At 38.8% G+C, this 72,089-nt stretch overlaps 1 non-coding gene and 1 pseudogene across 1 annotated transcript; both read right to left on the bottom strand.

The window, feature by feature from the left end:
• Nucleotides 1-45,892: 45,892 nt before the first annotated feature.
• LOC125367683 lies at nt 45,893-46,523 on the bottom strand (annotated as a pseudogene).
• A 20,275-nt stretch (nt 46,524-66,798) lies between these two features.
• LOC125367873 lies at nt 66,799-66,905 on the bottom strand. Its single transcript, XR_007214176.1, has one exon. It is a non-coding gene; the product is annotated as a U6 spliceosomal RNA (small nuclear RNA).
• Nucleotides 66,906-72,089: the final 5,184 nt, after the last annotated feature.

Genomic DNA, 72,089 nt, shown 5'->3' with positions numbered 1-72,089 from the left:
TATCAGAACAATGGAGGCTCTAAAAATTTTCAGAAATCATTGTGCAAGCTCATAAATTCACAAGGTGATAGAGAAGAAACTTTTGAATTCATCTGAAATAATTCCATATTTTGATCCTCTTGTATCCCCTTCCTGTGGTTGTACCTGCACTATCACTGTATCTTATCTGAGTACATTGGAAACTGTATATACTGGTATTAAAACTAGGAAAGTGAAAGGGAATACCAAAATCAAGAGACACAGGATAAAAAGACAAACGACTACAAAAGCAATACTTACAAAACTGTTTGGTGTAAACCAAATGAACAACTCATGGAGGGAGAGGGAAAGGGGGGGAGGGGGGAATGAGGGAGGAGGTAACAAACAGTACAAGAAATGTATCCAATGCCTAACGTATGAAACTGTAACCTCTCTGTACATCACTTTGACAAGAAATAAGAAAAAATTAAATTTTTTTAAAAAAAGAAATGAAGCACAGACTGAGTTATCTTTTACCCATGACAGAGATAGGCATACACTGCCTCTACCTCCCAACGGGTCCCAATATCTTTATATTGGGACCACTCCCTTCAAGATTATTAGAGTTGATGATGATCTATTAACCATCAGAGCTAAAAGATTAAAACAGCTCCAGTTACAGCATAACTTCATGCATGTGCTGTGATACATGTAACACGTGACATAAATACTGAAACATTAATTAGTAAGGATTCTTAACAAAGTGATTGTGATCTAGAGAGGAGAGGGGGAGACAGCAAGTGAAGAAATGCTATACTACACTTCAGATTTTCCATAAACTTTTCTCTGGGATGCTTCCAACTTAAAAAAAGAAAGAAAGAAATAGCGAAAGAAAAAAAGCACAAGTTCCAGTGATAGATTTTCTTTCAGGTAACACTGAGTTATGAGAAGCCATTTGAAGCCTTTGGTGCTGCCAAGTCCATAGAGTCTCCCTGAACAAATCTTTCCCCAGGAAGGAGAAAGCCGGGTCAAGGTCAGAAGTCACTGTCACTTCTTCCTGCAAAAGTAGCATGAGTAACATTTTACTAAGAGATTAAGGACTGTAATGCTAATGAGAGGAATAGTGATGTAGCACTAAGTGTGCTAATGGGATGGCTGAGCTTGAATCTTGAATGTCCCCAGTTCAATAACTCAAGTTTAAGAGGCTTCACTCTCAGAATAGCATTGTAGGGAGAAGATGGAAGCTTTCTAGAGGCAGATTTACTGGAGGATCTTCAGGTCATTGGAGCAGGACCTTGAAAAGGATTGTGGGATACTAGCCCCTCTGTTCTATTTTCCCCCCTGGCTATGAGGTCCATGATGAGAGCATTTTTAAACTACCATGAATCTTTCCTCATTCATCACATGATCTGCCACAGCCTGGTTGAAGATCAAAGCAATGATGATAGATTAAAACCTCCAAAACTACAAGCCAAAAACTGTAAGCCTTTTCTCCTTATAAGTTGTCTCAAATATTTCATTATCACAACAGAATGCTAAGAAGGAACAATTAGATAATGCAGAGCATTACTGGAAAGTGGCCATCCTTTTTCAGAAAATGAGAATTCGTATGAATTACAGTGTGTTCCTTTAGTTGCAGCAAAGCAAGTCAGTTTTATGGGGTCATTGTAAAGCCAATGTTCTGAAAGAATTTCTTAATGTGTCTCTCTATCTCCAGAAAAGACTTTTTCCCTTTCATGAGAATCTACTTTGGATTTAATAATAATAAAAGAAATTTATGAAGCTCAACTTCACAACTTCTTCCGATATTTAGCTGATCACAACAGGATGTCTACTCTGTACTCAATTCGAGGCTCCAACAAAGGAATTTAAGCATGGAAAAAAAATGCATTTGAAAACCAAATGATCTAACTCCACACTGCTTTTGTAGAAGCAGGACAAAGAATATGAAGTCATTTCTTAGTAGTATGCTTGATTTTTTTAACATGAGAAACTTGAAAATGGAAAAGATAGCTGTACCTCATCTCCAGTAAGGGGATCTGAGACACAGTTGTCTGTGACTCTGATGGAAAAAAATTTAATCAATAACTCTGATTTCTTGATTTTGCTCATTTAACATTAATGAAGCCCAGGGCATCAACTCAGGTAAACAATATTTTCTATGCAGAAGAATGAAGCTTCCAGACCTAACACTACCTTTACTTTTTTCCTTATATCTTAAGTCTGATTGTAATAAAAACTTCAAGCCTTGAAATGACAGAGACTCCCTTATATTTTATTTAATTATCCCTGTGTGAAATGGTTTGGATTCTGTGGTTACACACTGCATTATTTTATGGGGATTGGAGTGGAGGGCTAGACTGATGCCCATGGCTAAATCTTTTCCTAGGATCAGTCTCACGACTAGTTCCTAAGTGTTTAGTGCATATAAGGAGAGGCAGAGTTGGACCTGCTGCAGTGTTTAACTACAAAGATTTGCTTCTTCATTACACAGGGACTCAGAAACTGCAAGCTTTCCTTATAATGTAACCACATTTGTAACAATTCATAGCTCACACGTAGGTGGTTTAAGTATCAAAGATATTTGTTATATTTTTCAGGTTAATAGCATGCTAACCTCATGTAAGATTACAGGGTGAGCTGAGGAAAAGAGTAGAGTAACTAATTAGTTGTCAGTTTGAACTTATTTCCTTTTTATGCATTGTAATCAAATTAAGATTCAAGGATAATAACCTCAGTTTATCCCAAAATGGGTTTTAATTCTCTCAAAATTATTCAAAAGAGTTATAACTCTTAAGGGAGAACAAAAAATAACCAAATGTCCACTTCTCAAGAGATAATTTAGACTTATATATTCATTTTATAACTTTGATTTGTTCATTTATCTATCAAACGTTGATCAAGAATTCAACTCATGGTCAGCACTGGACTGGGCACCACCAAGATCCTTAAAATACTTTTCAGGAAAATATTACCATGGAGACCCCTATGAGCCATAGAAACGAATATGGCAATGTTGGTAACAAACAGTACAAGAAATGTACCCAAGGCCTAACATATGAAACTGTAACCTCTCTGTACATCACTTTGACAATAAATAAGAAAAGAAAGAAAACAGGTTTCTTCTATTTCCCTCCCTCATATTGCTGGGATTCCAGCAGGTAGCTGTCCAATGAACTGCTACTGAATAGCTAAACATGAAAGCCAAGGAAACACCATGTTACTACATTCTTGAAGACAATGCAGAACATTTGAAAGGATGACTGAGTAGACATTTTGCTGCACCCAGAAGATTCTGAAGGAGAGAACGTTTTCATTGGCAAAATGGTGGGGACAAAGGAGTTTCTTGGGATGAGCCAGATTCTATACTGTGTGGATGCTCGAGCTGCTCTATGGGGAGACGGGAGACCACATGTGGAACAAGGTGAGACATTGTCTACTTTCATCAAAGTCAGTAACAACTTGCCAGCCAAATGAATGAATCACCTTGGCAACACATCATCCAACCTCATCAAGCTTCAATTGGCCACATCCCTAGAATGAGAGAGACATTGTCCAGAACACCACATATCAAACTGAATGGCAGACACTCAAAAACTCTAATGGTAATCAAGAATTGAATGGCTGGTTACACAGCAAATAAATAAAGAATGAAAATTGTTAAGGTCAGACAAAAGGTTGTTGCCACAATATAGAATCTGAACCTAGATATAAGAATAGTAAAAAAATTAACATAAAATATAGTTTATTATAGAATAGTTTGTTAAATTGAGGAAAATAAACCAGGTTGGTACTGAGAAGGAATGAGAATGGTGTTGTCCATGATAGAAATATCAGTGGAGATAGGTAGGAGAAATAGCTTTAAGAAAAATAATTTTGAGGGCTGGGGATATGGCCTAGTGGCTAGAGTGCTTGCCTCCTATACATGAAGCCCTGGGTTTGATTCCCAAGCACCACATATACAGAAAATGGCCAGAAGTGGGCTGGGGATATAGCCTAGTGGCAAGAGTGCCTGCCTCGGATACACGAGGCCCTAGGTTCGATTCCCCAGCACCACATATACAGAAAAAACGGCCAGAAGCGGCGCTGTGGCTCAAGTGGCAGAGTGCTAGCCTTGAGCGGGAAGAAGCCCAGGGACAGTGCTCAGGCCCTGAGTCCAGGGCCCAGGACTGGCCAAAAAAAAAAAAAAGAAAAAAAGAAAATGGCCAGAAGTGGCGCTGTGGCTCAAGTGGCAGAGTGCTAGCCTTGAGCAAAAAGAAGCCAGGGACTAGTGCTCAGGCCCTGAGTCCAAGCCCCAGGACTGGCCAAAAAATAATAATAATAATAAAAATAAAATAAATAAATAAATTTGAGTCTCATAACTACTGAGAATTAGACTCTAAAGGAACTTTATAAAAAGAATGGCAAAGGGGCTGGGGATATAGCCTAGTGGCAAGAGTGCCTGCCTCGGATACACGAGGCCCTAGGTTCGATTCCCCAGCACCACATATACAGAAAAAAACGGCCAGAAGGGGCGCTGTGGCTCAAGTGGCAGAGTGCTAGCCTTGAGCGGGAAGAAGCCAGGGACAGTGCTCAGGCCCTGAGTCCAAGGCCCAGGACTGGCCAAAGAAAAAAAAAAAAAAGAATGGCAAAGAGTCAGAGTACGAGGTGGGACAGGAAAGGGTTGCTTGGGCCTCTAATCCCAACTACTCAGAATGCTGAGATCTGAGGATTTCATTTGAAGCCAACTCAGGAAATAAAATCCCATAAGACTCTCATCTCCAATTAATCAGCAAAAAGCCACGGTATTGCAGCTCAAGTGATTGATTGCATGCCAGTCTTGAGGGGAAATGGCTGAGACAGTGCTCAAGCCCTGAGTACAAGTCCCAGTACCACCCCACATACAAACAGGACAGAGGTGAATTGCTTAGAGTTTGGTTAGCTCAATTTAGAACACTTTGTAGATAAGCTGAGACTATTGCCCAAGTCTTTGGGTTAGAAGGATGCCATGGCTAGTTTAATGCTTTGTTCTGTCCTTCTTGAAATTCTTAATTTTTCAATGAGGGGCTCTGAATTTTCCTTTTTCAGTGCACCTGTAAGTTAAGTGGCAAGCCTGATTTCCCCTGTTGGTTCTGAAGAATTTCTTGATAAATATAGGATTATCTGTTCCTTGTGTAATTCTATGATTGTGGGGAGAAGAGTAGAGGACCAAATCCTTTAATTCCTACCACGCTGCATTGTTTTCCAGTACACTCAGTGTGTTCCCATTAGTAGCTACTTTCCGGTGGGTGAGTCACCATAGTGATAGTTGATCTAAGACGCAGATTACCTTGAAATTGCTCACAAGTAACATTCATGAGTCTGAAATGTGGATTCTGTCTCAAAGAAATGGGAATTTGAGCAGGAATGAACTCTTCTTGCTATATGTTAATATTGATGTCTAAGAGCTGTAATGCCCTCATCTTAATCACAGCATTTATATAAGATAGGGTATTTGCACTAATATTTTATTTCTAGACTATTGCAATTTATTATTTAATGTAAACAGTTCCATTTATTGAGGAATAGGAAGAAAATACATAAATACATCCAGTAATAAGAAATGGCATCAAGCAATCACCTTTAAGGATACCACAATTATTCTTTAGGTGGTATTGTTTTTTTTTAATAATTACTTATTTATTGTCAAAGTGATGAACAGAGGGGTTACAGTTTCATATGTAAGGCAGTGGGTACATTTCTTGTACAATTTGTTACCTCCTCCCTCGTTGTTTTAAATAGAAGCATAATGCACAAAATTAAGCATTCAGAAGGAAAGAATGGTGAAAATAAATGGGGGTGACAAAGGTATCTTTCTCCTGAGCACTCAGTACTATGTGTTGCTTTCTTGCCTGTTTAAAACCTCTGATAGAAAAGATTCTTATTTTCTCCTAGTAGCTTTCAATCCTGCAATTTCGTAAGTGCTGGAACAGGGCATCTTAACCTTGGTCTGTGGAATTCCAGTTTTGTGTTCTCTAAGGAGTTGATAACTTGCCCTGAAATTAGACAAGAATATATGGCATGGATAAGGATGGTGGAGGACAACATATATTTCACATCCTAAAAGGCTAGACTCCCCTATTCACCTTAGTCCAGGTGGTCTTGGAAACCTGCCTCAAGTTCCATCTCCCCTTCCAAACATCCATCCATTGCTCCATTCCTCCTCAACATCTGCCCTTGGTAACCTCACTTACCTTCAGATTCCTGGGACTGTTCTTACCTACATTATCGGGGTCTCCTTTGGTACATTTAGGCCTATTTCTCCAATATATTAGGAGGTTCCATTGACAAGTGCCATTGTATCTTGCTGCCAGCATAATAATACTCAAAAATGAGAAGCCTTCAGTGGATATTTGGCAATGTTGTTGCTGTGGAGATTGTTCTTGTCCTAGACAATCTCCCACACTGTATTCCACAGGATCTAAAAGATTATCCAAAATGTCTTCTCTCCTCACTTACACTGATCCCAGTAGATTCCAATTCATGATTATTACTGATTATTGAATGTCTGACTTTTCTTTTTCATTTTTAAATTTTTATTGTAAAGGTGATGTACAGAGGAGTTACAGTTACATAAGTCAGATAATGAGTACATTTCCTTTGGAAAAGTGACAGCCCCTCCCTCATACTCTCCCAATTTCCCCTTTATGCTACTCTCAATCCTGCCCCCCAAGTTGTATAGTTCATTTTCAACATAGTGCCTAGTGAGTATCACTGCTGAATTGGTTTGTCCTTAGTCCGAAATTCTTTAGTTCCATTTACATTCTGCATTTCTCACCTTACATTCTCAACTGTATTGATAAGGAGAGTTCAGATTTGGATTTGAGAAAGGGTATTTTGAAATTATCATAATAATGTGGAGTAAATTTTTTCTAGTGTTTTATAATATTTCTCTTAGCATTGAAGCCTAAGTATATCTCTGCAATATACTTTACTTTTCTCCTAGCTTTTCACTAGAAAAATATAATTTCCTTTCCTTCTTCTAATCTGTAATAAACCATACTGGAGCTATGTGGTATAAACTGACAGAACTTTCTCACTTCTGTCTGCTGTCTGCTTTGTGAATGTGTGCATGCATATTTGGTGCATGTGTCTATCGATTTTGTGAGCTATTGTTTCTTCACTTCTGTTCGAGTGCCTATCAGAATCTTCTTTATATTAAAATCACTTACAGAATTATTTGTCCTGCTCTAAAACAGAACTCCCCAAGGCCTGTTCAAAGCTCATGTTTCTTAGGAATCTTTCACTGGGTCTAGTAATACCCTATTTTGCATAGAGAAGGCACACAAAAGATTTTAGCTGAATTTGAAAGAACTGTTCACAAAGAAATAAAATGTTAATGTGATAGTTGAACACCACATTTTAGCAAGAAAGCAACAATAGGCATGTGCTTTTTCAAACTGCTCCTTCCAAATAGTTCATGAAGATGAAGGCCATTGTAAGTGCCTTTCATCTACAGCTTCCTTCTTGGGAAACCAGAGATGGTGTGACCAACATGGGCAGTTCTGATACAGAGAGGAGTCAGAGTCCAAAAGAGCTGCAACTTGCTTTACTTAACAATCTAAGCGAATCTTCTGAAAGGGTTCCTAAAAGAGTATGCCCCTAAACTTTCCCGGACAGACCTCTTTTCTTAGTTAAGGACATTGCTTCCTGACCCAGATCTGCCCTCCCATCAGTTTCATTGCTGTTAAGTAACATTTCCTCTGTCTCTGCAGGTGCTTGCAGACCTGTGAATCAGTTAACAACTTGGGTGGGGTAGTTTCAAATTTCATTTTCTGTCAGGAATCTCAGAAAACAATGTCCCAAGTCAAAGGGAATCAGAAATCCATGTCAGCAATAGTAATCTGGTCAAACTGCCTTGAGGACCTCTGAAGACTTGGTTCCTAGCCTCTACCTCCACGGTGGCTTTCCTTTACCATGTTGGAGGTGGAGGTGTACATTCATTTGCTGGACCTTTGATGATCTTTTTTTTTTTTTTTTTTTTTTAGTTTTTATTATAAAACTGATGTACAGAGAGGTTACAGTTTCACACGTTAGGCATTGGATTCATTTCTTGTACTGTTTGTTATCTTGTCCCTCATACCCCCCTCCCCCCTCCCCCTGTCCCCCCCTGAGGTGTTCAGTTCACTTACACCAAACAGTTTTGCAAGTATTGCTTTTGTTGTTTTTTCTCGTATTTTACCCTTTGTCTCTCAATTTTGGTATTCCCTTTGAATTTCCTAATTCTAATACCATTACACACTGTTTCCCATACACTCAGATAAGATTACAGAGATAGTGTAGATACAATCACAAGAAGGTGATACACGAACATCCTCAATAGTAGAAACTACAGATACACATGGGATGTTGAAAGTAGTTACAACTCTGATATAACAATCATTTTCATAAAATGGAGTTCATTTCACTTAGCATCATCTTATGGGATCATAAGGGTATAGCTATTGGGCTCTTGTGATCCTCTGTTGTGACTTGCCTAAACCTGTGCTAATTATTCCCTATAAGGGAGACCATAGAGTCCATGTTTCTTTGGGTGTGGCTCACTTCACTTAGTATAATTTTTTCCAAGTCCTTCCATTTCCTTAGAAATGGAGCAATGTCATTCTTTCTGATAGAGGCATAAAATTCCATTGTGTATGTGTACCACATTTTCCTGATCCATTCGTCTACGGAGGGGCATCTGGATTGGTTCCAGATTCTCGCTATGACAAATTGCGCTGCAATGAACATTGTTGTACTGGTGGCTTTACTTTGATTTTGTTTGTAGTTTTTTGGATAAATACCCAAAAGTGGGATTTCTGGGTCATAGGGGAGTTCTACATTTAGCCTTCTGAGGAATCTCCATACTGCTTGCCAGAGTGGCTGAACCAGTTTACATTCCCACCAACAATGAAGTAGGGTTCCCTTTTGGCCACATCCCCTCCAACAACTGTTATTGTTAGTTTTCTTGATATATGACATTCTTACTGGGGTGAGATGTAATCTCAATGTTGTTTTGATTTGCATTTCCTTTATGGCCAGTGATGTAGAGCACTTTTTCATATGTCTCTTGGCCATTCTCATTTCCTCATTTGATGATCTTCTTGTATCCCCTTCCTGTGGTTATACCTACACTATCTCTGTATCTTATCTGAGTATATTGGAAACTGTATATACTGGTATTAGAACTAGGAAATTGAAAGGGAATACCAAAATCGAGAGACACAGGGTAAAAAAAGAGAAATAACTACAAAAGCAATACTTGCAAAACTGTCTGGTGTAAACCAACTGAACAACTCATGGCGGGGAAAGGGAAATGGGGAGGGGGAGGAGGGAATGAGGGAGAAGGTAACAAACACTACAAGAAATGTATCCAATGCCTAACATATGAAACTGTAACCTCTCTGTATATCAGTTTGATAATAAAAAATTTTTTAAAAGATTCTAGACTACCACCCAAATGAACAATAAACCTAAAAATTTCTTTTTATTTGAGATAGTCTCTGGCACACAGACACAGTGAAAACAAGTCACGAATCGAACATGTTGGACTATTTTCTTTCTGATTTTAGAGAGATTCACCTCAAATCACTTTACAAACTAAAAAGAAAAAAAATCTGGCCACTTGCAGACACAACACAGAAGCCAGTCACTTCAGAATAGCTAGTCTTTTCTTTCTTTTTTAATAATATACATATAGGAAAGTCATTTCTTTTCCTTTTAGAAAAATCAAGGTTTAAAAACCGTGCAAGATTTAAGTATCTTCTTCCTAAGTTCTGCTCTTTCCTTGGTAGTATTCACTTCACCCACCCCCATGATGTCTACTCAGATACATTTGCATAAACTATCTTCGAGGGTACAGGATGGTCTTGGAACATGTTAGTGTTGGATTTCTATGACCTCACAATCTAAATCCTCTCAATGTGTCTTTCCTTACCTCTCATGGGTCTATGTGGGATTCTCTATAATTGTGAAGTGCTTGACAACTTATTTTCTACTTAGCATCTAGATAAATTACATTTTACTCAAGTTACTCTGAGGACTAAGAAAATAATACATGCAACTGGAGTTGCCACTAAAGGGAATTAAGTTGAGTGTCTCTTAACATATGGTTATGATGCAGAAAAGTACAACTGGGTATCTAAATGCAGTTAGAAATTACAAGAAGACAAAAATTGTAAAACATATATTTGGTTTCTCAAGCATGCCTGATAGGGTACCCTCAACAAAATGATGAGATTGCCAAGTGGATTTGGCCTTTGTTGCAGGTTGTGGTGATGTTGAAGAGAAGGGTGGCAACTTTCTCAGCCACTGTTTTTCTTTTGCATGGCCTTTTGCCACCTAAACATCGTATATGCTTGATTTCTGTTGAAACTATATTTATTTCCCCCTATCTAGCACCGAGAAATAAGAGGTTATTTTTTCTTACAAAAAAATATCAATCTCTGTTTATCTGTGAGAGAAAGACACTTGCCTGGAGCTCTGATGATACTATTTAGAAGGTAAATGTTTCCGCTATGTAGATTCCCAGAAAGTCACTGCAAGTTCAGAGGTAAGCATTGCACACAGGTGTTGTATTTCTCATGTCATGTCATAAGAGGAAGTAGACATAAACCTATCTTAAAAGTCTCGATGAGTGTTTATCTAGACTCAGTCTAAACTTACATATCAAGCATTGATTTATGCACAGAAGGAGGGAGAATGGGGGGACATGGTAGGCAGGAGGAAGATGTGGAAGATGAAAGGGAAACAAAAGCAGGAGGGATGGAGTGAGAGAGAAGGGAAGGGAGACCGGAAAGAAAGGAGAACAGGAAGCATTAACTGAGAAGGCATTGTGTTTTAGGCACTGTTTCATATTCATATTAGGGTGTAAATGTACTAGGTTGTGTTCCCAGTGCCATAGATTTTCTTTATCTCCAGTGCACCTATTCTTTCCACAATGTTACTTTACCTCTCCTTAAAGTACTTGACAGCATTTCATTCATTGTGATCAAAATTAAATAAAACAACTCCTACATATTCACATGCTTTATCTTCTTGGTGCAGATTTGTATGTCCTCTGAAGAGAGACTACACCCCTTGAGAAATGTGTAACAGAGACAAGATGTGCTAATGTGTTAGGGCTACCATAAAGAAGATACTAAAGTCTAATAATGTTTCACAATTTTATTAAAAATGGTTGATGACACATACTGAAAACAAGTTAATGAGCAAATATTTGTTTATTCTACATAAAACTTTCAAAGACTTGCTCACTGCTAGAAAAGGGACATAGAGCTCTAGAAACTCACCTCAGATAGTTATTAGTAGCCCCATTTACCAGATAATAAAGTGAAAGAGCAGAGAGAGATGTAACTTGCTCAAATAGTTTGGGAATAGCTAAGTTAGGTGACAAATCAAGGCATTTTTATTTCAAAGGCTGCAAAGTTATCTTCTACTTTCATTATTAACTAATGCTACATACATGCTTTGTGATGTTAGCCAATTGACCAGTCACAAAATAGAACTTCTAACCACTAGAAATAGTAATTAGGGATTACATCACTCTATCTTGAGGAGCAATCAGTATATACTGCTTTAATGATAACTATTTTAAATTGATACTAGGTTTGTCCTAGTCATTTACAACTGTGTGTGGTATGAACCGTCATACAAAACTCATTTCCTGATTGAAATGGAGTATATTCTGGTTTGGCTTTTTTGTTTGTTTGTTTTGTTTTGTTTTCAAATTTTTATTATCAAACTGATGTACAGAAAGGTTACAGTTTCATACATTAGGCATTGGATACATTACTTGTACTGTTTGTTACCTCGTCCCTCATTCCCCCCTCCCCCCAGCCCCTTTCTCTTTCCCCCCCATGAGGTGTTCCATTCACTTAGACCAAACAGTTTTGCAAGTATTGCTTTTGTAGTTGTTTTTCTTTTTTTTACCCTGAGTCTCTCAATTTTGGTATTCCCTTTCAATTTCCTAGTTCTAATACCAGTATACATGGTTTTCAATATATTCAGATAATGTTACAGAGATAGTGTAGGTACAACCACAGGAAGGTGATACAAGAACATCATCTATATGAAATGGAGTAGATTCTGTAATAACAATAACATTTCATACACATATTACTCTGAAGATTCACATAACTGTTAGTACAAAACAGTGCAGTTTAAATAACTTGTTTAAGACCCCAAATCTAGACATTGGACCTACAATGGCAAAGGGACCACCTGATTTCAGAGCCTAAACTCTTAATGAGATCTGCCTAATAATACAAACAAAACATACATACTATACACTAGAAAATGGCTGATGATATGTAACTGCTGGGCACACAATGTCATACATGGCAGGGAGAGTGTACTAGAATAAGGATTAAAGAGACATGATAGTCAAATGCCAAACGTCGCTCTAAATGAACCTTGATCTGGTGAAAACATATATATGCATAGTTCTAAAGGATATTTTTTACATAATACTCTTATCTCTTTGTTAAATTTTTTACTGTCATTATGCAACTGTCTTTAGGGAAATGCCTGTATTCTTAGATGCTGTGTGCTTAATGTATTTCGAGTTGTAGTCTTGTAGTATATGAAAGTTTTATCACATAATTCAGAATTTATGCATTTATACAGAGTCATAGGTAAAGAAAATATGCATCAATTAACTGTGTTCTTGTGTGTAAACATGTATATATGTGCAGATTTCTTTCTATCTCTCAATCTCAACAGCACCTGTGTAGCTATTTACCTCTTGGTCTTTCCCTGGCACCTGTAGAACTTAAATATAACTTTTGGCAAAAGAACTCTCTCTGAAGTTTTTACGCATCATCCTCTTTCGTGACCTCCATCTCTACACTTCAGTTTCTGGCATTGCCTAAAAAGCATGCATTTCCCCATGGTTTATCAAGGATCAACCTGATGTTGGCATTCTTAGCTTTCTGAGGTGTTGTTGAGAAGCAGTGACATGGCTGCAGGGACTCACTGCAGAGTGATCTATAGTTACTTCAGAATGTGTGAAATGATTCTAGAATTCCAGAAGATATAAAAGAGATATTCGATAGAAAATTCAGCTTTAGTTTTTGTTATGCAGTACTGGCCAAGTCTCATACTTGCTAAACAAACACTGTACCACTTGAGCTATGTCTTATTTTAGTGTTTTCTGTTGTTGTTGTTGTTGTTGTTGTTGTTAGTGTTTTATACTTTCAGCCTTGGTCTGCCACAGTCTTTGATCCTCCTCCTTACATCTCCTGAGTTGCTGGTACTATTCTCACATTGTGTTTTGAAATAGTGTCTTGCTAATATTTTGCCCAGGTGGCCCCAAAGCATGATTCCTTTATCTTCACCTCCAGAAGTAGCTAGGCTTGGTGGTATGTACCACTAAGCTCAGCCTAGTCTTTTATCTTTACTTGGCTTTTTATTGCTTTTTATGGATAGGAAGAGATATATAAATATTATTCTCTACTGCAATTAGAAGCTGTCTAGGTGCTACCCTAGAAGCCAGGAGTTTTCATTCTAGCTTTTGTTTTCTACTTTAATAGTGACCAGGACACAGATAAAGTACTTTTTCCTAAGAGAAATACCAATGAAAATGAAAAAAAATAAATCTCAGCAGGAGTATGTCTTCAAGGTAGAGAGAGAAAAAGTAAACACAGATGAGAACTAAAGTGAACAGAAGAGGGCCAGGGCCAGTTAAAAGAAATGTCACATACCCATCAATAACTCAATAACATTCTTTAACGAACTGGAAGAAGTCATCCAAGAATTCACATAGAATAATGGAAGATCCCACGTAACAAAAACAATCCTTAGCAGGAATAACGGTGATGGAGGAATATCAATACCAAATTTCAAAATCTATTATAAAGCCATAGTTACAAGAACAGCTTGATACTGGCACATGAACAGGCATGAGGAAATGGAAAATGAGGAAATGGAAAAGAATTGAAGTCTCAGACATGAACCCACATACCTATGGCCACCAATCTTTGATAAGGGAGTCAAAAGCACAGGAGAGAAGAAAGACAGCCAATGAATGGTGCTGGCAGAACTGGCTACACACAGTCAGAAAATTGAAGTTGGATCCTTACATATCACCCTGCACCAATCAACTTCAGATGGATCAAAGACTTTGATGTAAGATCAGATAACTTGAAAATATTACAGGAAGGAATAGGACAAAAAAAATAAGACTCCTTGGCACAGGTTGAAGCTTCCTAAATAAAAATCCAGAAACATTACAAATCAAAGAAAAGTTGGGTAAGTGGGATTGCATTGAACTGCAGAGCTTCTGCATAACAACAGATTTTGCTAGAAAGATAAATAGAAATCCCACAGATTGGGAAAAATCTTCACTAACTATACAATAGACAAGAGCCTCATATCTAAAATATACTTAGAACTCCAAAAAGTAAATCCCCCAAAAACAAAATCTTAAAGAAATAAACAGCACATTAATAAGTGGGCTAAATAGTTGAAAAGAGACTTCTCTGGAAAAGAAATCAAAATGGCCATTAGACACATGAAGAAATGTCCACCATCTCTGGCCATAAAAAAATGCAAAGCAAAACATTGAGATTCCACCTCACCCCAGTTAGAATGGCCAATATCAAGAAAACTAATAATAACAGATACTGATGGGGATGTGGCTAAAAGGGAATGCTGCTACACTGTTGATGGGAATGTAAATTGGTTCAACTACTCTGGAAAGCAGTATGGAGGTTTCTCAAAGGGTTAAACATAGAGCTCCCCTATAACCCAGCAACCTCACTTCTTGACCTTTGCCCAAATGACCACAAACAAGGCCACACTAAAGCTACCAGCACAACTATGTTCATTGCAGCATTATTTACTTTAGCTAAGATACAGAATCAGCCCAGATGCCCCTCAGTAGATGCATGGATCAAGCAAATGTGGTGTATATACACAGTGGAACTCTATGCTTCCATCAGAAAGAATGACATCACCCTATTTGGAAGGAAATGAAAGACTTGGAAAAAATCATATTAAATGAAGTAATCCAGACCCAAAGAAACATGGGCTGCCTGGTTTCCCTCAATGGTAATAATTACTATATTTCTAGGATAGTCCTAGCAGAGGATCACAAAAGCCCAATAGCTAAATATCTATGTACATATGACTTTATAAAATGATGCTGATCAAAATGAACTCCAAGATATGGAAACAGGTGTTTGGGTGTTGTTATTATTTGTTTTGTTTTTTAGTGCACTGTTTTCAGTTATTCCTTTTTTATTTCATTTTTTCTTTGTTTTATTCCCTGTTATCACTGTTTTTTATTTTGGTACCCTTGGGTATGAGAAAGGGAATCACAGAAATGGTGAGACAAAGGACAAAGGAAGAGCCAAGCAACAGTGATAATCACAAAACACTATGTTGGAAATGAACTTTACTATCTGGGGGGAAGGGAGTCATGGGATAGGATAGTGGGAGAAGATGAAGGAGGGGGTAACAATGTTCAACAAGAATTTTACTCATTTCCTTACTTACATTACTGTAACCCCTCTGTAAATCAACTTTACAATAAAATAAAAACTTTAAAGTCACAGCTAGGACAAGTAGACTGCCCTCAGTCACATGGGAACTGCTAAGGTCTGAACATTGAATGCTGGTGTCCTTCACCACCACCAAATTCCTATGCTAAAACCTAGTACTCAAGGTGCTAGTATTAAGAGGTAGAGCCTTTGGGAAATGATTCATTCATAAGAGTGCCACCCTCAAGCATGGGATTAGTACCCTCATAAAAAAAGATCTAGGAAGCTCCCTTATCCTTTGCCATGATGAATTACTCAACAGTGCACAACACATGAGTAATTATTCTTACCACAAATCAGACCTGATGGCACCTTGTTTCTAGATTCTCCAGGCTTCAGAAAGGTGAAATCAATTTCTATTGATTGTAATTAACCCTGTCTAAGGTATTTGGGTATCGCAGACTAACAGACTAAAATAAGAAGAGATATTGGGGGAGGGGAATTGTTTGGTTTTGTTTCATTTAGCAAAAAACTAAAGATACAAAATTCATGGGAAAATGTTCTATTTTAAAATTTTGGCCCCAAACCTATTGAGCCTAATTAATCAATCAATCTATGACTTACATCCAATATGGCTTCTGTTTTATTCATAAGTATATTTGGAGACATTGAGTCCTAAGACATATGCTGCCTTAAATGGCAATAAAAGTGTTAGAAGTTGAACATGATGAAAATTGTAATCTCAATAATAAAAATGTGTTCTTATATGTATATGTGCTTATATATATAAATACAGAATACATATATATGTATATGTATGTATGAAATCTCTAGTCTTAATTTCTACTGATCTTTTTTATTTAAATTTTATTGTAAAGGTGATGTAGAGAGGTGTTAAAGTTACATGAGTCAGGTAATTCAAATATTTTCTTTTGAACAGTGTTACCCCTTCCCTCATTTTCTCCTGCTTTTTCCCCTCTGACGCCCCTCCCACCCAAGTTGTAAAGTTCATTTCCAACAAAATGTCTAGTTAGTATCACTGAAGAATTGGTTCACCCTTTGTCTCACCATTTCTCTTATTCCCCTTCCCCTCCCCAAATCAGATAACTCATACTTCAACTCCTTTTGTATGTAAACACGTAAGTACTAGAATAGCCATTTTGTACCTCTGTAAACTCCAGAAGGTTAGTATGGTTGATGATGGCTATACCTTCTTCTCTGAAGAAAGGTGTCCATGGGAAGGCTAAACCCTAGAACATCTTGAATCAGCCCCACAACTGCACCATAGTGATATAAAATCCCACAGTGACCAAGGTCTTGTGAATTCAGGAAGAAGATTAGCTAGCTGAGTCCAACAAAGGAATTATTTCCACTGTGGCCTCATTGTATTAAAAGCTTAACTCAGTTTAAATGTTCCATGATACAAGAGAGGCTGTACAACTACTAAAACAAAATTGGTTCATCACAAGTTTGGCTTGGGATAAGTCTCCTGGATCTCTATGGACAGTGCTGAGGTCTATTTTATCATAGAGACACTAAGCAATGTCATTTGCCTTTCTGTTGGACAGGAGACCAGTGTTCCTCCTTTGGCACTAGGTCCTTCTCAGACAGGAAGCCCGGGCACACAGGATTTCTCTGAATTGCCTGATTTATTAATCAATATAAAGTCAAGAGGCCAAGGAAGAACCCACTTTTCCATGCAAACAGATAACCTGTTTTTCTAATTGGAAATGAATGAGTCTTTCTAAACCCTGGCCTAGCCATATTAGAAAAGCATTGGGTGACTGGGTTCAGCCACCCAAGGGACCCCATCCTCTCCATGTGTCTGTGTGGGAGAAGGCCTGCCAGGCCAGGAAGCTGATGGTATGAGCTGCTATAGCCAGAACTGAGCAGTGTTCACTCTGCTTCTACTTTCAGCTGCTCTCAGCTCCTCTGTCTAAGGCTTCTTCTACTTCAGGAGGAAGCAGCTTGTTGGAAAACACCGTGTTCTGAAAGAAAGAAACTATTTTCCCATTAGGTTTGTTTTTAAAAAAATTATCTACCATAGTGTATAAACCCATAATTTCCTGATTTTGTGCCTCTCAGTTTCTATCTAGGTCTTCAGTAAGGCTGATGACTTATTGAAAGTGTGAATGAAAAGGCTTGGTGTTTCTAAAAGCACTTTTCCTCCTATTTCCTGGCTCCAAAGACACTTTAGGGTTAAGGAGTCATAGACAAATGATAGGAATCAAAATTGATGAGATGGAAGGTTTGCATGTGTTGGAAAGTAGATTTGTGGTCTCAGCTTGCAGAAGGCCAAGTAACCAAAGATGAAGACATTAGGCTGAGAGTAAAGTAAGAAAAATGTAAATACTGTGCATCCATTTCTCCTCTCTTCTTCCTTCTCTATTCTGATTGCATTCTCTCTTTCTCTTTCACCTCTTTTCGTCTTCCCTCCATCCACTCTTTCTCTTTCACTCCCTCTCTCTTTCTCTCTCTTCTCTCCCCTCCATAATCAAGATTTTAGATAGAATTCCTGGGAGAAAACAGCACATGGGAGAGGGGAGCATATTTTCAGTTCCTGATAGCTTAGTATGACCCCTCTCACTCATGATCTGGGTTTTTTAAATGGCTCTGACATGGGTTTTTGTTTTGTTTTGCTTTGCTTTGCTTTTATAGAGCTACATTCCCTTCACTCCCCCACCCACCCCCCACACTTACTGTAAGATGCACGAATGAGCTGTACAGTAGTACCTCTGGGTCTGGTAGCTAATGTATTTCTCAAGCCCCACATACTTCCTTGTGACAGCAGGTTAAAAAAGACAGTAGTGACTCTATACACCAGAGCAACTGCACATTGTTATTTTCCCTTTAGCAATTCTTGCTCTGGCCCTAGTAGAGGACAAACATACCACACCCTCCAGATGGCAACCATCACAAGCATTGCTCTAAAAGAAGAGAACCCTGAAATCTGGAAACCAGGAAATAGCCTATATCCGTGTTTTCCATGTACTAAGTCTTAGAAGAAATGACAGGCAAGAAGGAAGGCAAGCTCTGAGCAGGTTCTTGCAAACTGAAAAATAAAGAAATGGTAGCATGATCATACAGATCATAGTTAAGAAAATCTCTCTTAACAGGCTCCTTTGTGTTTTCATTCTCCTTTGGGGTGTTTTTATTTTTAATTTGAGGGACTGTGTGCAGGGATCCTGAATGATAGCCAAGCTTTCAGAAGATTGTGCTTCATGCTGGAGATGGCAAAAGAAGCTGACCTCTAAGGCGCAGAGGACTGTGTTGGCCAGACAATTTTTTGCCACCAGAACTCTAGAGCCTCACGGATTTGTGCCTTCGTTTCTCAGATGTATAGAAAGGATTTGCTTTTGTTTGCTTTGTTATGTTTTGTTTGGGGGTCAGGAGAAGTTCTGGCTGGAGGCATCTGTCTCATAAATGTAAACTTGCCAATGCCTGATAGCTCCTAGCCATCAAGAAGAGCTAATGTTACTGGGCCTGCCTTGTCTCGGACCAGTTTTTTTACCTTGGAACAAACAGCTTTCACTTCTCTGGGCCTTGATATCCTAAACTCTGAAATAAAAAAATTGATCAGTGATTATCAAAAATCACAATTTACAATGAAAAGTATGTTCTACTTCAGGAAACAGAATAGGTATAATTTATATATTGTAATTATGATTTAATACTTAAAATACATATTAAATAAGTAAAGTGACTTAAATACTTGGTAATTTTTATTCCGAGATAGATAGATGCTATATTAATTGATGATAGAAAGATAAATAGATATAAATATATATACATCCATGCGTGCATACATACATAATTACATGCAGAGATACATATAAAAATACATAGATTCAGAAATGATAGGTAAATGATGATTATGGCCCATTCAATTTATTTCATGACCATAAAGTGAGTCAGTGCTTTCTCTGGGCAAAAGTATCATCAGATCTATAGGACATTTCATAAGTGATGGATATGAATATTTGGGCTTATCCTAGAGGATTGGCTTGTCTATGGTAATACCAATCATGAAGGTTTCTATACTACCCAATGCCATTTATATCATATACCTCATTTAATACACAAACATTCTATAAGCAAGGTACATTGATTCTTTTCATGATATGTATAATGATAACATGAAACACAGATGTTTACAGTTTCACATTGACACAGAAATATTAAGTGCTGGAACCATCCCTTGGCCTGACTAAGCTGACCCCAGAGCTTCTTTTCTTCAGATAACTCGTCTGTTACCTCTCCACTAACAACGCCTTCTTTAGTTAACAGAGTTCAAACAAGATATAGACCTAGTTCCTAGTGCAATATTCTTTCTTCCATCCCTTATTATCCTGAAGGATGGCCTTGGGGAAAAAGAGAGGGAGCATGGGAGGAAGAAGTGGGAGAAAGAGTTCTCAAATTCAGATCCCCAGGAGAACTGTTGAGCTTTTGCTTTGGTGAACAAAAGTAACATTCTCTATTTGTAAATTCAACCAGAAAAAATGAACACAGGGAATGACTAAAAGTGGACCTGGTTCAGAAAAGACTGTAACTTTTCCCTAACTTTCACACCTTAGGCAATCTTCACCTTAGACCAGGAAGGAGAAGATGGCCTCCAGCCACAGGTCCTTGTCACTGGAAGCTGTGAAGATGGTGAAAATTCCATGGTAAATGCTCTCTTTGTGTAATGTTTTCCTTTTTCCTCAAGGCTGGGTACAAGGATATGAATGGCCTCAGTTCACAAAGCTGACCCTGAAAGATTTGATCAAGAAAGTGAACTTTCAGGAAGGGCTCAGAGGAAAATCAAAAAGAATCTCAGAGAAAAAAAATCAAGAAAAGAGACAAAAATGGCAATTATTAATACTACCAGTTGATAAGAGTAGCCAAGGTGAGCCATGTAACATGAAAGTCAGACCTGTCAGTTTATTTGACACTCAATAAGCCTCCCTCTCTACTTGCAGGAATGTCCTATTACAGAAAGGTATGTGAAGATGGTATATTTTGGGTTTTGAATGTCTCTGAAGGCCCATGTGTTAAAAGACCCATGCCCAGCCCATAGTGTTATTGGGAAATTGTGGAACTTTCAGTAAATGTGATCTAATAAGATGGGGAGAGATCACCTTTAAAAGGATGTTGGGACCAGCATCATATGCTTCCCCTGGCCATGAGGTGAGCAGGCTTCCTCAACTATGCCCTCCTGCTGAGGGTATTGTCTCCTCCCAGGCCCAAAACAATCGGGCCAGCGACCATGGACTGAAATCAAAAGCCAAATCAAACCTTTCCCTCTCTCACCTGACTATGTTAAGTATTATGATCTTGTAATAGAAAGCTGACTAACATGATTGTCCCAATGCAAGGACTGCTGGAGATCTATCGTTACAGAGGATTTATTCCTGAACCCTCTGGTTAGCCTTGAAACAAAACCTGCTACCCAGTAAAACAAAATCATATGAAACTGGGACCTCATCAGAGAAAAAAGCATCTTGTACAAGCAGGAAAAAAACAAACAATAAAATGGAAGGTCCACTTACAGAATAGGTAAAAACAAATATAACTCACTGGTAATGAGAGACAAATAGAGAAATAAATAATTATTATAATTCTGCTATCATCAATAAAAATTACTTTTAATTTTAGCAAAAAATTGAGACAAAAATATTAAGAATAGATTCATAAAATTCTGTGCTGCTATATGTAAAAAGTCTGCAATGTGAAATATGTAAATTATAACTCATTAGGATGTTAAAAATATGGGATATACAGTATACAGGTAAATCAACTCAAAATGGATTAAGGACTTAAACATAAAATGAGAAAATGTAAAACTACTAGAATAAAACATAGGGGGAAACTTTAACATTGATGTTAAGGATTCATTGTATATGTTACCAAAGAAAGATGATTAAAGCAAAATAGGCAAGTGGAACCATACCAAACAAGAAAAGCTTTCCTGGTAAAAGAAAAAAGATCAAGAAAATGAAAAAGTGAACAGGAGAAAATACTTTAAAGCCATGTGGCTAATAGAGGTTAATATAAAAAGATATATATATATATATATATATATATACACAACTACAAGTAACAGAAAATAAAATAATAACTAGAATTAATCAAAAGACTTGCACAGACATTTTTCAAAGAAGACATACAAATGACCAGCAGATATATGAGAAGGTGTTGAGCATTACTATCAGGAAAATAGGAAAATGGAAGCCATCCAACTATGAAGTGGTATTTCATTGCCGTTTGGATATCCAGAGGTTGTAGGGAATAGTTGAAATTTTAAATTTTGGTCACCATTGATACACAGTTTCAGTTATACAAGATGAATTTGCTCTAGAAACACACTGTAGGGCATTGTACTGTTTTTAACAGTACTGTTGCTGGGTGTTGTTGCCTCCCACCTGTAGTCCCTAACTACTCAAGAGGCTCAGATCTGAGGATCACAATTAAAAGACAACCCAAGCTGGAAATCTGTGAGACTCTTATCTCCAATGAACCAGACACATACACACACACACACACACACACACACACACACACAGAAGTAGAACTGTGGCTCAAGTGGTAGAGGATCAGCCTTAAACAAAAGAGCTAAGGGGTAGCTTCCAGGCTCTGATTTCACAGTACCATCCCCGTACCATCACAAACACACACACACACACACACACACACACACACACACACAATTAAACAGTTAAAATTTCATTAAAAATCCATATTACGTGATCTTGTCACAAATGTATGTATATGTACATATATATAAGTATATATGTGTGTACACTATGTATGTATATATTTACACATATATATGTATAGATACATACCACAACAAAATACAATTCAAATTAGAAACCTAAGAATATGTTCCCAATCATATGATTCTTCAGTTTTACTATCTAGAAAGCTGGATCTGTATGATCAGCTATCCTTCTAACTCCTAGCAGAACGTAGAGCTGGAACATACATGCAGAGTCCCTTTTCTCAGGTGCTAATGGGAACTTCAGGAAGAACACTCACTTTAGAATCATCTGAGGTTTAATTGGACACATCTCTCAAACTTTCCTGTGTACATGAGTTACCTGGGCCTGCTGTCCTTGTTAAGTCAGATTCTGAGCCAGTGCGGGAGAAAGTCCAGGGTTTCGCCTTTCTACCAAACTCTCAGATGTTTGTAGAACAAACAGTGTCAAGGCACTGGAAGGCTGGTCTTTGAAAACTTGTGTCTATCAAGTGTGTGATTTGCTGTAGAAGACTTCTAGAGAGACTGTTGTCAAACGCAATATCCCAAACGCTTCATTCCCAGAGATAGAGATTGACCAGGTCTGGAGTGGGGCGCGGGTCCTGCCTTTCAATGCCACATGAGTCAGTAGGCTGTTTCAGAACTATGGCTCTAAAGCAGCGCCTCCAAGAACACAGCAGACTGAAATGCAATATATGGAAGAAGATATTTGTTTTGAGCATCTTCTTTTTTTCTAAGAATAGAAATTAAACTCCAGTGATATTTGGCATTGGGATTGAAAATGGTGCCTTTGCTCAATTGCAAATGACCTCAATATAAACCCTGGAAAGGGACCAGAAAGATATCTCCAGATTAAGAGAGAGTTACATAAACCGGGTTGCCAGGATTCACTCATTTGTGGACTTGCCATATCTGTGTCAAGTCGTTTATTTTACAAACAAGGCATTTAAAATAAGAAATAAAACATGTTGTGAAATATGAAGTGTGAAAATATTAGAGACTATGAAGAAATTTATTTGTAAAAAATGGTGAAGATTTTGGACTTCATTGAATTGCCCATTTCCTATTCTAAAGACAGTTTTGTTTTTTCCAGATTGAGGATTGCAAATGCATGATGCTATGTGAAACAAGAAAGATTGAAAAGGCAACATATTGCACAACCCCACTTTCAAGCAAATCTGGAAAAGATAAAGTTCTAGGGATGAGTAGGATATCATTGGGGGAGGTAGTGCTCACAGTGTGGGGACCAGGACTGAAAACAATGGAGCACAAGAAGCATTTGGGGGACCAGTGAAACTCTTCTGTATTTACTTATGGTGATGACTTCATTAACCTGTAACAGTTTCAGAGCTTCTATAAAAGGGCACTAAAACACATTTTACATGATGTAATTTATACCCTATAAACGATGACTTTTTTTTTTTTTTTTTTTTTTTTTTGCCAGTCCTGGGCCTTGGACTCAGGGCCTGAGCACTGTCCCTGGCTTCTTCCCGCTCAAGGCTAGCACTCTGCCACTTGAGCCACAGCGCCGCTTCTGGCCGTTTTCTGTATATGTGGTGCTGGGGAATCGAACCTAGGGCCTCATGTATCCGAGGCAGGCACTCTTGCCACTAGGCTATATCCCCAGCCCTATAAACGATGACTTTAAAAAAAGGTTGTGAATAGTGGTTTTTCAAAACAAAATAAGAAAGAAAAAATTACTAACAACTTTTTGTGTGACCTATTTTCAGCTATAAGTGCTGTTATAACAAAGAACTGAAAATAAACAAATTAGAATCAAAGCTTCAAATTTTGATCCCAAAGTATTAAAATAATGTTTCTTTTAAAAAGAAATATGTAAGAGTCAGGCGTGTTGACACACACCTGTCACCCTAGCTTCTTGGGGATATATTGGAGGATACTGATTCCAGAACAATGTAGACAGAAGTTAATGAGATGTGAAGGCATACATCTGTAATCCCTTCTACCAAGAAGGTGTGGAGGAAAGGCCTGAGGCCAACACATAAAAATTCTTGAAATCCTATATAGAAAAATAAAGGCAGAAGCAAAAGGATTGGAGGCATGGCTAAATGGTTAGAACCAATGACTGAGAGGCCCTGAGTTCAATCCCAGTACTATAAAATATATGCATATATACATACATATGTACACACATATACATATATATACAAACAAACAATTCATTTGGGTTTTATTATTAGCACAGCAAATAAATAAATATGTATTTATTTAACAAAGTCTTAATAAATTATTTAGTACTTAAATAGTAAACAAAAGTGAGGTATGTTGAATTACCTTGTTCTCACAAAATTTTGATAATTAGTTGAATTTTTGGAAACCAAATTGTATCATACTGGTAAAAATTATTATATTTTTTAAATTCCTAAATTCTATCTCATTCTTTTAAAATTTCTTCATTAATCTGTAATATAGTAGGATATATATCATTTAAAAATAAAAATATATATACATATACAGATATGTATGTATATATATATATATACACACACACACACACACACACACATTGTGAAGACATGCTCAAAAAGTCATTTTCCTGCAGACAGGAGCAAGTTTTTAAGCTTTACTGTGCACTGGAAGCACCCATGATCTTACTAAACTACAAAAGTGACTCAGAGATGGGATTAGGTCTAATCCTACTTTTCTAATCATCTCCTGGTGATGTCATTGCAGTGGGTCCACGAACCACACTTGGAGCCCAGTTACCTGAAATTCCAAGTAGCTAATTCACAACAACACCAACATGTTTGATTCTTCTTGGATTCTGGACATAAATCCTCATTAGGCCAGCTCTCTTAGTGCCTTCCTACTGCATGTGCCCACAGAGAAAATTATTCCCATTCCCTGCTCTCAAAAGCTAGTTGTACTTAGCTTGTTGTTTATCCACCTGTGTGGGCTTCCTTAGAAAGAAGTAAACATAATAATAATAGTAATAATAGTGGTGTCCCATATTTGCACATGGTTTATAATTTACCAAATACACTCTTGTACCTGTGGATTCATATCAGACCCATGATGCTCCAGGTAGAATAAAGCAGGTGTAATAAAGGCCCATTCCCCACAGCTGTGTGGCAGAAGCAAGTGGAGGGTTTCAGAGTTGGAGTGATCAGGAAGAGCAGAAGGAATAAGGCCAGTGAGTTTGACAATGGAGAGCAGGTAGGAGATTCAGTAGATGAGGAGTGGAAATCGGGGGAGGGGACTCTTATTGAGCCCAGTCTCTCAAAACCAATGAAGTTATTAAGAGAAATTATGCTTTAACTTTAATCTGTAGGAAATAGGCATTGTTAAATTAATTCAGTGAAGGATGTAATCAAATTCACCCCAGAAGTGTTTGCATTTGATATAGACAAGACTGGTAAAAGACAGTCCATTTATGGAGCTCCTGAAGGGAAAGTAAAAATGATAACAAAGAATGAGGGAAGGAGAAAAATATTTACAGGGCTTTATTCCTGATTGGGGGAATTCTGAGAGTTGAAAGTATCCAAAAATAATTAAGGTTTTATGTCCAAGGGCAATAGAGTGTAAGTACCTTTTGAATTGTTTAGGCCTCACCTCTGAATTGAGACACAGGAAATAAATTCCTGAAGGACACATCTGCTTTCCACTGCTATGTTCATTACAGCATTATCCATAAGACTAAAACCTTGAAAGCAAATCGACATGTTCAAAATGAATGAGTCAATAAATAGTTGTAAGATTGAGGAACATTTTTAAGGATATATTTTTTACTCTAAATAGATGCACTTTCCTGATAAGCAGTATTGTCTTAATAATATCAATTTTCCCAAATTAATGTGTGAGATAATGTCAAGGAAATACTTTGAGTTGGACAAATTAAGTCTAAAATTTATCAAGAAAAATTTTAAAGGAGGGTTTATACTAATGGATATTATAAAAACTTTTTTTAGTTACAAATTGTCCATTTGGGGCATACAAATAGGCATCTCAAAGTTGCAGCATATCTATAAACAAAGAGAATGAATGATGAGTGACACTCGAAATCTAGGGAAGAATTGTGGAAAATTATAGGAAAATGAGGAATGGAATTGAGGGTGCATTCAAAAGAAGATTAGTTTGACTTCCTACCTCAATTATATTTAAAAATAAATTCTAAAATAATTAAAATTCTGTTTGAAAAAAACAGTCTTTTATCTGTATTAAATACAAAAAATCAAGACAGAGACACTTCACTGGCTATAATGGACAGGCTGTATTAGGTGAAATATTTCAAATGTTCAGGAAGTGAAATGGAAACAAAATCAAAGGAAATATGACAGACACAAACATGTTTGCAACACATTTAGCAAAGCGCTAATATGTCTACAAATACTAAAATTAATTTTTACCAAGACTAATATCTCAAAAGAAAACAAAACATAAGATTCAGTAACTGCAGCATTCAAAAGTTCTAATCATAATAAGCCCCATGAATTCAGCTTCACAGGAACCATGAGACCATGAGCTAGCACTTACCTTACACATCAGAGTAGCAAGATTAGATTGATAAAGCCAGTGCATGCAAAATGTGAGAAAACATAGTGAGTGAGATTATTAATAAACATTTGAGAAGAGAATTTGGAGGCAGACATAAACATTTTTAAATGTCCCTAGCTTATGAGTCACTTTTAGAACATTCTTTTACAATCGTTTTAGAGAGCAGTTTGGTAACTAGCTCTCAAGATTGAATTCAATTTTATTTTAAAATGGGATCTCACTTTGTAGCCCAGGCTAGCTTCAAATTCACATTCCTCCTGCTTCTTCTGCCTGTGAAGTACTGAGACTACCAGCAGGTATCATGATGCCTAGACTTAAAAAAAAAAAATTATGGTCATTTGCTTTGACCCCAAAATGTCATTTTTTTAGAATTACCAAAAGCTTAGCAAAGAATAAATTACAAACTATATAACCACCAAAAGGAATGGAGTCAATTATTAGATTGTAACCAAATATATAACTAGATTAAAGATTTTTAAAAGATAAGTCATTGAAAAAGCTTTGCATTTTTAGTTAAAAATGCATGCATATATAAAGATAACTACATACAGAATGGAAAAAAGATAGATAGATATATGCATATGTTAAGGGTGGTTTCCTCTAGAGATGGGTTGAAGTTAAAGAAAGAAGATGTGTGACTTGGAAGAATTTTTATTTTAAAGTTGTTGTTTGGGTTTTGTATTTTGAGGAAGAGAGAGTTGGAGTCATTTGTATGTTGTGGTTTGATAGCAGTTCTGGGTTTATAGGTAATTTTTGACTCAATAGTTCTAGCATTTTCTCTTCTGTTTTTTTAAAATGATGAACAAAAGTATCCACATTCGTGGAGAAAGAGAAATGGTGGGGGGGGGGAGGCGGGGAAACAACCTAGAAATGCCAGAGAGACCGAAGCCACTGAGGTCCAGGATGTGGGCACTGGTACAGAAGACTAAAAGCTAAGGAAGGAAAGTACCGGAAGAAGGATTCAGGGGAAGCAGAGAGCTGGGGACAGGCTTAGGATGTCCCAGACCAGACAGCAGCCAAGTAGCAGTCCTGATAGATAAAAGCCAGGAGCTGTGCCAGGGACACCCCATCACAGACAACACGAATGCTTGAAGATGCTAGTGTGTGTCAAGGCTCTGAGAGGGAAGAATGATAGGAAACTGAGTGTAGATTCCTCCCGCATTAAGTTTGACAGATGAAGAAAGGAAAGAATTAAATTGTAAATCCACCCAAAAGGTTAGCAGGGGTCAGGGAAGATAGGAGTAAATACACAAGGAAGGTAGAAGGGGAAGGGGATAAAAAGGAACGACACATTACTCAAGTTTTTATTACATGGCAGGCCTTTTGCATATGCTATCAGCATTCATATTCCCCTTATGAGTTTTTGAAGCATATGTCTTTGTGCCTGACCTAACAGCAAGTGAAGCTCCGAGTATCCAAATGCATAATAAATGCCCAAATGCATGCCAAGGGCTGGGCACTTTCTGCTGCCTCAAATATGGAGCAAGGTCCTGAAGGTAGAAAAGGATTCCAGCACTAAGCTGGAAGTGTCCGTTTGGAAAGAGGAAGAAAGAATACATGTGACAGAATTATTGAACAGGAAACATTGATTAGGTGCCTTCTCTAATCCAAAAAGATCACTGAAACATCGTGAGATTTCAGTGACTTTCTGAGGTTTGGCAGCTGACCACTCTTGAATGTTATTTCCCAATCACCCTAGACTGTCAGTCAAGTCAAAGGGAGAACTCTAGTGTGCCAATGACTTCTTTTCTCCATTTTGTTTTAACCTGACCAATCTTTCTTTAAAATATCTTTTTGATGGCCCTTTGAATTACATAATAATCAGATGCAATATTAATTAATGGCCTCAAACAGATACCTGGATTCAGGTAGCTGTTGTTTTTTATTTTCTTTGCATATGTGTGTGTATTTACATATATGTATATATATACATACATATATATGGTGTCAATTTGCAAGTGAAAAAGGTAATAGCTGTTTACAATTTTATTACCAACAACAGAGAAAACTACAATTCAGATCATATTAGGTACGATGCATTATAGAGTCATGAAAAACAACAAAAGCATGAGTTATTTAGACACTCCTGATTTTCTGCACTATATTAACGTGTGAATCATAAAGTCAGCACCCAGGAAGTTTGGGCTTTAGATGCTAAAAACGGAAAGCGAAACCTCCTTGTGTCACTATGTTGTTGTTGTGTTCTTTTTTATTTCTTTTTCTCTGACTCCTCCCCCTCCTCCAAGAAGGTGAGCTTTAAATCCCTGTGTCCTCCTCCCTTCCCCTTCAAGTATCCCCACACTTCTGTTCAATATTGCTCAGAAATAAAGAAATCTGACGCCAAGACTCTCACTATCTGGACTGCCTGGAGAGAAATATCATCTTTGAGGTCATTCGGCTCGTTAGGAAGACATTTTCATGATTATGTGATCTTGTCTGTTTTCTGGCACAGTCTTCATGGACGATTGGAAACTCCCCCCACCCCGCCCCCATCGTACAAAAGCCACCTGAAAGGAATCTGTGATTTCTTCTCCCCACCTTCGCTGCTTCCCCCGGCTCCCATCCCTCCCTCCCTCCGTCACCTGTCACCTGGTGACATTGGCAAGCTCAGAACCTTTTGCGTGCTGAAGAAAACCAGGGTTTTGCCTCCAGCAAGGAACGTACGTGTTGCAACCCTGACTCCTCCTCTATGAAGAAAGTGAACAAGTGCACGGAGTTGAGCTGCTGCTCTGAGACACTGGGCTGGGGACGGTGGAGCAGAGGCTGACCGCCTCGGACGCCCAGGCTTCGGGGCCGGCTGCCCCCGGCTGCCCTCGGCTGCCCCCGGCTGTCCGCCTCGCCGCTCGCCAGCGATTGGGGATTATTCCTGTCTTTTCACTCCAGCAGCCTTTGCCTCCGATGGAGCTCCACGTCCGCGCTCGTGCAGGAAGTGCTCGCCGCCTGACCTGGTAGACTTGGATCCCCAGCTAAAGTGAGTAACCCCGGCGTGCGGAGCCAGGGGCGGGCGCGCCGTGCGGGCGCCGGCGGTGGGCGCTGTCCCCCTCAGGCTGCGAGTTCGAAGCCCCATGCGGGGAAGGGAGCCGGGTCGTTAGTCAACGCTCTGGGGGAATCCCGGGGCTGAGACCGCAGCCAGCCTGGATGTCCCTTTTCAGAGGAACTAAAAATACTCGAAGGTCGTTTTGACAACCGCGCTCGCTGGGCGCCCGGGAGTGTATTCTGGGTTTAAGGCACCTGCACGCGCACGGTGGGCCATGAGTTTCGGCGTGATGGTGGGATTCTCAGATTGCACATGGTTTACATCAAAATGCAAAACACAGGAAAGAGTGGAGGCGGGGGACTCAGACAGGTGATTGGTGACAGTGAACTTGAGCCCAGCGCTGCTTCTCGGGTGGGAAAATGTAGTTGAGTGTCGCCGGTGCAGACCCAAAGGTGTCACTTCCCATCCCCCAAGGAGCCTGGGAGCGGGTGGTGACAGTCACCCCGCCTGACAGCTGTTACCAGATCGATGGAGGAGGGAATTGAAGCCTGAGAGAGGAAGCTGGGTGGAGCACACCCGGGATCGGAGAGGGAGGAGGAGAGGGGAAAGCAGAGCAAACTCCAGGAACCCAGAGCCAGATTGCTTGTGGCAGGAGCCCAAAGCAAGGGCTGGAATTCTGGTTCAGTGAGTAGGAAAACATCCTTTTAGTGACCTCTACCTGTATCCAAGGGAAGTAAGCTGCTTGCCCCTAATCAAGAAAAACTTAAAAGAGTTTCCTCCCGTCCGACTTAAGCATGGTTGCAAACTGTGATGCTCAACCGGAACGGATGCTTTTGTGCCCATTCATCTCGTTGGCTGGCAAAAATTTCCCACTTGCCTCTCTTGACCAATGAAGTTGCACTGGCCGGTTTACTCTGCAAAATTTCAGGACCTGAATCATTTGATGCCTAAAAGCTTAATGGGGGAAGAAATGCTAAGCTGTCCAAGAGAGAAATGAGCATTTTCGTTTCCGTGGTTCTTGCAACGGGAGGGTTATAGGTCATTTTGCGATCAGCTGTGAGTTTATGGAATATAGGTACAATTTTACATAAAAGCCCAGAGAGGAAGACCAGAGTGATTCCCAGGTTAAAGTCCCTGGTCCTTAAAGACCTGTGTCAGTAGCTCCCAGGCAGCCTCCTGAGGGCAGCCAGCCACTGCCACTCTCTCAGGGACTGGAATCAGCCATGCTGAAAGAGAGACAGGGAGTCACTACCTCAGGGGGTCCCACATAGTCTCTCCGTGGTTTCCTCAGTGTGTGCTGCTTGGAGACCCCTCCTCAAACTCTCAAAGATTGTCCAACATGGATGGTTCTATCCCCTAGAGGTGTGGTTCTATAAAGAGCACAGGAGACCCTCCTGAAGAGGGTCAATGCGCAAATAAAATCGTGTTCTCAGGATCTGTAGACTACCTGTCCACAGTAGCACCAAGCTTCGATTCGGAAACAAAATGTTATTTACTCCCTCGGCACACAGAAGGGTTAAGCAGTGATGTTTCTTTAGGCCTCTCGGTTTGTCTTTCAGGGTCCATGGACCCTTGGCTTGTGAAGATGTGGCTCTTCCACTCACAGTTCCAGCACAATGTAGCAGAAAGCACGCCGAGTGTTGAAAGTCTGACAGACTGTGCTTCAGTTTGTGGCTTTCTCACTTTACCAAGTCACCGACTTTCTCTAAGTCAAACCTGTGTCTGTAAAATGAGAGGCAATGCTGATTTTCTTGCACTGCTATTGAGAGAATGGAAACAATACTTGTACCATGCCGGACCCACAGATAGTGATAAATTACTATAATTTATACCAGCATGGGTAAGTGTCCAATGGACTTACTCTTTTTAGGACACATTGCTATCCCTCTTATGGAACTTATACTAGCAGAAGAGTGGGTGAAATCAGCTTTACTTGAGTATTCTCAAAGAAGAGTGATGTTCAGAAGACAGGGCTGAGTTTCATTGTTTTAACTATGCTGGGTGTAGCAGAGAACTATAGATTGCTAAGAAGTAAAATATGTCCAGTCTGGGCATATAGTCTCAATAGTACTCTCCATTCTTTTTGACTTGAATACACAACAATTGTCTTGTCTGTAGCTACAAACAGCTGGAAACAGCTGGACATGGAAACCTAGAAGTCCCATAGCTGACTCCGTGGCCACATACACCAGTCATTGTCTCTGTAGAGCAAAATGTCTCCATTGTTATCTGTTTCTTATATGTGATCTTTCACCATTTGGGACAGATTTGGCTTCAAACGTAGCTCAGAATTTCTGTGTGTCTCTGTCTCTCCCTCTCTCATTCTGTCCTCTCAGGCACGAGCGGTCAGATGACCAGAAAAAATGTGGGAAAGAAATATGAGAACACTAAGAGGAAATTGCAAACTCACAGAACAGAGAGTGACCAGCATATTCTGGAGAGGCATTCTTGCACGCAAAGATGACAACATTGATATGTGCCACCAATTGAGCATTTAAGCTGTTCTGAGCAAGCACTTCTTAGTACCTTGGCACCTTGGTGAATTCTCATAGCAATACTGAAGAGTATGAGTTATCATGTAAAGCTTTACAGATAAGGAAAATGAAGGCTCAGGATCATTTATATAATTCTCCCAGTTTGTCTAGCTTGGGCTCCAAGCCCAAGTCTGACTTTGCCACCCACTACTTTTTCCACTACTTACAGCTGCCAAAGTCCTCACTATCAGAAAGTTGCATCATGCCAACAAGATTTGGATCCTACTCAAGGGCAAGAATAACCTCATGTGGTGGATAATTTTCGTGGTGTACAGACACTTTGTTTGTAGTAGGTACTAACTGGTAGCAACAGCAAATAACCAGTAGGAGGGTAACTTTCCTGACCCTTCCCAAGCCCAGCTGGTACAATCCAGACAGGCAATACCCAACCACTGCAGATAAGGCTGGTTCTCTGCCACTGACAGCCTGAACAATCCTACCAGGTTAAAAGCACTCAGGAATTGTTCTTCTCTCTCACTGTTAGAATGAAGGGCTTATTTCTGTCTATTCTTTGTGTTTAGCATTCATTCACTCATTCATTTAGACATTCATTTATTCAACAGATACTTGCTATGGTTTGTTTTTGGGGGGGAGGGTTGTTGTTGTCCTTGTTTTGCTAGATAATTGGCAGGATAATGGAGAAAAAGAAAAGTGGTTCAGGTTCCAGCTCTTACATGGAACTTCAAGGCAAGGACAAGCATTAGAGAATAGCCAGGTAAACAAACACTTAAAGATCATTTCAGATAATTATAAATGCTGAAAATAAAAAGAGAGATTTAAAGATGACAGAGAAACGGTGAGTAGCAGCAACTTGAAATAGGCAGTCAGAGAAGATAGTTACTTTTAAACTTTAGCTTGATTTTTGTTCAAAGAAAACAGATCCCTGCTTGTGAATTTCTGGAGAAAAGGATGCCTTAGTAGAAAAAGTCTTAAGGGAAAAAGCCTGATAGGGAAGCAGCAAATCCTCAAGTCTAAAGATGGGCTCTTTTATTTGGATTTCTTTTGCTATTTCTTATTCTATAATTTTAAGTTATCATTAAGTAGTCATACAAAGTGTTTTCAATTAAACATATTAATGTATGACTGTGATGCATCTTGATCAGTGTCATACCTTCCATCATTCTCCAAGACAGTACCTGTAGAATGCAAGTTGGGGAATGGAAGTGTAGCTCAATTGAAATAGTGCCAGTGATGGAGCAAAAATGCCAAGCAAGGGCTGGGAATATGGCCTAGTGGCAAGAGAGCCTGCCTCGTATACATGAAGCCCTGGGTTCAATTCCCCAGTACCACATATATGGAAAACGGCCAGAAGTGGCACTGTGGCTCAAGTGGCAGAGTGCTAGCCTTGAGCAAAAGGAAGCCAGGGACAGTGCTCAGGCCCTGAGTCCAAGGCCCAGGACTGGCAAAAATAAACAACAACAAAAAAAATGCCAAGCAAGAGCGTGAGGCTCAGAGTTCAAGTCTCAGTACAAAAAAAAAACAGAAGTAGAAATCAAGTTGGGCTTTTCTATGGGGAAATTATTTTAATAGCTATTATGCTCTCTTTGCTTCACTTTGTCTTTTCTCCCAATTTTGTGTACTGTGTACAACAATCTGAGGAGTTAGCTGTTTTTGCTTATATTTTATAGTTGAAAAAGCAGACTCACAGAGGGAAAGCTAAAGCAAACTTGCCCAAGATTACAAAGCTGGTCTTTCAATCATTCCATCTATTTAGCTCCAAAACCCACAATATTTTTCTTTTGCTAACACAGCATGTGGACTTTAAGATAATCTCTTCTGGGAGATAGTGAGAGAACCAGTAGAAAGAAAATAAAAACTATATTAGGTAACTCTATGTTGGCAATGATATCTATCTGATGCATCACATTCCAATGAAGGTGTCTAAGCTTGCATTCTTTCGTACAATAACCACTAATCACAGATGTGTGGTCTTCAAGCAATTCAAATGTGGCTAACCTAAATGGAGGTGTGGTATAAGCAGTAAATACACCCATATTTTAAAGACTAACTATACTCCCCTACAGAAAAGGGAAATAATTTTACTTTACTATATGTTAAAATGGTAATACTTCAGATGAAGTTTTGATGAAAGTTGCTTTACCTACATGACTTAATGGAAACTTTAAGTCACACATATCACTCTCATTAGTTTCATGGAACAATACATTGACAAAGATATAATAGAAATTTTCCCTCTCCTTCCAAACATAACTTCTTTAATTTTGGTCGAGCCTCTCTGCAAGAGAGTTAAATTCAGTTATTTGGTGAAGAATAAAGGTTCCTCCCCCTCCCTCCCCCGCCCCCCGCCTTCACCCTGCTAGTGACCAGGAGACAATCTGACACCCATTACATTATGTCAAAATGGGCTTCAATGAAAGGGACTCTGTGTTCACCTATCTCACTTAAGACCCTGTACTTCCGGAAGGCAAATTTCAGCAAGGTCTCACACATCTCATAACAAAAGAAGCTTTGAAAACCTGGATTGGAAGATTTATCTATAAATATCTTCCAAAGATAATGTGTTTGCCATCCTTGGCACTTTGGAAAAGCAGACCAAGAGACTGCCGGAGTTACACGTATTTGTACAAAGCTCATTAAATAAATCACCACCTGTGGTGCTAAAAAGTTCTTCCTCACTGTCCTCTTAATGGAAACAACTTGATTAAGAATTAGTCCAGCTGGGAATATGGCCTAGTGGCAAAAGCACTTGCCTCGTATACATGAAGCCCTGGGTTCGATTCCCCAGCACCACATATATAGAAATGGCTAGAAGTGGCGCTGTGGCTCAAGTGGCAGAGTGCTAGCCTTGAGCAAAAAGGAAGTCAGGGACAGTGCTCAGGCCCTGAATTCAAGCCCCAGGACTAGCAAAAAACTAGCTCAACACATGCAACAAACTAAAACTAGATCCTTATATATCACCCTGCACCAAAATCAATTCCAAATGGATTAAAGACCTTGAAATCAAAACAGGCACCCTGAAGACACTAAAGGAAGGAGTAGGAGAAACACTTGGGCTCCTTGGCACAGGACAGAACTTCCTTAACAAAGACCCTGAAAGGCTACAAATCAAAGAAAGGTTGGACAAATGGGACTGCATCAAACTCCAGAGCTTCTGCACGGCAAAGGACATAGCTCTCAAGATAAACAGAAAGCCCACAGACTGGGAGAAGATCTTTACCGGACATTCAACAGACAAAGGCCTCATCTCTAAAATATATGCAGAACTAAAAAAATTACCTTCTTCCAAAACAAAACTGCAAAGAACCAATAGCCCCCTCATCAAGTGGGCTAAAGACTTACAAAGAAACTTCTCTGATGAGGAAATGAGAATGGCCAATAGACATATGAAAAAATGCTCTACATCACTGGCCATAAAGGAAATGCAAATCAAAACAACATTGAGATTCCATCTCACCCCAGCAAGAATGTCATATATCAAGAAAACTAATAATAACAATTGTTGGAGGGGATGTGGCCAAAAGGGAACCCTACTTCATTGTTGGTGGGAATGTAAACTGGTTCAGCCACTCTGGCAAGCAGTATGGAGATTCCTCAGAAGGCTAAATATAGAACTCCCCTATGACCCAGCAGCCCCACTGTTGGGTATCTATCCAAAAGGCCACAAACAAAATCACAGTAATGCCACCAGCACAACAATGTTCATCGCAGCACAATTTGTCATAGCGAGAAGCTGGAACCAACCCAGATGCCCCTCCATAGATGAATGGATCAGGAAAATGTGGTACATTTACACAATGGAATTTTATGCCTCTATCAGAAAGAATGACATTGTTCCATTTGTAAGGAAATGGAAGGACTTGGAAAAAGTTATACTAAGTGAAGTGAGCCAGACCCAAAGAAACATGGACTCTATGGCCTCCCTTATTGGGAATCATTAGTACAGGTTTAGGCAAGCCATAGCAGAGCATCACAAGGCCCAATAGCTATACCCTTAGAAACACATAAGATGATGCTAATTGAAATGAACTCCATGTTATGGAAACAAGTGATATATCACAGTTGTAACTACTTTCAACGTCCTATGTGTATGTGTAGTTTCTATTATTGATAATGTTTTGTATCACCTTCCTATGTTTGTACCTACACTATCTCTGTAATCTTATCTGAGTATATTGGAAACCGTGTTTACTGGTATTGGAAGTAGGAAATTCAAAGGGAATACCAAATTCGAGAGACACAGGGTAAAAAAAGAGAAATAACTACAAAAGCAATACTTGCAAAACTGTTTGGTGTAAGTGAACTGAACACCTGGGGGGGGAGGGAAAGGGGGGAAGGGAGGGGGGCATGAGGGACAAGGCAACAAACAGTACAAGAAATGTATCCAATGCCCAACGTATGATACTGTAACCTCTCTGTACGTCAGTTTGATAATAAAAATTTGAGAAAAAAAAAATCAGTCTAAGCTTCCAACCTTCCAGAAAGGACACTTCAAGGATATTGTCAAAGGCCACCTTTGGTTTCTTTGGTTTGCTGGTTTAAAATGGCCTTCAAATATATTACTGAAGTAAAGACATACATTATTCTTACAGCTTTACTATTGTGAAGAGAAGAGCAGGAAGATTCTAGTATTGCTGGAAGGAGCTTCTTGCCTGTGAGATTAGAGACTCAGATTCTGCTTTTAATTACTCTACTGGATGATGTGTTATCTTTAAGCTCCTTCCTCCCCAAACCTTGTATGATGACATAGTGCCATACAAAATACTAATGGAGACGTGTGCTATAAATGTTAGCCATAGTTAACTTGTGATACATTTTCTCCTGGGAGGAGAACTTCCAGCTTGTAGGCTGTATAGGGTCTATAAAGTCATTTGGTACATGACAGTACACTGATACTTTTCAAATGTTTCTTCTAGTCTACCTTTGGCCATCTGCCTAATGGATCATTTTGAATGGCCCTGGAATGACGTAAATATCTAAATAATCCTTGACTCAAAAAAGTCAAAGGTTCCCCATTCCTGAAGGAATCTCTTTGAGATTTACAAATGACATCTGTTAGTTTCCACTTGAAAGCTAAGTCTGGGGAAAGTAGCAGAACAGACTTGAGTGAACCTCAGTGTATCTACACCCATAAGCCCCGAATTGGCTGTGCCTGAAATAATAGAAGACAATGGAGATTCACACATGGTTCTTTTTCTAGAGGGAGGGACCATATTCCCCATCGGAGAAGATGGGCATAAATACAATGTACCAGTAATAATGTAAGAGAATCCTGCCGGGTGTTACATGAAGGAATACAGAGGTGTTCCAAAAGGAAATACCCCGACGGTACATTGAAAAAGGCCAAATAGAGCTGGGCATCAAGCAATGGACACCTAAAGGAAAAAGCAAAGTTAGGGCATTCCAAATAAGGAAAAAAGTAATGTGTCTGAGGTGTTTGGTGATGGGAAAAAGGAGCTCTTGGCTTGATTCAGTGTTCCTAGAGCCTCCCTTTATTTCAGAATCATCCGAAAACCTCTAAAACTACTGATATATCAGCCCCATCTCTCTGTCTAACTTCCTCAGGTTAGGATTGAGGCCTTGCTTTCTCTGGGATTTTTATTTGTTTCTCTGCTTTTGTTTTATACACCCAGAATATTTTCATGTGAAGCCACAGTTAATAAACATAAGTAAAAACCCAGGTTTTATATCATAATCATGGAAAATAAAATTAAAGGTGTATTCTTTTAAAAGAAATTAAACACACAGTCATTAATACATTTGGGATTGATGGAATTTGTGTATGCAAATATGTGTGTACATGTGTGTGTACATGTGTGTTTTTGTGTGTGTTTATGTGTCAGTACTGGGGCTTGAACTCAAGACCAAGGCACTGCCCCTTACCTTTTTGTTCATGGCTGGTACTCTACACTTGAGCCACAGCCCCACGTCCACCTTTTTGCTTGTTAATTAGAGATAAGAGGATCATGGACTTTCCTTCCCAGGCTAGAAATACTCAGATTTCACCTTCCTGTGCAGCTAGGATTACAGACATGAGCTACCAGCTCCAGGTGGGAAATTTTATCTGCTCATATATTTGTATATAGTCCTTTTAAATTCTCAGATAATTGATGGTTGATTCTACCTATTTGAGTGATGCAGCCAATAGCTCCATTTCTTTCTACTCTCTGTGTGCTTTGGAGGTGCTCTGTAGTCAGTTCCAGCTAAGCAAGGGGCAATTATATGACATCACAGTGGTTTGTTGCCACCAGTCTTTGCATAATCATTGCAAACTACTTTATGTTATGATGCCTGTTCCTTTTGCAAATATCTAATGTATAACAATCTGTAACGGTCTCTCACTACTCCCGTTTTACATACTAAGAAGTAGAATTAAATTACTTGCCTTGAACCATGGGGCTAGCTGGTGACATAGATTGGAGTCTACAGCCACTTGGATTCCCCATAACTTACTAAATTCCCGAGAATGCATAGTCTCCTACTGGTCCCTGCTCAGTGCCACAGGTCAGTAGGTGAAGATTATTTGTCTGCTGAAACTGCCAACACTGAGCTATGAGCCTGAGTATCAGCTGCCAGAAGGCAGCCTAAAATAGCCCATTATCTCTGGTGTCACCAGTCTAGTGACCTTTGGTCAGGCCTTCCTTTAGTTTGCCACTTTGCTGTGTGAAGCAAAAGCAAAGCTGCAGTCCCACAGTTTCCTAGCCCCAGTGCTTAACAGCCCTCTTCATTTGCCCAGTCAGAAATGCTTGGATACATTGTTACACCCCTGAGTGGGGTGGGGAGAGAGAAGAAAGCCAACGCCCTAACAGATGTATTTGTAAAGAACTGCTTTTGTGTATTGGGAGCTTCTGAGAACCTTGCTGATGGTCCCTGTGAAGGATGATGGAAAACAGCCAGTGGGTCTGAAGAAGCTTGGAGCCACTGGAAGACAAGAAGGCAAATAAGTCTGCAGTATTCTTCAAATGGTTTTCTTTTCCTCTGTCTGCAAATCTATTACTGATTTAAGAACAGTTTCCCAAAGCTTTAGCTTCAGCACAAGAAAATCTCTACAACATGAGTTCTCATCAGTGATGATATGAGTCTAACCTTGGGAGCTTTCAAAAATTACTCCTGGGCCCATTGAATCAAGATTCTGGGAATGGGGCTTGGGGCTCTGTAGTGATTTATAATTTTCCTGGTGATAATGATGTACATTCCTAAGAATTACCCACTATGCTCCAAATGTAATTACTTATATCTATTTCCTCCTTTACCTTGTTTGATATCACATGAACCAGAAAAAAAATCATTATTGGGCTGGGAATATGGCCTAGTGGCAAGAGTGCCTGCCTCATATACATGAGGCCCTGGGTTCGATTCCCCAGCACCACATATACAGAAAATGGCCAGAAGTGGCGCTGTGGCTCAAGTGGCAGAGTGCTAGCCTTGAGCAAAAAGAAGCCAGGGACAGTGCTCAGGCCCTGTGTCCAAGCCCCAGGACTGGCCAAAAAAAAAAAAAAAAATCATTATTATTAGGTAGTAACTTCCTTATTCTATTCTTTGGGAAGCATGACTTTCAACAGCATACTTTATTGCTGTAAACAGACCCTGTCCTCAAGTTGCCCTAAATAATCTCATAACTAAAATTTATTATGTGAAATTTGAAAAATCAGATTGCCAGAAACTTGGTAATTATGAGATGCAATGATAATGGTTAAGATTGCCTGCCACCCATGTATTAAGTTTCCCAATTACTCAGCGTGATCTTTATTAACCAAGGCTTCTTTGTCTTAGTCACTTCTAGACCAATGGCATCCAGTCATACTCACACCCTTATTAAAAATACAAGTACAGAGATAGTCTCCAGGGATTACCATTGGCGAGACTTTAACAAGGTGAGGTGGCTAAGGACTAACAGGTTGGACAATACCCTCTCACACATGGGAAATCACCTGGGTTTTAGAGGCTACTAGCATCAGCCTGGGCTGAATAGGGAGCAGATGAATTTCATTTAGAAATACTTGTATTGATGGTAAAAAGGAACCAGGTTTCTATATTAAATTTGACAGGAGAGGAAAGGATGATAAGCCAATTTTACTATGCTGAGGTGCTGAGGGTTTTTTTTTTACATTAAGAGAAAACATACATATTAGTTAAGAGAATGATTACTGGGAGACAAATAGGCAAGCATAAATAGGATCCAAAATTAATTTTTTCACCAAACTCCCACTATGGTGATTATACTTTTTTTTTTGGAAGTACTTTGGACTTAAACTCAGGGCCTCATATTCCCTAGGCTGACTTGATACTACTGAACATTACCTCCAGCCTTGTTTTCACTAGTAATTTATAAGATAGGGTCTCAGTTCCTGACCAAGCACACACAGGAACTAAGATCCGCCTGCTATTAGGCTTTCTCTTGTCAATGGGATCACAAGATTACATACAAAACCATCATACCCAGCTTCCTTTACATGGAAAAATCTCTGTACTTTTCTTCCCAGGCTGGCCTGGCACTATGATCTTAATCTCAGCCTCTCATGTAGCTTGGAATGACAGGTGATTGCAACTACATCTAGCTTTATGTTGATAGGGGAGTCTCATAAACTTTTATACAGAGCTAACCTCAACTTTGATCCTCTGATTTTGAGTCACCCAGGTAGTGACAATTACAATCTTGAGCCACAGGTAGCTGGTATTTATGAAGGTTTTGCCAGGGATCATGATAAGAGGTAGAATTGGTAACATTTCTACTTTTGTGGAGTTCAAATTCCAATGAGAAAACCCCTCAAATCCACATTTTTTAATTTAAACAAATGAATGTTAAGAAGAAAAGGTAATAGTATTTTGTGACTTCTGTTTTAAACAGATGAATGCATTGCTCACTCGTGGGAATCAGCATCTAAGCCAGCGCGTCATCGCTATGGAGAACGCCATGTAGAAGTCCGAAAGAAAGTTACAGGCAGGGGGAACATTAGGGCAAAAGGCCTTAAACTGGAAAAGAGTTGGTGTGTTCAGGAAACAGAAAGGAAAACATTATGGCTGGAACTTAGCCATGATGGAGTAGGGCAAGAGAAAGCCTGGGGTTAAGAAACAGAGTTGGGATTTTAATTGGTTTGAAATCACTGAGAAGATTTCAGCAGAGGAGGACTATATTTCACAAAGTATTTTAGAAACATTCTGTGTGGAGAACTGTGGGGCACACCTGGAAGTCAACTAGCTGGCCCCGCCTGTTTCTCAGTCTTGGGGCCACGTGTGGCTAAGATGGCGGTGCCTAACAACAATGCGCAGCTGCTACAAGTGTCTTTGGTTATAACCCGGAGGCGGTTCTGTGAGCTGTGATGCCCCAGCTCTTCCGCCCTTGATGGGCAGCTCACCCCTCCCCTTCTTGCCCATCTTAGACCTGATTGGCTCCTGTGCCTTATATTTGTGGCACGTACTTCCCCAATAAACGAGATATTGTGCTGACTTGACTCCCAGGCCGTCTGATTGGCCTCGGGTGGGTGCGGGCAGCCTGCCGACCCTTCTCCTTGCTTGGCCCGCCCCAGTCTGGGTGAGCTTCCCCATCTTTCCCACAGGTTGGAAGAGCACTGGGGGCTGAGACCCCGACAGAGAACTGAGGCATGAGAGGCTGACCAGAGGTCTATGGAATGTAAGGGATGGATTATGACACCAGTGGAATGGAAGAGCTGTTGGACTGAGGGTGGAGCTGAGAGAAGTGGGGCATGGCTTCCTGTAACCAGGGCTGGCAAAACTTACCTGAGATGACTGCTTCTGCCCTAGGCCAACTTCAACTATTGCTTCTGAACCAAAATGGAATAATGTCTACCCCTGCTTAGAAACATTAGGGATTTTGACTTTGACTTAAGCAGAAGAAAACAAATCCTATCTAAAGAGAAATCCATTTGCTGCTCTTCTTTACCCATAAGTATCTTGCCTTAGTTCCAGACTGTTCTGTGGGGTTGTTTGTTTGTTATTTCTGTGTTTCTCCTAAGTACTGGAATGGTCAGATTCACAGTGCTTGTTTATCTCTTTTCTGAGTATTTGACATTGACTGTATTTACCAAGTCCTTCCTGCTGTCAGGCATTTCCTGCTTTATGAGGTTGTCAGTTTCTCTGTAGAAATCCTAATATCATAATAGTCCCCATTTAATGAACTCTTGCTTTATACAAGGATGTTTTGAAATGTTCATGCATTCATTTATTTAATTCTCCTGGCCACCATTTACAATAAGTGGCTAGTCATATTATTGCTTTATTTATTTGTTTAGGCAGTACTGAAGTTTGAACTCAGGACCTTGTCCTTGCTAGGCAGAAGCTCTACCACTTTGAGCCACTCCCCTCAGCCCTATTATGGTTTTATAAATGATGAAATAGGACACAATAAAAGAAGTCAAGTCACATACCAAACATCACATAGGTAGTATGTGGCACAGCCAGGATTTGAATAAAATCAGATGTCTGGGCTTTTGGCCACTGTGTGTGCTCTTCTCACTGTTCTCTTTATAATGGAACCTGTCACTTTAGAGTCTTCTTTTTCCTACAAACAAACAAACAAACAAAAAACCCAAATGCCATGAGGAGGCACTTCACTTGGGTAGGGCTTACAGTCCTAGAAGATGGCATAATTCAGATATTACATAATCCAGCCCCTCCCCTGGAGACCTCACATCTCAACCTCCTGCCTGTCACTTGCAAAGGTACGTGAATAACACCTGCCACCACAGAGGGCTAGACAAGGCACCAAGGTCAGAAGGCTATGGTAACACAGTTCTCTCTTCTCCAGCCCTTTCCACTCGCTACTCATTATTCCTGTGTTGTGCTCACCTCCCTGCCACTCTAATGAAAGAAACTAAAGCTAGCTAATGAGCCAAGCAGACAATTCTGGTTGCTCTCTAGGACCATCAAAGGCTACCTTGTAGAAACCTGAACACAAAGATCATTCATGCATTTGTGATCACTTCATTTGATTTACAAATATTTAAGTGTTTTTCTGCAGATGTTTATTAGCAAAAGTGAGATAAAACTGAGGAATATAATTGTTCACTGCATCTTCTCTACCTTAACTTTGTATTTGTGTCTAGAAAATTTCTCTCTCAAGATTTACTAATAAATCAGCATGAAAGTTACAGACTACTCCTACCACATACAAACTTCCCAGAGATGGTAATAATGAATTTAGCAGAAGTGAGGTTTAGACAAAGAAATTCAATAAAATTTATTTACTCTAAATAGTAACACTTCATCAATGGCTTTGAAGACAGCAATTTGGATGATCCATCTCCTATGCTATGTGAGTTTAAGTGTGATAAATATTTTAATTAAATAAAGTGGGGGCTTTTTGTTGCTGTTGTTTTTACTGCAGTGGTCACAGGGTAATTCTCAATTGATAAGTATGTATTGGAATCATTAAAATTAATCAAATCATCTGCCTCTTTAGTCAGCTGTATCATTTTCAATAAAATTTAAAATATTATTTTAAAATATACAATACATGTCATTTATTTCTTATGGTTATATTAACTTTCAAACTCAAAACTGAACAGAAAAAAAGGAACTGTTGCTATAGTTGCATTAAATTATTTTCTTAATTAAATTTCAAAGGTTGTACTGGCAATATCAACTAATTAAAATTTGAAGGCTACTTGAAATCTTTGAATACTCTCAAAATAGCTCAGAATCTGATAAAGAGTTTTTAATTTGTTTAAGCTAATGTTGAGTCAAGAATGGAAGTTCATTCTTTAATAAAAACAACTTAATAAAGAAAATCATCAAAAAGTATGAGTATGTATCGAATATAGCCCAAGTCAAGTCAAGTCGTTCGAAATCCAGAGTTTGGCAGCCGGGGATCATAGGTGTGACCTTCTCCCCTTATTCAGAGTTTGATTCAAGAAGTTTCATGTTTCTCTTATCAACTTTTCTGATTTTACTTTTCACAAGACTTATAAGATCATGACATTGTCCACAGCTATGACTTATTGAGTTTTACCTATTTTTGTACATGGTTTTAAATGCAAAAGGACAAAAGTATTCACAAAGAATATACTTGGCTTTTTTCCTCCAGCCCTAGCTCTGTGAAGCCAGGGCTTGCTCCTGTTCCACAAGCACTGACTCTTCAGTGTTCCTGAAGATTCCTATCTAAATTCAAATACAATATTCAGTGTGGTTATTGGAGGATGAACAGACATATTTTCAGAGCATATATCTTCTACACAGTGAAGAGGAGACTTATACAAGACAGACATATATGGGTATTTGTCAGTGATGATTTTACAAATAATTCAAACAGAATTGTAGTCTATCAGCATGTAAATCATGGGATCTATGAATCATAAGGTAATCAACCTGTTCAGACTTAATCTTCTACAACTACTTAAGAATACTTGATTCATTGAACAACTCCCCGCCCCCCCCCCCGCAAAAAATAAAATAAAAACAGGTATGCACATCCATGTTGAGAGACTACACTGCATTCAGAGCCTCAGGTCTCTCATCACAAAACGATGACCTCCACTTGACATCTAGAAGGGATAGGCTGGATGGAACTTGCCACTGGCTAAGATGTAGCAGAAGAATCAGGAAAGGCAAACTGTGACCTGAAAGAGGATTTTAGGATGTACTCATTACGTTCATGGTCGGGCCCCATCACCTTCAATGATCACCTGTGTGAAACGATCCTGTTTCTTGGTCAACTCATTGCATTATAAGTTACCTGGGGGTGGGATTATGGGTTATTCTCTTGTGCATACTCTGTTCTAGAACTTAACCATTTATTCTGAATTTTACAACATTGGCTAAGTAGGTTAAACTTAATGATTATTTCAAATCATCACAAATTACAGAGGGTTAGAAACAAGATCTTTGTCAATCCAAGTAAGTTTGATCCACTGGCTGTCCATACAGCATGAAGAAAATAAAATTTGCTTCTATAGGTCTGGACTTAAAGGTTTTAAGATAGCAAACTGTCTTTTGTATTAAGATATGTTTAAAGGCTCATGGCCTTTAAACACTAATTTCTAGTCATTTGCATATCACATCTAGAAATTACACAGCCTAGTATGTCAGGCCTAAAGAACAAACTTGCCTGCTTATTTTACTTCTCCACTATTATTGGACTCTGCTCCAGAAAGAAGCTTTCTTTTCTTTTCTTTTTACTAGTGTATATTAATGATACAGGATGAAGTGTTCCATTATAATATTTTCTCTTTTTTTATTTAAGTGTTTTTAATCAAAAAGCCAACCAGTTTTCTAGTTACATTTCTCGCTCCCCCCAAAAAACCCACATGAACTTAGTAGTAACTGAGTCTCTAGCAACATATTCAAAGTTTATAAGATTAAAAATTAACAGGAAAGAGAGTCCTCAGGTCCAATTAAGAGCCCTGCTTCATACATACCAGTTGTCCTGGCTAGAGTCAACCTAAAAACCCCACTAAGAACATTAACTTCAAGTAGCCTTTTTCCAGTTTCCAATTTGAATAGAGACATATTTTGTTAATTCTATCAGAAAGTTTGTTGCAACTTATTTACAATGCCAACTTCTAAAAGCTTAACTAAAGTTAACTAATCAATAAACTAGGCAGAAATTGCTTTACAGAAAGAGAGAAATCCTAAAAAGCCACTTTCCACAGAGAACCCAATTGTTTGTTTTATTTTGAGTAAAGAAAAGAGAAGCTTTTGCTCCAGCTAGAAGAAACTCAGTCCTAAGTTTGGGATGTGTATTCAAACTACACATGCAATGAGGACAATATTTCGCTAATGCAATTGATGTGCTGTTGCATTTGTCTACTGTTTGTCTATTATTAACAGTTATAAACAGAGCAGTGTAACTAGTATTTGGAACAATTCTTATAGTGTTACAGTGTCAGGCACATTTCACTTCTCTTCACACCACTGGTTCTCTTTGCGTACCTGGGCTTCCTCCTCTTCAGTAAAGTCATTCTTGATGTTGAAAGTTTTGTGAATCTCCTCAGGAGTTTTCCCCTTAATCATATTGGCAACAGTCTTGCATGTGACATCAAGCAAACCTTTGATATCTAAGTAGTTTGCAGCCAGAATAAGTTCGAAAAGTGTTCCTTGGTCAACTTTCAGGAATTCTTGGTCCCAAACAGGAATATCATCTGTGCGCTTTCCTTTGTTCTCATCATTCTCAGGAGGAGGAGGATCACCCTTGTGGTGGGTGCACCACTGAATGACCTTTTTTAATATTGCTGCATTAACATTTGGTAGAGGAACTGGGTCATCATCTCCTTCATCATATCTCCTTCATCATCCATTCCCAAATCTTCCAACATGGTCTTGATGGTCACAGATTGTTTGGCAATTTCTACATCAACTTCAAAAATTTCTCCATCAGAACTCTGTAACTTAATTGAAGGCATGGTGTTTGGTCTTGAAAAGATCTGGGCTCCTTCTGAGCAAGGAGAAGAGAAAGACGAAGTCAAGGCCACTCCATTATAATATTTTCATACATATATAAAATATTTTCTCATACCAACTGTCTCTACTATATTTCCCTACCCGCCCCCCAGCAATCACACCCCTTTTCTCGTGTTTCTGGCAATGTTTTAAATGAATTTCATTATGACCTCTCAATATAAGTACATACTATGCTTTGATTATATATTCTCTCCTTTGTTCTCTTTTCCCACAAACCTACAGCTGAATCCCCCAACTAATAGTTTCTCATTTTTTGTTTATGTATATATTTTTAAAATATTCCAGAGAAAATATAGAGTATTTGTTATTGCAAGTCTATAGGTTATTTCCCTTAACATAATGATCTACAGTTTCATAAATTTCCCTGTGACAAACATAATTTTCTTCTTTAAGGTCAAATCATACTTCACAGTATAGCTATGCTTGGCTATTGTGAATAGTGATGGTATAAACATGGGTGTTTCTGTAACTCTATTGTATGCTAAGTTACATTCTTTCCCATCTGTATGCAAGAGTGGGATAGCAAGATTCTTTTGGTGGTATTTTTAGTTTATTGAGGAACCACCATATTGAATGTCATACTGGCTACACTACTTTATATTCCTACCAACAGTAGATAAGGGTCCTTAACCTTCATCCTCTTTCTCATAAGCATTTGTTGTTTATCTTTGGATGATGGCCAATCTTATGGGGTGAGATAAGACCTCAATGTCTCAAATTGCATTCACATTATGGCTAAAGATATTTAACATTTCTTAATACTTCTTTCCATAGCTGCCCATTTGTCCATTTACTAATTTTTTTATTTGTTCTTTGGAGATTTCTTGTTATTTATATATTCTAAACATTGATCTTTTGCCCAATGAATAGTCTGTGTGGGTTATATCTTGATTCTGAAAATTATTTCCTCTGATAGCAGACCCATTTGACAATTCTTGCTCTTATTTTCTGAGCAATTAAAATCCTATTCAGAAATCATTGCCTATGGCTATATCGTCAAGTGTTTTCCCTCTGTTTCCTTAATTTACTAGTTTTGAAGCTCCAGGTCCTGCATAAAGCTCTTGAATCCAGTTTTTCTAATTCATTAATTTATTTGTTGCCAAAGTAATGTACAGAGGGGTTACAGTTTCATATGTAAGGCAATGAGTACATTTCTTATCAAACCAGTTACCTCCTCCCTCATTTTTCTCCCACCTCCCCCACCTCTCCAGTTCCCTCTACCCTGCCCCAGTTGTACAGTTGGTTTACATATTGCCTTGTAAGTATTGCTATTGTATTTGTTCTCCTTTTACTTTGTCTCTCCACTTTGGCATTCCCCTGTCCTAGTTCCAATGAGCACACATACAATTCAGTTTTAATTAAATTTCACACAGATGAGTAACAATAGTCTACTTTCGACCTTCCTTATACATGTCAATGTCCAGTTTTCCTGATGTCCCTGATTAAACTAATTTTATTGCCTGCAACATATCTTTTTTGAATCTTTGTCAAAAGATGACTACAGCCACACTGTGTAAGTTTATTCCTGGGTATTCTATTCATTTCTATTGGTCTACATATGTGTTCTTGTACTGGCATTATGTTGTTTGGTTAGTATGGCTCAGTACTATAATTTGAAGTCAGATACTGTGATACATTCAGCGTTGCTTCTTTGAGGACCTTGGACTTCCATGTCAATGTTGGGACAGATTTTTCTATTTCTATGAAGAATAACATTGAGATTTTGATGGAGATTACATTGACTCTGTAGATCACTTTGGTAACTTAGCTATTTTTTCTTTTTTTTTTTTCCTACAATTTTACTTTTCTCCAATCCATGAACATGGTATATCTGAAAAAAGGGATTTGTTTTACCACCACTTGCCCCATTGACACGTTTAAGTCAACACCAAGTCCCTTTTTGTTGTTTCTCTCATACTTATTGTCCATTTCCTTCTGCAAATGCCTTCCTTCTCTGAACTGAATGTTCCTGAGAATGTGCCCAGAGCCCGGTAAACCACACAAGTCACTACAGCTTGAGCAAGATTCACTTGCAGCAGTTTCACATTTCTACCATAAATATGGGGATCTTCACGAGCATCTGGAAGGGGAAATGTGTGGAGAGCAGGTCAAAAAAGTTAGTTATGTCTATTTGCTATATATTTTTATTGGTGCAATAAGGATACTAATATACATTGTCCAAGATTGCCGGCTGAAAAAGAGAAGAGTTAATGCTTTACATTCAAATACGCTATCAACTCGTGGGATCTATTACTATCTCTCTCAACAAAGACTCCATTGTTAAGGGTACAATGTGTCATAGTGAACTGTATTCATAAATTGATACATTGACTTGAAACCCCTTCACCCAACTATTTAATGATAATTTTTAAAAAAGAAACTAAAAAATAAAAAAAAACTAAAAAAAGACTCCATCACTTAGGTTAGGGAGAGCAAGAAATAATCCATTAACAAGACAAAATTCTCAACTTGTACAACAGGTATTAACTCTGAGCTCATCCCAAATTATTAAACCTCAGAAGTTTTCCAAAGTCTTTGTGCAGCTGAGAACTCATGCATCACATCTATAACCCCACTTACTCCAGAGTTAGAGGCGGGAGGATCACTATCCAAGTATATCACAAAACTGTACAGGTGTGGTGGTACATTCCTGTGGTTCAAGTTACCTTAAAGGTAGAGCTTTGAGGCCAGCCCAGACAGCGTCAGCACAACAGCTAGAAACTAAACTAAAAGGACTTGGAGTGTGGTTCAAGTGGTATTCACCTAGCAATCCCTAGTACCTCAAAAATAAATACATAAGAGACGGGGGAGGAGGGAGGGGAGGAGGGAGGGAGGGAGAAGAAAGACAAACCTTTGCCTACTCAGTCCTATTTTCTACCTTACTGCATTTAACCAACAAATCAATATGGTACTTTTGGTTGGCAGCTCTTATAGAAGAACATACTTTTTCTGAGTGTAAAAGGAACAAATTTCTTCTTTTTGCTGTGTTTTTCGAAGGCTATGCCATTGAAAAGTTGTGTGACCCATGGGAGGCCTTTTCTGTTTCTCTTGAGCTCCTTGTTTGTAGAAAGGAGAAGTTAATGCCTATATTCCAGGAAGATTTTGAGGATATCATAAGACAACAAAAAGACTTTCCTCATCTGTCATTGGATCCTTTCCCTGTTACCCTCTCTATGCATTTGGATGGTTTGGTCAGTGTGTCATATATGGAGGAAAAACACTGGAATGATGATAAATCATTTATTAATTTGGTGCTTTCCCTACTGATCCACAAATGGCATATTGTCAAAGCCATTGTTCTTGCTTAACTTCTATCTGAGGAGCTAGTTTATGAGACTTTGGAATCCAGATCTGATAAGTATGCAGGAAATCTCCTCAAGAGAGATGAGCTGGGAGATTGCCTGGGTAAAACTTTTGTATTTGCCCTACATTTTATGCCCACAGGCAATCCAGAACTGGTTGGGTGGAGTTCAATTCCCAGAAATGGGGAGAAGGTAGAAGCTCCTGTTTTTCTTCTAGTAAAGCCAAGACATATGGAAAGTCTCAGAACTACATCAGCACCATTGGCAAGAGGCCTAATGGAGGAGACTAGGAAAAATCACATTGTTCATCTAAGCATAAGTCCACACTATTAGACTTGCCTAAGACCAACAAAGACTTAGTGACCAGAGGCTGGGCTCAGATCATAGAAACTGAGCCCCAGGCAGTCAGGATTAAAAAACTGTCTAACAAATCAGGTCTCTTTCCACTTGTGAGAGGAATGATGTGGGGTTTTGTGACTCATGAAACCACCTGGAAGGACAAATAATATTAAAGCTTCTTTGGCCACAGGGAGGGGCCCTCCAATTTGATTTGGAGTAGCTGTAAGCCACTAGGCAAAGAAATTATACAAAGAAAGCAGACAAGTTTTGTTGTTGCTTGCTATTAAATTCTAGATCTGTCTGTTCAAATCTAATTCCTTATACATGATTGTGATTAGTGATGTTAAAAGGGAAACTTCCATTGCAAGAATCCAATAGCAAAAATCGGCAAAAAGTATTTCCCATGAATATAGTAACAAGTGACAGGAGATTCACAAATCCAGTGCTGCATTGCTAAAATGGGAAAAAAAATGAAATTTAAAGCATATACCAATGTAATAACCTGAGAGATTATAGAGTTACTTCTAAAATAGTGATTACATGTGGCTTAGGGAAATGAATGGAAGTAAAATGTATGCATGCAGAATCTCATAAAGCTAGCAAGATTGAGTAAAAATACATAGTACTTTATGGAAACTTCTTCACTAAAGTGGCCATTGGTCAGGGCTTTTCACTGATCTTTTTGGGAAGCACTGCATTTCAGACAGGGATCTTTTATAATACAAGTCGCTAGTACATTATTCAGTGTAAAGCAGTCAGCTTCTCCAAGAACCTTTCCATGTAAGTAGACAGCTCTTATTCAGCCTTGCTTTTGGCAGGCTAACAGGGATATCCAATGAGACTAGAAGACTGAATCCACTACTGTTATGACTGTTGAAAATAAAGTACTGTCATAATCTCCTCCTTGGACTTGACTATTGACAATTAAAAAGCTTTACTATGACATCTCAAAATTTGGACCTGCTAACTGTTAGGGCTTTTTGTTGTTGCTTTTGCAGCTTGAATCATCAAATTCAGGGTCCTATTTGCAATGATCTATAATCCCAGTCACTACTTGGGTGTTTTTCTCATTGTTTTTCAGGAAAAAAAAATCAAAAGCTTTCAAGAAAATTCATTGTTTTAGAAAGCATAAAAGGACGCTAATAATATCCCCCAAAGTAGTCCTTTCCTTCTGGTAGATACCAAGCTGTGAATGGTATCATGTCTCCTCCTTCAACAATGCTCTAGATGTTCTCAGAAGTACTATTAGAAGAGTATGCAGAAATTTTTCACAACTGAAATCCTGTCCTGGAAGAATTCTTCATTATGCAAATTGGCAGCAAGAAAGCCCAAACAATGGAATCATTTCCTAAATAGTTCTCTGATATGATTATTGAAGCAACATAACTGTGGTGTTTACTAAAGTCATGTTATAGAATAGAAATGTGTTTTATGATGGACTTCACTGGGAAAAAGAAAAAGAGCTAAGTATGGAAGTAGACATCAGCACTTAGAAGCAGAGGCAGGCGATCTTGAGTTCAAGGCCACCCTGGTCTACATAGCAAATTTTACACCAGATTGGGTTCTATAGTGAGATCCAGTATCAAAAACAAATAAAAAAAAACAAGAAGGAAATGAAGAGAAAGAAAAAGGAAAAAAGATAGGTTAAGAAAAGAGGAGAGGGGAGGGAGGAGTAGGATGGAAAGGGGTAGTCACTATTTCTGAAGATTGAGATATTAGGGGTTTTTTTGTGCAAAGTACTGCCAATTTGGTAAACAGAAAAACATAGCATTTTGATCTAAATATCAAAAGCCCCTTAACCTTTTGACAATGTGCCATGAAAGATGTTCTTCATCTATCCAAGACTAAATCCCTGTATCTCTCTGTAAAGAATCAGATAGTAAATGTGCTTTGGCTTTGTGAACCACATAACCTCTATTGCAATTATATATCTGCTTCAATGTGCAAAAGGAGCCACAAACAATGCATAAATGAATGAGTGTGGCTCTGTTCCAATTAAACTTTATTATCCAAACCAGCAGTCGGGCTAGTTGGCCCATGCTAAAATCTCTCTGTATCAACTTTCCATCTGCTTTCACATCATAGATTATTCTTTTCTAAATTCACCCTAATCCATTTTTATTTCAGTAAAGATTTTATTAACACTTTATTGACTATTATCCTACCATATATGAATTTCTCTGAATATATTTTTAATCTATTAGCATTTAGCCAATGTTAACTGTATATCCTAAATCTCTCATTGTAAATGAATTTTTTTCTTCTTTATTGTCAAAGTGATGTACAGAGAGGTTACAGTTTCAAACATTAAGCCTTGGGTACATTTCTTGTACTGTTTGTTACCTCCTCCCTCATTCCTTCTTCCCCCTCCCCCTTCTCCTCTCCCCCCATGAGTTGTTCAGTTGGTTTACACCAAATAGTTTTGCAAGTATTGCTTTTGGAGTCATTTTTCTTTTTATCCTGTGTCTCTTGATTTTGGTATTCCCTTTGACTCCCTTAGTTCTAATACCAGTATATGCAGTATCCAGTGTACTCAGATGAGATACAGTGATAATGCAGGTACAACCACAGGAAGGGGATACAAGAGAATCATCAACAATAGAAGCTACAGTTTCACATGGCATGTTGAAAGTGATTACAACAGTGATATAACAGTTGTTTCCATAACATGGAGTTCATTTCACTTAGGATCCTCATGCATTCATAAGGGCATAGCTACAGAGTTCTTGTGATCTTCTGCTGTGACTTGCCTAAACCTGTGCTAATTATTCCCTATGAGGGAAATCATAGAGTCTATGTTTCTTTGGGTCTGGCTCACTTCACTTAGTATAACTTTTTCCAAGTCCTTCCATTTCCTTACGAATGAGGCAATGTCATTCTTTCTGATAGAGGCATAAAATTCCATTGTGTATATGTACCACATTTTCCTGATCCATTCATCTACTGAGGGGCATCTGGGTTGGTTCCATATTTTAGCTATGACAAATTGTGCTGCAATGAACATTTGTAAATGAATTTTTTATTTCTTTTTTTTCAAATTTTTATTATCAAACTGATGTACAGAGAGGTTACAGTTTCATACGTTAGGCATTGGATACATTACTTGTACTGTTTGTTACCTTGTCCCTCATACCCCCCTTCCCCCTTCCCCTTTCCTTCCCCCCCCCCCCGAGGTGTTCAGTTCACTTACACCAAACAGTTTTGCAAGTATTGCTTTTGTAGTTGTTTGTCTTTTTTTTACCCTGTGTCTCTCAATTTTGGTATTCCCTTTCAATTTCCTAGTTCCAATACCAGTATACACGGTTTGCAATATACTCAGATAAGATTACAGAGATAGTGTAGGTACAACCACAGGAAGGTGATACAAGAACATCATCAATAATAGAAGCTACAGATACACATGGGATGTTGAAACTAGTTACAACTGTGATATAACAATTGTCTCCATAACATGGAGTTCATTTCACTTAGCATCATCGTATGTGTTCATAAGGGTATAGCTATTGACCCTTGTGGTGCTCTGCTATGACTTGCCTAAACCTGTACTAATTATTCCCAATAAGGGATACCATAGAGTCCATGTTTCTTTGGGTCTGGCTCACTTCACTTAGTATAATTTTTTCCAAGTCTTTCCATTTCCTTACAAATAGGACACTGTCATTCTTTCTGATAGAGGCATAAAATTCCATTGTGTATATGTACCACATTTTCCTGATGCATTCGTCTACTGAGGGGCATCTGGATTGGTTCCAGATTCTCGCTATGACAAATTGTGCTGCGATGAACATTGTTGTGCTGGTGGCATTACTGTGATTTTGTTTGTGGTCTTTTGGATAGATACCCAAAAGTGGGGCTGCTGGGTCATAGGGGAGTTCTATAGTTAGCCTTCTGAGGAATCTCCATACTGCTTGCCAGAGTGGCTGAACCACTTTACATTCCCACCAACAGTGAAGTAGGGTTCCCTTTTGGCCACATCCCCTCCAACAATTGTTATTGTTAGTTTTCCTGATATATGACATTCTTACTGGGGTGAGATGGAATCTCAGTGTTGTTTTGATTTGCATTTCTTTGTAAATTAATTTTTAATTTTTTTTCAGTGTAAATTCATTTATTAAGATATCGAGAATATGCATTATGGGTTTTTTGTGACTTAATTTTATATGTGTATAGTTATCACATTTTCAGAACTGTATACTGGGACATGTGGATAAGATGTAGCAAATAACTGAACTAAGAATTCTTTCAAATTAATAAATATATATTATTAGTATGTATAAGTATAAAGTGGATACACATATGCCATTAAATCCTTTTTTTTGAATTTTTAAAACCTTATTTTTTCTCTATTTTAACTGCTGGGAGTGCATATGCACCTTGAAGTAGCAGGTATTTTTAAGTTAATTTCCCATTGGTTCATAAAGCAGATCATCTCCTTGTTTTCATAACTTTCTGATGCAAGGGGTTTTGCATAATCATAGCATTAGGAAATTATTTATCCTGTCTTTATCTAGCAATATTAAGCATATCAAGGCAGGTGTTATCTTTTCAGTCAGAATAGTTCTAATCTTCATAATTTGTCCTTCACTACCCCTTATTATATTCTCATCTCCTTCAACAGTGTATGCCTCGATCACTGGCCTCTTCCAGTTGGGGACGTCCTTGAAATATATAGCAATGGGAATGGAATACATTGTTACAGGGTAGTCACACTATCTCTTCCTAAGGATGTTCACGTGGATCTTTGGACTGAAGTAAGCAGATACAAGGAAAAACTCAGAAGTGTGAAAGTAGAAGAGAAATTAAGAAAGCTAAGAAGAATTTTGAGAGACCAAAATGGACTCTACGTAAACACGAATTCTTACAAAACATTCTAAGATGACTGCTAATAACTCCTCTAAACATTACTTTTAGTTTTCTAGACTTCAGTTTTCTAGAGTACTGAAAAGATTAAAACAAAACCAACACCCTGCTTTGCCTAAGAATGATCCTGTGGTAATTGAGGGTCAAGACTTCTGCTAAGAGTTTGTCTGCTAGATACCAACCAAGCTAGAATGGTCACAAAACCACATTATTTCTATGGGATGAGGAAATGTAGGGCATAGTATAACCTAATGGGCTAAATAAGTCTGGGCTTCATTTTGCTCCCCAGCTATCATTATACTTATAATTATGCTTATAATTTCTATGACATTCTCTCCTGTGCCCCCCGATCCAGTGAGAAAAGTTAACTTGAATTTACCGAGACTAGTCACAGAAGGAATGGGTTGTCACTGAAAGACCTGTGAATTGAATTAAAATTGTCCATAGTCATGGATAGGAATGATCCTGGAAAAAAAAATAAAGAAAATTTTCAAATCTGTAAACACCTAGGTAGTTACTAGAAAAATAGTAGAGATGTAATGAAATGTGATCATTCTCTAAGACAGCAACCCACAAAAAGGGATGGCTAATCTAAGACTAACACAGGAAGGGAACATATTCTTAGTAAAGAAAAAGCATAGGCAAAGTAGCTGAGGAAGGAGGAAGCATGCCAAATCTGAGAAATGAAAGAAACACCATAGTTGAACCAAATTGAACAAAATATGAGAAGAAGCTGGAGGATGCAAGCAAAGCTAGACCACACAGAATCTTGAGGACCAGTGACAAGTCTTTAGGGGGTTTTAAACAGAGCATAGCATAATCTCACTGGCAGTTTTTCAAAGGTCCATCCAGGCTACTCTGCAGAATCTGTGTGAGGCAAGATTTAATGCCTGTGAGCTTCAGAAGAGATTAAGCTAGGCACAAGAAAGATGAGCACTGACAGTAAGAAACCTAGCAGTATACAATGCAGTATATCATTGCACCATTAAAATGTTTTCCTTCATCACATGTAGAAATGAATGGTGTGCCGCACAGCTTTACTTCAGAGTTTGAATACTTCAGGATCTCTGGCACATGCTTCAGAGGGTAAGAAAAGAGACTTCACTAAACTGTTTAGCAGCACAGTAGATACAATTGTATATAATGCTTGTTTAGCATTTTAACCTTAGTGAACAATAGGTGGTTTATGCTCCAGGACTGGGAAATTATGAAAAGCATCTTCAGTACTCTTGATCTTTGAAAGTTTATTTTTGTTTTTGTTTTGGTCTACTTCCCTACTCATTTTCTCCAGGAAAAGAACCTTTAATATTTTTTCCTTTGTCATGTTTTTGGATAACTGAAGTCTAAGAAAGTTTGACTTGAGTGGATTCTTTTGGGAGATGGAAAAAAATAATCATACATAAGAACATAAATGTCCAGCTGTCCACTACATTATGGAGTCACTTCCTGAATTTAGTGGAAGGTTAGGAAAATATAGACTTTATTTTTATTTGGTTGGGTATTTTGTTTTGTTTTTCTTTGTTATGCTTTTGTTTTGGTGGTTTTGTTTTTTATTTTTGCTTTGGCAGTACTGGGGTTTGAACTCACAGGTTTGACTTGCTACGCTTGTAGGTAGGTGCTCTACCACTTGACATTTAAACTACATCCCTTTTTTTTTCTTAGTTCCCAAACAACATCTCATGTTTTTTCCAGGACAACTTGAGGCTATAATCATTCTACATGTACCTCCAAATAGCTGGAATTATTAGTGCATGCTATCACATCTGATTTGTTGGTTGAGATGGGATTTCATTCATGTTTTGCCTAGCTGCTTCCTGAGTACTTGGGATTACAGACAAAAGCAACTATGATTGGCCTAGAAAATAGTTGTAAATAGGCCTGTAACGGTGTAACTTTTTGGCATCCCAAAACATTTCTATGCATATTTCATACTCATCAAAGTCAAAGATGACCATATACTTTGCTAATCAACTTTATAATGAAGTGTTGTCTATAAATTTAGTCCATTGTTAGTTTCCTCCCAACCCTTTATTTGGTGTTTGAAAGAATACTTTAATATTACATATACAAGTTAATGTCATTTAACATTTTATATGCTTTATCTTCGGCAAAAGTTTGTCTATTAAAATATATATTCATTTCAGGGCTGGGAAAGTGGCTTAGAGGTAGAGTGCTTGTCTAGCATGCGCAAAGCCCTGGGTTCGATTCCTCAGCACCACATAAACAGAAAAATCCAGAAGTGGTGCTGTGACTCAAGAGGTAGAGTGCTAGCCTTGAGTATAAAGAAATATGTTAATATTGGCTTTATCCATCATATCTCCAAACTGGAAGCGTCCCAGCTATCACAATATAATACTGTTCAGCTCAAAGTACAGTGAACTGTTAACCCATGTGACATATGCATGAGAAAGAAGGGAAAAGAAATAATCCATTTAAAAATAATTCTTATGCATAATGTTGTGTGATTCCATGTACATAATTTTCAGAATGGACAAAGTTACTTTCAGGGGCTAGGGATCAGATCAGAGGTAGCTGGTGGCAATAGGTTTACCTAGGGTGGAGAATAAGGACATTTTCTGGAATGATGACAGTAATCTATATCTTGATAAGGTACTGAGTTATGCAGATGGATGCTGGGTTATCTAGATAGATATATACAAGATTACGGATCAAACAAGTCTGAATCTATCTCTACAAAGAGAACATTCAGATATAAAAACACTTTTTAAAAGGAAGGTGCTGTGGAAGGAATATTAAGAATTTTAGAAAAATACAGCAAGAAAGTGGTCCAGTGGTTATGGTAATGGAAAATCTGAGCTGCGAATTGGAATGTTTGGCAACACTGTAGGTGGTCCCAGATATTTCTACTGTGTGACTTCATACAAAAGGCAAGAAACATGACAGGATAAATATTTCATACAGAGACAAATCACTCTTTAAAGTCACCAAAAATTAATTCTAAGCTCATCTGGGAATTCAAAATATATAAGATCTATTTATTCTGCTTAGGATTATGCATTTAGATAGTTAGGTTTGTTGTAGACATAGTTTTATTTCTATTAGATAATTACTCACTGAGGTACAGTTCAACAATTGTAGGACAGGTGTACAGTTGTAAAGACACTGCCATTAGTTTGCAAAGTAGTGGTGCTATTTTATATCCCTACCAGCAATCTCTGTGCTTTGCAGTTACTCCATATACTTGGCAACATTGGATGTCATCATTCTTTCTCTAGGGCCACTCTAGGAGAGGTGTGGTAGCATTCATTGTCATTATCTTTTTCTTTATTTCTTCAAGCACATCTTAACATTGATTTAATTGTCTTATCCACTGTGTGGATTTATTTTCTCTTTTTTATTCCTTTTAGGGAGAAAATAATATAAAATATCTATATGTAAGAAATACTTGGTTCCATTTTCTTTTTTTTTTTTTTTTTGGCCAGTCCTGGGGCTTGGACTCAGGGCCTGAGCACTGTCCCTGGCTTCTTTTTGCTCAAGGCTAGCCCTCTGCCACTTGAGCCACAGCGCCCCTTCTGGCCATTTTCTGTATATGTGGTGCTGGGGAATTGAACCCAGGGCCTCATGTATAGGAGGCAAGCACTCTTGCCACTAGGCCATATCCCCAGCCCCCATTTTCTTTTTTAAAGATATTTTTTTCTTTATTGTCAAAGTGAAGTACAGAGGGATTACAGTTTCATATGTAAGGCAGTGAGTACATTTCTTATCAAACTTGTTACCTCCTCCCTTGCCTCCCCCTATCCCTTCCGCTCTCCCTGCCCCGCATGAGTTGTACAGTTCTTTGCACCAAATGGTTTTATAAGTATTGCTTTTGATGGTTTGTCTTTTTATCCTTTGTCTCTCGATTTTGATATTCCCTTTCCCTTCCCTATTTCTAATACACATATATACAGTATCCAGGGTACTAAGATCAGATATATTTCTACAGTGTTAATTTTATATCTTATTGGCTTACATAGTAAACTGTTTATTTCATTTTATTTCTCCTCTATCCATGATCCATTCTTATCTTACTCTGAATCTTTTTCCTCCACCTTTTCATCTTATATTTTTACCTGTCCATTTCCACAGCACATTCTACATCAATCAATGATGAGAAATACTTTTCTAAAATTTTCCATAAGATGGTTTCAGTTCCCTTGTTTTTAAGTTTTTCCACTAGCTATGCTGTTTATTTTTTATGCTTACTCATCTAGAAATTAAGAAAAAATCTACTTAGACTCAGTATTCACAAACATTTATCATGTGCAATGTGTTCTTGAACCTGGTCAATATGTACTAGGCCATACGTTTTCCAATCCATAGCTGGAGGGCAGAATGACATGTCCTAGTTCATTAGCTAGGAACATGAATGCCACTGATGCAGCTTTCAATAATGAGATGCTGTCTTCTCTTCCTCCACTGCCTCTTGTCCTGTACACAAAAATAAAAACCTCAGACATTCATCAACTTTAGGATGCCTCTCTTGAAGGACTCTTTCTTTCTCCTCATACATCATCTCAATAGTCTAAACTCACTGCAGGGTGGTTTCCAGGCTTCAATATATCAGTGCCCAGTCTTCTAATATCCGATATGAATGCTTCCTAAAGGTTGCAAATATTATAGAGATATGAAATGGAATTCTTGCTGGTTGAAATGACTATAGATCTTGGGTTTGGGTGTTTTTATAAAGTTTTCCTTCTCCTTGATTCCTCCATCTTGTGCCTTCCAAGGTCATTAAAAAGGAAAACTTCTTTCCATAAATATAGTACACATATTCTTAGGTCTTTTTCCAGTTTAAGTGTTTTATTCATCTATATATTTTCACTCATATGTTGACTAAATTTCTCATTTGACCAAGTCCAACTTTGTGTGTACAACTAACTTGTTCTCTGCTTTACATGCATAAATAATTTGAATGTGTAGTGAATTCTCTACATTCTGGGTCATTCGATGTGCTCTCTCACTCTGGATACCCTTTGACAAATAACCAGATGTCCTAGGGAAAAAGGGTGGTGAGAAGTTGTGTTTGTTACTTTCACCAAAGGGTGAGTAGGTATGTCTACATCAAAGGATGATTAGGTATGTCCCCAAAGACAGGATATTTGTCATCTCTGAGCATTATACTCATCTTTATTTAGACCCCGAATATATCAGCCATTGCACTAGAAATTGGACATAAGATACAATCTTTTGCATTGGGTAGTTTATGGTCTTCTCTATTATCTACCACTGTTGCTGAGATTAGGAACTTCTATTCTTTAGAATTTGTGAGAAGCCTCCTGTATTATTTTAAAATTGATCTTTTTATTCATTCAAATATCTTTTGTCCTCTATATCTTAGATTGATTCCCTTTCTCGGTACCTGGAAAAACCCTAACTCTAAAAGGAGATTGCACTTTTCTGCAAGTATAGTAAAAATGGTATGGCAAGATTCTTTGAGGACCAACACTAAATAACTCTGACACTACGAATAAACTTTGGCATAGATATTGCAGCATGCAATACTGCTTATGGGAAAATCTACAACCTACTCTCTCCTGAAAGGGACCCTCTCTTCTTGTGACATTCAAAACATGGTCATGTCCCCTCACATTACTATGTACTATGAACTGTCACTCCAGGATACTTCCCAACCCAGGAAGAAGATGAAAATACTAATACAATCTTTTGAAGGATCGCCTCACACAACAAAGCTTCTAAGAAATGAATGTGCTCCTTCACTGATGATTTTCCTTCTCATTACTAATAAATAATAGAGCCATGTTGTTGTTTTCTTTGGTGACTGCTGTGACCCTCAAAGCACACATAAATTTGACTTTCTCAAGCTTGACTTACAACATCAAATATATCAGAGAAGGATAAGGAATTGAGGAACAAAGCTTAACCTCCTGCCCAGACACCTGCATGGCTACTGTCACCTCTGGTATAACCAGATATTAGATGGTTCCTGAAGAATTTGTTCTCACTGTATTTTTCTAAGTTCCCAAGTTCTGCAACGTAAGAGTCCATTTAGTTCTCTACTGCCACTAGTAAAAGACAGTTCAATCTTTCTGAAAGGATTGTTCTCAAAGGAGCATTTGAAGCAACATGCCAACAAGCTAACACAGCAATTGGTGCTCCTTCCAAACCAGATGAAGAAATGTCTGGCTCAGAACCTACCCCACTCATGTACCCTTTGGGATGCCTAGATGATTGGAAGAAGCCATCAGGGATTTATTTATATGTTTAAAAAAAAGACTAATAATATGGTCACTATGTAACACACTCTATTTTATAGTTAGAGAACAGATGCATCATTAAGAAAGGAATCTATATTGACATTTTCAGGGACACGTAAAATAACTACCACTTGAATGTGTCTCCAGGCTCTCAAGGGAGTGTAGGACTATCCTATGCTTTTATTGCATTTGACTTTAACCCTCCAAAGGAAGTGTCTATCGCTGAATTTCACCAAAGATCTCTTAAAAAGATCTTACAAAGATCTCTAAGTTACCTAAGGAGCAATTTCTTATTTTCAGCTCTGTCTTACAGATGAGAAACTAAAGCCTGAAGATCTGTTCAAGGTCACACAGCTAGTTAGGTGACCCCAGACAATCCAATCTCAGATTGTCTAGTCCTGCCTACCACACCTTACATTACCTTGATCCAGAAGCCTTCAACATTTGCCTGTGGTCTACTGCTGCTTGTACTGACAAAGATGAGATTCCTTGAAGACTTGAAATAATATGACTTGGGACATGAAAATATCAGAATCTATGATCCATAGACCCCCAGGGACAAAGAATGAGAAGAACTCATCCAAGTCAAATCTCCTATTACCTTTTCTGTTCATGGCAACTCAATACTGTACAGCTGGAAAAAGGGAGCCTCAATCTGTTAAGCACAAGAATGTACTAGATGGATCAGTGACGAACATTAATGGATTTGAAACAAATACATGAGGTATTTCAAAGGATGCATTTGCAATTCCTATGCAGACAGACATTGAACGCCAAAGGCTATAAGTCTAAAAAAAAAGATGAACCTGATAAATAATGATTATGTGGTCTTGTTTATATCTCCATGGAGAAAATAAAAAATACAGTGGAGTGTGGGCAGAAGTTGAATCAGGATAGACAGGCTCTACAAGTATTCCTTTATATGCATTGGTATTAATAACTGCCAAGCAAGTCTTCAGTCATCTTCACATTTTACACTTACAAATTCCAGACTGTCATTTTCCTTGGAAGTGCAAATGTTAACTGTACTCTTATAACTCTTAATACTGTCATTTTACAAACCACCTACTGTACTTTGAAGATACATAGCATGCAAATCCTTCATTAGAAATCAATATATGTTAGAAGTTCGACATCGATGATATCCTGTGTGGGAAAAAGCAGAATGACTCTAAAATCTAGAACCAGCACAACAAGAATTGCCACAGCAGAACTTCTGTAACAAGATAAAGAAAATAATACTTTCAATTAGCTAGTACTTTGATAAGCTGTAACTACTGTGCAAATACTCATCTTCATTTTCCCAGAACTATTGAAGCAGAGATTGGATAATTAATGTAAAGTAGTGTTTGGGATGTATTGAGTCTAATGTGGTGTGTGGGATTTGGTCCGAATGGCTCTCCACATTATTCCATCTTTAAGTGTCAGCTTATATTATTGCTTTTTTGCCTTTGAAATTTTAACATATGTATATTCTATATGCATACACAATGTTTTAATACATTGATATATTTAAGTGCTAGCTTCGTTTTGCTTTTGTGCCTTTGAAAATTTTAATATGCATTGTAGATTCTATACAATATCCTACATAGAGGAGAAGACACCCGTCGCAGCATCTCACCCACCCTAGCATGCTTACAAAGTGGACCCTGGAGAAGGTTTTCTATGGTTCTATTTTAGATAGGGCTCAGAGTCTCCCACATACTTCCTATCACTAATTCTTATGCTCAGTGACGCTTCTAATAGTTCCTCAGCTTGTATGTCCCATCTGAACTCAAGTGGAAATGTTGTACAGGAAGGGAACATGGTGCACATGAATTATCTTCTACGAAGAAACTTTGCTTTTTTTTCTTTCTAATCCCCCAGAATATATTGTTCTTAGTCCAAGAATCTCTCTCCTCACACATAGTTCATACTCATGGAGGATGGGTTAAAACAGGTAATTATTATTTCCAATCTTTTGAATCACAACACAATGAGACTGCACAATTTATATCTGATGAAGCAACTACAAGGGAGATTGTCCCAGTAGGAGGACAAATTGCAGACAATGCGATGCTATAGTAGTAACGTGAGATAAGCAGCACATGGATGATGAAGCATGCCTTGCCACCATAAATCAACTCCTGTACTGGGCCAAATGGCAATTTCTCAGAAGACTTGCAAATGTTGGCTTGGAGAAGCTGTATAAAGCAGTGGTAACTGCTGGTTTCAAAGGAGAATTAATTCCCTTTTCCACTGTGATACTGGGATGTAGTAATTGTGGGGTCTTGAAACCCTGCTGGAGACCTTAAAGATTTCAGCTCTCTTACTTGCAAGTCCATACTTGGCAATAAGCTCAACTTGAAAAGTCAACTTCTTTCTTCTTCAGCTTCAGTTGTACAAAGCAAAAACCTCACTCTCAGGCTGGCTACATAACTTTTTGTCTCATGGTTTTATAAGAGATTGGAATATGTTCTCCCAAATCAATAATTTCCCTGGGAACTGAGTGTCTTCCTAGAATTGTAAATATTCCAGAGGCACCTTGGTATACACATCAAGTAGGTCCATTCATCAGACTGTCTATACTCCAAGCCATAAATGACCTGACCTATTTTTTCAGGGGGAGTGAGGAGGCAAGGTCTTTGGAGTTTGAACTCAGTGCTTAAAACCCTTCAAAGGACTTCAAACATGTGTGGTTGCTTGCCCAACTCATGCTCTAGCACTTGTGACATGCCTCTATGCAGGATTTTTGCTGGTTATTTTGAAAAGGAATCTTACAGACTTTTCTGCCCAAGCTTGCTTCAAATGGTGATCTTCTGAATCTCAGCCTCCTGAATAGCTAGGATTGTAGACATGAGCCACATGACATCTGGTCTGGCTTGACCTCTTTACATAAAGATTCACCTATAATAATGTCTTGAAGTACCATCAGCACTTCAGGCTATGAATTTGGCAAGAAAGAAACATGACTCTATGGTTTCCCTCATAGAGAATAATTAGCACAGGTTTAGGCTAGTCACAGCAGAGAATAACAACAGCCCAATAGCTATGCTCTTATGAACACATAAGATGATGCTAAGTGAAACGAACTCCATGTTATGAAAATGAGTGTTACATCACTGTTGTAATTACTTTCAACATGCCATGTGAAACCATAGCTTTTTTTTGTTGGTGATCCTCTTGTATCCCCTTCCTGTGGTTGTCCCTGCACTATCACTGTATCTCATCTGAGTACCCTGGATACTGTACATACTGGTATTAGAACTAGGGAAGGGAAAGGGAATATCAAAATCAAGAGACAAAGGATAAAAAGACAAACAACTCCAAAACCAATTCTTACAAAACCACTTGGTGTAAACCAACTGAACAACTCATGGGGGCCTGGGGGAAGAGGGAAAGTGGGGGAAAGGAGGAAATGAGGAAGGCAGTAACAAATAGTACAAGAAATTTACCCACTGCCTTACCTATGAAACTGTAGCCCCTCTGTACATCACTTTGATAATAAATAAGTAATTATTTTAAGAAAAAAGCCACCGTATTTCCTTTCTCTTTTAATACCTAAAAGCCTGACACTGTTGCTTGTGCTAATTCTGTAAGAATTCTACCTAATGGGCTTGAATTCACCAGCTAATTTCACTTCTTCCCTTTTACTTTACTCCCTTGCTTCAAAAGAATGCTTGGAAGGGTTATGCAGCTCTCATTAAGGGGTCTCAAGATGGAGCCATGAAAGTGGAGCTCATGTTGTTCTGCGCCTTCTGCAGCTTCTTTGAACTGCAGAGCATGGATCCAAGATTTCAGGCACTTTGTGAGATAACAGCATCTCAGCAAAACTCTTCACTGTCAAAGCTCAAGGGAAGTAGAGGCAGCTTCCAATGGGTAGATTTCTACTCACACTTTTTCTTTGCAGTGCACTTCCAAAGAGCTTTTCATTTCTTCATTGCACTCTCACAGAAACTCCAGGAGGGAAATGTTATGATGAGCTTCACGTTTGCATGAAGATGAAGAGTCTAAAGGAAAACACTGAAGTGCTGTGCGCATGGGCGTATGGCTGAGCAGCAGCCCGATCTGTGGTTGGCCTCTAAGGTCATAAGTGATACCATGACCAGTGGTCTTTCTTCCACTCCACGACTGACTCCTCAGGCTCCTAAAAGTAGTCCAACTCTAGAAGGAAATTGAAGTCAAAGAAACAATAATTACAAAGTTAGTCATTGATTTTTTTTTAGAATTTACTATGTTCTACATGCTATATCAATAACTTTAAATAACTTTACTATTTAAAAATTTTCTCATTTTAAAGACTATTCTTATTATGCCCATTCAACGAAGAGGATGGAATTGAAGGAAATGAGATAACTTGCCCTAAGTTATTGTAGCTTGATAGAGACAGAATTCTGACCCAGGCCTGAGAATAAAGCCAAAGGAGTTGTTAAAAATTGGCAGAAAAAGGGCTTTTATAAACAGTGCCCTAAGCAAGAAAGATGAAAACCTGAAGATTAAATACTCCACAGTGGAAAAATCCAATTCTGAATTATCTGTCTCTATTTCTCAGTCCTGGGAAAAAATTACCTTTTGGCTTATTGGCTTCCTAGAAACTTGTTCTGGTTCTGTTTGGTCTGATCTCTTACAGGGGAAAAGCCAGTTAGGCTAGACCTCAACTCAAAACCACACAACAAAGGCAAGATACCATTCTTAGTGCTAGAATTGAGACCACCTTCCTAGTTTCTGGATGTCTTGATTCAATGCCTAGACACACTGAGTTTTTGCCTATATCCCATACTATCTCCTCATCTTCTAGGCCAGCATGCTTAAGAAAGATGCTTTTTGAAAATTCAGAGCTAAATGTATTATTTAGTTTCTCAGATCAATTGCTCAGATCACTGGTAGAAAATCTTGGCAGACTACCTTATTTCCTGAACATTCTCAGATAATAGACATTTGTCTGATCATTTTATTTATTAAAACACATAAATTAGAAAGATATGTTAAATGTCCAGTTCAACACTGTCCTCCACAAATTAACATTTTAATCCATTCATTCCCTTCACTAAGTTGGGCAACTTAAGAAAGAACAGCTATGTTGAGAAGAATCAAGTATCACTCGTCTACCTTTCCCCTGTTCTTCCTCTTTTACTTCCTTCTCTACAACTGTATACATATTTTCTTTTTTTAAATCTTATTTTATTGTCTTTAAATAGTTGTACAAATGAGTTGTCATTTTGGAGAATATATCTATATAATTCTGTCCATTTTCTTGCAGAATGAAAATTTCACTAAGTAAGCAAGGCATGAAGTACACATACTTTAGTAAGAGGTATATTTTGATGATTGAGAGTATCACTATAATCCAGCCCTCTAGAGGAGAAGGCAAGAGAATGGTGAGTTCAAGGCCACCCTTGGCTACAAATCACTCTGAGCTACAAATCACCACCACCCCCCAAAAAAAAAACCCTAAATGAAATTAGACTTTAACCAAGTGTAATATATATATATACATATACATATACAGAGATAGAGAGAGATTTTTCTTTAATATGGAATGCTTCACAAATTTGCATATTATCCTTGCACAGGGGTCATGCTAATCTTCTCTGCATTGTTCCAATTTTAGTATATGTGCTGCCAAATCAAGCACTGTAGTATATTTTTGAGCATCATCTCACTTTTTTGATGGGCAAAGACAAACCAGTCAATAAATGGGGTAGACAGTATATGTACCGTCAGGGTTTTTGAATTCTGAGAATGATCACCACCACCTCACCCTAGAGGAAACAGTGATTTCAAAGGGCAGGATCTGGAACAGCTCCTGACCAAGATAGAATTTACTTGCTCGTGTATTTGAAGTCATGATATAATGAGAGTTGCATTTATCACATGCCTACTTAGTACTTGGTGTACAAGAAAAGTATGTTAAAACCTTTCCCAACCCTGTTATATCCCTGGGAGGCATTAGTTTCTCATTTTACTGAAGACAAAAATGGGGTTCTAGGACTTAGAGCTAGTTACTAGGTTCCTGATGGTGGTTCTGCTTTATATCCATTCCTCGTTGCCTCATCAGCCAGCCAGTTGAGGTTCTACTCTTTGCCACTGCAACTTGTGAAACCTGATTTTTCTTGTAGGTTATCAAACTCCTTAGGGCGTGGAGGACTATATTCCCAGAAAAGACATTTTGTATTTTTCAAAATCCCCGCCCATACTTCGCTCACTATTGAATTGTGACATCAATTCTTGTATTTGTTTTTTTGATAATTTATCACACTTCTAATTTCCTTTACATTCATTTGGAACTGCATTTACATGAAATTATGAGTATAGTTATAATATTTTTGGATATGTTGAGTTCATGAGGTTGAATTTATAATGGTACTATAACAACAAAATTGTGTGAAGATTGAAAGTATAGAGTAATAATTTTCGGTCTTTTTTATAAAATTCAATCACTTATTTTAGACATCAAGAGAGGTCATATGGTTGCTATATTAGACATGTAACAACTCGATTTTAGATAACTGTGAATAGTAATATAGCAAGCAGGATAATATGTGTCAGATAACTTGGGGGTTTTTTTTGAACTTTTAGTTTCTGAAATAACTTTTAAAAATATCCCCCAATTTTACCCTTTCCTGATAAATCTAAAGCTATAAAATGGTGCCTTGGAAACTTTTCTGCAGTAACCACAGGAGACAGTGCAAATTATTACATGTCCTAGCTATATAGTAGCATGAATTAGATCATTGTGGCTGCTCTGTTCAGAAAATGATATTTGTCTTTCAACCATATATACTGTCTATTTCATACTCATAACTGCTTTCAAAGATATTATAAACTAAAAATTTCTGTGAAATGACAGAGCCTGTCTGGGAATAGACAGAATCTACCTTAAATTCCATCTTGGGACTGCATTTCCCCTGTGGCATTTTGTGCTTAAGAAAAGTCCATTGAGGTCACCAACATGGGAATTAGATGGATGTCTATAACCTTTGATAGAGTTGGGATGGAGGTCACTTAGAGCCTCACCTCTGCGTGTTTCCCTTTGTCTTTCTTTTTGTCCTAACTTTCTGTGTCTCAACTCCAAAGCTTCCTGGCAAGGGTCTCTGGTTTTCCTGAACCCAACTCTAGAGATCCTGATAAGCAGCCTGGCAGAAGATCCAGTAGAACAGGCAGACAACACCTGGTCAGCTCAGGTAACTGTTGTCATGGTGCTGGTGGTTGTCACTGAGGAGCAAAAGCTTCACAGCTGGTTGTGGGAAGGTGTCAGGCTTTCCACAAGAACATCATTGAGTTTAACAAAGCTTCCTGTAAGGTGGGGGAGAACATGAGTCTGAAACAATCAGAGCAGTGAATACAGCTCAAAGGGCATGGATTTTATGGCCCCCACCATTACACATTCCATAATGTTATAGTGAAGAAGAGGTAAGAAAAAGACAAGGAGAGGACTAAGGTGGAATTTAGTAAGAGAAACAACATGGGAATTCACAAAGATTATTTCTTTCAGCAGACAAAACATTTTCTGTTTTGAAGACTGTGAAAACACAAGTAACAATAAATAATGACAACAAAACAACAAGTTTATATTTCCAGCAGCCAAGCACAGGTAGCTCACACCAGTAATCCTAGCTAATTGGCAGGCAGAGATCCGAGGATCATAGTTCAAAGCCTGCTAGGACAAGAGACTCTTTTTTAAAAAAATTTTATTGTCAAAGTGATGTACAGAGAGGTTACAGTTTCATTCATTAGGCATTGGATACATTTCTTATACTGTTTGTTACATCCTCCCTCATTCCCCCCTCCCCCTCCCCCTTTAAGAGACTTATCTTCAATTAACCAGCCCAAACCCAGAAGTGGTAGAGCACTAGCCTTGAGCAAAAACCTCAGGTACAGCACAACACACACACACACACACACACACACACACACACACACACAGAGAGAGAGAGAGAGAGAGAGAGAACAATAGAGAAACAGAAAGAGAAAGAGAGGGGGAGGGAGGGATAGACAGAGAAAGAAAGAAAAAGCAAGGGAGAGAGAAAGAGAGAAAGATTGCATGTCTACCTTCATAAACAGCAGGGAAACAAGGAAAAGCAAGCCAGGAATTTGGGGTCTATGGCTAAAGAAAAAGATGCAGAGGCATTGTTGGAAAGGAATCTTCTGGGCCTCCTTCAGAAGCATGCTGTGTAAATACCAAGGAAGCCAATGGAAGCTGTGGGCTGTATGGCTTCACTCCTTCCAGAACGGAGGGAAGGCGCCTGGAGTCAAGGCCGCGTTACAATATAGTGTGCTGTTTGCTTTGGCAAGCGTAAGGTGACTCCTAGGCGCCACTCTGATGGATCTCAAGGCCAGTACTGGTGGAGCCAGAAAAGGGAGTCTTCCCAGGTGAAAGCTTCCCAGTGCCTCTGCTATCAGCTCAGCATCTACAAGAGAATCAACTTGGTCAGCCATGCTGACACATGGCTCATATGAAACCACACAAACCAGAGCCGTGGTCAGTCACTGAAGGACCGGAGGGGGGAGATGGAAGAGCTGGCTGGAGCAATGATTCCATCCACTTCTGTTTGTCACCAGAGAATGGATGAGGGCTTCTTCAACTTCCCAGCTTCCAGGCAATGTCACGGGTCTTTTGTGATCCACTTGTGTAAAGCATTTCAGGGTATCTCACTGGGGAAAAAAAGAGAGTCAAGCAGCGAGGATTTATCTTTCTTTTCCTTTCCTCTTTTTCTTCCTTTCTTCCTTCCTTCTTTTTCCCTTCTTTCCTGCCTTCCTTCCTTTCTTTCCTTCTTCCTCTTTTCCCTTCCTTCCTGCCTTTTTATTCTTTCTTTCCCCTTCCTTCCTTCTTTCCCTCCCTCCCTCCTTTCTTCCCTCCCTCTCTGCCTCTTTCCTTCCTTCCTTCCTTCCTTTCTTCCTTTCTTTCTTTCTCCTCGTTCCTCTTTTCCTTCCCTCCCTCCCTTCCTCCTTTCCTTCTTTCTCCTCGTTCCTCTTTTCCTTCCCTCCCTCCCTTCCTTCTTTCCTTCCTTCCTCCCCTCCTTTGTGTGCTAGTACTGGGACTTGAACTCAGGGCCTGGGCACCATCCTTTAACTTTTTCACTCCAGGCTGGCACTCTAGCATTTGAGCTGCAAGTGGCTTTTTGGTGGTTAATTGGACATAATAATCTCAGGGACTTTCCTATCCAGGCCAATTTTTTTTTTTTTTGGCCAGTCCTGGGCCCTGGACTCAGGGCCTGAGCACTGTCCCTGGCTTCTTCCTGCTCAAGGCTAGCACTCTGCCACTTGAGCCACAGCGCCGCTTCTGGCCGTTTTCTGTATATGTGGTGCTGGGGAATCGAACCTAGGGCCTCATGTATCCGAGGCAGGCACTCTTGCCACTAGGCTATATCCCCAGCCCCTATCCAGGCCAATTTTGAATCTTGATCCTCAGATCTCAGTCTCCTGAGTAGCTATAGTCATAGGCATGAGCCTCCAGTGGCCAGCCTGCCTTTATTCTTTCTAATCTGAGGCATTACACACAGTCATGTCATCTAGCAACCTCCAACCATTAAACAGTGGTTCTGGTTGGCCATGATGGACAGTGCATATTATGCTGAAATATGGAGAGGTTTCCGGGGCTTCCCAAAACGTAAGTATATGGGGCTGGGGATACGGCCTAGGGGTAGAGTGCTTGCCTCATATACATGAAGCCCTGGGTTCGATTCCTCAGCACCACATGTATAGAAAGTGGCCAGAAGTGGCGCTGTGGCGCAAGTGGTAGAGTGCTAGCCTGGAGCAAAAAGAAGCCAGAGACAGTGCTCAGGCCCTGAGTCCAAGCCCTAGGACTGGCAAAACAAAACAAAACAAAACAAAACAAAAAAAAACGTAAGTATAATAAATCTTTGTCTTTTTAGATAAACTTTTCATTTTACTGTCTCTACCCATTTACACAGAGTTGCCTGAATTTTACTATTTTATAAGAGAGGGCAGATTTGTCTTGAGTTTCAGAGGCTGACCCTCTTCATTTTTATTAAAAATAATTTCCAGTCCTCTCATCCATGAAACCTGCCTCAGTCTAAGGCAGCACCCGTGCCTGCTCTACCTCTGTCAGGGCAGGTATTAGAGGCAAGTTTTCCCTCTAAGCAACATGGCTGTTGCCCATTCAGGCTGCCTGGCCCAATTTTCCTCCTCCTCCTCCAGGATCATGTTCTAGAAGTGCCCTCAAGGTCCTGCAGACCCAAAGTGGCAAGCTTTCAAGAGAAGGAAAGTATGAATCTTGCCTTCAAGGCATTCTGTACCAGTACAAATTTACTAAGGCGCATGCTCTGGGCAGCAGTCATGAGTGGCAGAAGTTTCTCTGGGGAGCGGCGCTCAGCTGTGCAGGCCCGAGAGTAGCTTTCTGGGGGTAGTCTCAGGCTAATTAGCTGGTTTCTCTTCAGCTTCTTCCAGGATCAGGCCCTTAAACCTTTCCTGACTAAAAGACTGAGCAGGTAGGACAGGGATAGTGAAGTGAATGACAGAAGAAGCTGAACGGATGAGCTGTAGCAGCTACAGGCCTAATCAAAAGTTCACTCATGGGCTGGGGATATAGCCTAGTGGCAAGAGTGCCTGCCTCGGATACACGAGGCCCTAGGTTCGATTCCCCAGCACCACATATACAGAAAACGGCCAGAAGCGGCGCTGTGGCTCAAGTGGCAGAGTGCTAGCCTTGAGCGGGAAGAAGCCAGGGACAGTGCTCAGGCCCTGAGTCCAAGGCCCAGGACTGGCCAAAAAAAAAAAAAAGTTCACTCACAGATTGTGTGCGTGTGTGTGTGAGAGAGAGAGAGAAAGAGAAAGAGAGACAGACAGAGAAAGGCAG

Source organism: Perognathus longimembris, chromosome 19 (genome assembly GCF_023159225.1).
Source record: "Perognathus longimembris pacificus isolate PPM17 chromosome 19, ASM2315922v1, whole genome shotgun sequence".
NCBI lineage: Eukaryota > Metazoa > Chordata > Mammalia > Rodentia > Heteromyidae > Perognathus > Perognathus longimembris.
This window is presented reverse-complemented; position numbering and strand designations above follow the sequence as displayed.